The sequence below is a fragment of the Neoarius graeffei genome, chromosome 15 (assembly GCF_027579695.1).
Source record: "Neoarius graeffei isolate fNeoGra1 chromosome 15, fNeoGra1.pri, whole genome shotgun sequence".
NCBI classification, from domain to species: domain Eukaryota; kingdom Metazoa; phylum Chordata; class Actinopteri; order Siluriformes; family Ariidae; genus Neoarius; species Neoarius graeffei.
In genome coordinates, this window is record NC_083583.1 from 66,769,752 (window position 1) to 66,832,427 (window position 62,676).

At 38.8% G+C, this 62,676-nt stretch overlaps 1 protein-coding gene across 13 annotated transcripts; it reads right to left on the minus strand.

Moving 5' to 3' along the window:
* Window positions 1–7,614: 7,614 nt before the first annotated feature.
* On the minus strand, window positions 7,615–60,083 carry ptprc (protein tyrosine phosphatase receptor type C). 13 transcript variants are annotated; one of them, XM_060941778.1, is made up of 36 exons: window positions 59,945–60,083; window positions 59,713–59,809; window positions 49,548–49,580; window positions 47,767–47,829; window positions 46,530–46,610; window positions 46,308–46,388; window positions 45,159–45,242; window positions 44,712–44,801; window positions 44,529–44,543; window positions 44,215–44,436; window positions 43,885–44,052; window positions 43,537–43,635; window positions 43,281–43,403; window positions 37,834–37,947; window positions 37,712–37,732; window positions 37,463–37,594; window positions 35,798–36,009; window positions 35,609–35,672; window positions 35,366–35,474; window positions 35,214–35,248; window positions 35,025–35,125; window positions 28,372–28,462; window positions 28,201–28,268; window positions 28,068–28,104; window positions 27,863–27,960; window positions 24,873–24,998; window positions 24,554–24,711; window positions 24,311–24,446; window positions 16,758–16,904; window positions 14,882–14,969; window positions 14,132–14,265; window positions 13,902–14,036; window positions 13,686–13,811; window positions 11,730–11,884; window positions 11,436–11,571; window positions 7,615–8,910 (listed from the first exon to the last, which is right to left on the minus strand). In XM_060941778.1, the coding sequence occupies exons 2-36, from the start codon at window positions 59,768–59,770 to the stop codon at window positions 8,632–8,634; spliced, it is 3,819 nt and encodes a 1,272-aa protein (XP_060797761.1). In that variant the 5' UTR covers window positions 59,771–59,809; window positions 59,945–60,083; the 3' UTR covers window positions 7,615–8,631. The 13 variants fall into 13 exon arrangements, with proteins under 13 accessions (XP_060797761.1, XP_060797764.1, XP_060797763.1 ...); XM_060941781.1 differs by lacking the exon at window positions 46,530–46,610; XM_060941780.1 differs by lacking the exon at window positions 46,308–46,388.
* Window positions 60,084–62,676: the final 2,593 nt, after the last annotated feature.

A 62,676-nucleotide genomic window follows, 5' to 3' on the forward strand; every position in this document is an offset into this window, starting at 1 on the left:
ATGTCTCCATGGGTTTCCTCCGGGTGCTCTGGTTTCCCCCTACATTCCAAAGACATGCAGGTTAAGCTAATTGGTAGCTCTAAATTGACTGTTGGTGTGAATGGTTGTTTGTCTCTATGTGTCAGCCCTGTGATGACCTGGCAACTTGTCCAGGGTGTACCCTGCCTCTTGCCCATAGTCAGCTGGGATGGTTTCTCTGACAGTTGGGAATTTTTGAAGAGGCAACAGAGAAACAGTCAATTCAATTATTGAGAGGGGTCTGGATGGTGAAGTACTTGAGCTTTAGTGTAATGTTCCTTTAGGTTCTGGAAAGCTCAAATGACTTCCTCCAACCACTTGAGAGTTCTGTTTTTTTTTTTCTTTTAAGAAGGATAAGATAGGACACCACTGAGATGGAACCTTGAATGAACTGGCCCAAGGAAACTTTGGAGTTTGTTAATAGTTCAGGCTTGTGGCCTAGGACTGACTGTGTTGACAGTGGCTTGGTCAAGTCAAGTCAAGTTTATTTGTATAGCGCTGTTAACAATAAACATTGTCGCAAAGCAGCTTTACACAATTTGAATGACTTAAAACATGAGCTAATTTTATCCCTAATCTAGCCCTGATGAGCAAGCCTGTGGCGACGGTGGTAAGGAAAAACTCCCTCAGACGACATGAGGAAGAAACCTCGAGAGGAACCAGACTCGAAAGGGAACCCATCCTCATTTGGGCAACAACAGACAGCATGACTATAATATTAACAGTTTTAACAAGAAGTCAGTTTTGTTGATGTTATAAACTCTTCACTGATGGAAACTTGAGTGCAAAACTGTTCATGACAACTGCAGTCCTAAAGTTAGCAAGTCAACTGTAGTCCTCAGCCATAAAAGCATTACTGTAAGAGTCCAGAGCGTCCTCCAAGTGTGACTTTCAACTGTCCTCATGGGGCCGGTCCATTTCCATACTACTTTCATCAAAGATGTAATCCATGAACTTGATTTAAGGTTGGTGAAGTTGACACTTTTCAAGTTTCATGAACAAATTGAGACATCTAGGAACTTCTTGAGCACTGCTCGTACCTGACAGTCATGTTTCTCCTCTGATATGGAGAAACTCAGAATGTTGTTGATGTAGATGATGACACAGTGGTCCAAGAAATTAGGATCTTGTTCACAAATGCCTAGAAAACAGATCGAGTATTAACTAGGCCATATGGAATAACCAAAATAGTCATAGTGGCCTGCAGTTGTAACAAAGGCAGTTTTCTAGTCATTGCCCTCTCAGTTATAGATGAGGCCCTTTTAAGGTCCAGCTTGGTGAAACATCTTGTCTCATCTTATTGTTCAAGAGCTTAGGTGACTAGAGGGAGAGGATACCAGTACTTGACTGTGACAGAATTAAAATCCTACTGATCTATGCAAGGATGAGGGTGTAAGCTTGTGCCAACACCTCTTTGATGTAATCCTCCATAGCTTTCAGACAGGAAGAGTATAAGTGCAATGTCTAGAGGGCACTGAACCAGCCAGGTGGGTGATGACACAGTCCCAAGGGTAGTGTGGATGCTGGAGATGTCTTCCAGGTCAAAATATGAGCCAGGTATTTACACTTCCTTTTTTTAACCTCAGGACTTTCTATCTGTGTTGTATGATAGGGCAGACAGAAGCAATTTTTAAAACATAGAGAGCACCAGGAAGCTACCTAGGGTGGCACGGTGGTGCAATGGTTAGCATTGTCACCTCACAATAAGAAGGTTCTGGGTTTGAGCCCAGTGGCCAATGGGGGCCTTTCTGTGTGAAGTTTGCATGTTCTCATCGTGTCTGCATGGGTTTCCTCAGGGTGCGCTGGTCTGTCACCCCCCCCCCCCAAAAAAAAGTCCACATGTAGTTAGGTTAACTGGCCCATAAATTGCCCATAGGTGTGAAGGGTTAGTTGTCTGGGAACCCAGCCACCGTTTGGTTTGGTGCCAGTCCCAAGCCCAGAAAATGGGAGGGCTGTGCTAGGAAGGACATCTGGCATAAAACTATGTTCCAATTAATATGACATTTCAAGGTCCACATGGTAGTGACCCCACACGCATAAGTGGGACAAGCAGGAAGAAGAAGCACCAGGACATTAGCTCACTTTCCACCCAGAAAACCACTTGGTTTTGGGTGGTCAGCCAGGGTGTGCCCACAGTCACTCCATGCCCCAACACACAATCCTCCTTGTTCTTCTTTTCCTACAAGTTATGACATGGAAAAATCCCCAAAACTGTAATTCATGAACGGTCCACTCCACATACAATCTGTCGGTCTCCATTTGATCACAAAACAATAAAGGTTTCCAGAATCAATGTTAGCAACTTCAAATCCATATTAGTGTCCCCTGCTGCCGATTTTCTGAATTGAGCCAAAAAGTTTGTCTAGTCCACCAGCATCACCATAACTGAAAAGCACGTGATTGCATTGAATGAGGGATACTAATAGGTAAAACAGCATTGCGTGTAAGGTTCACAAACACCGTTTCGAGTTTTGGCCAATCAGCATGTAAGAATGCAATCACGTGATTTTCAATCATGGCAGCGCCATCGGAGTAGATGAACTTTTTGACCCAATTCAGAAGATTTGAAGTTGCTGAAATGTTGATTTGGGAAACCTTTATTGTCTTGTGATCAAATGGAGACCAACAGATTGTATATGGAGTGGACTGTTCATGAATTACCACTTTGGGGAGTTTTCCATGTCATAACTTGAATTAAAAGAAGACCGAGGAGGATTGTGTATTGTGACATGTAGTGACTGTAGGTGAGCCTAGAATGATAGAATTTTGAGGTGATTTGGTTATCATCAGAAATGACAGGATTTCTGTTTGTAAGATAACTGTATGCATTTGAAGGGGAATGGTGCATTCTGTGATTTGTTTCCCCTTCCCAGTGGCATGCCATCTAGTGTCTAGAGCCGATCCCAGCTGACTTCGATCAAGAGGCGGGGTACACCCTGGGCAGGTGTCCAATCTATCACAGGGCTAACACAGAGATGAACAACCATTCACACAATTTTTTTTTTTGTTATTTCTTGAAATTCTCTTTACATCCTGACAGCAATGAATAAATCAAATGTCCTGACAATAAAAAAGAAAAAGAAAATCAATCTGTGGTAGTCTCAGGGCTATAAAAAGCCCTTCCAAGCATTTCATTCAGTCCAGCCTGCGTGTCTCCATTCCTACATGCACACACTCTGCCCGTGTACTCATTGTGTATGACCAAAAGGTGAGACAGACATATTGTAGAGGTACTGTATCACCAGAGCTAGCGAGCTAGTTGACAGCTGTGAGTAATAACATCACATGTTTGTAATTTACATTCATTAGGATAATGTTAGGTGCTTTCTTAAGTGCTGTGCCCCCCCCCCCCCCCCGAATGTTCTCTCTTGTGGACTTGTGGTCCTCCAGCAGTAATCAGGCAGTGCGCGTTCATGTGTTTTGGAGGAGAGGCTTGAGAAGGAGCACTGAAGGGTAAGAGGTGGGATTTTCCAATTGGATACTTTCAAAAATCTAGTTTACTGGTTTCTCCAAAATTGCCTTCCCTGCCCATAAGATGATGGTGTTTTCCTGTTTAGCATAGTTTAATGCTGATACAACATGTACTACTGAATACATCATCAGAAAAATCTAAACATTTGTATGCCCAGATTATCTGTTACTAAAGTTAGAATTGAGTTGGAATTGCACAGTAATGACTAAACCCCTCCCAAAGCAGGAACTGTAATTATATAAAGCTGTTGTAGGTAATTTGTGCCACACATATGTATAGGGTAGGACATCTTTAGTAACTAGCTGTATATTATTGCTGATATATGTGTATCTGTATCTGAGTCACTGGGCCACACCTACTGCAAATACCACTCACACAAAGGCTGGAGAGAAAGATGATATGATAATTTTATTCTTGGGTGGAGTTGAATGTGGTCTCTGAAAGCACAGACGTTCCACAGAATTACACTTGATTTATTAAAGGGAAATTCCTACATTTTTTGTGGCATTTTATATATATAGTGCATACTTTTCTTCATTCATGCTGAAACCAGAGAATCTTAGAAGGAAGATTCTTACATGCCTCTATATGTTTAAAAATGTGTATATGTGTAATAAAGCTATCATGTGTAATACATTACTTTAGGCAGTAGTTATAGTAGCCAACACTAGAGTTCCAAAAAAAAAAAAAATCACCAGGCCAGGCATAAAATCTTTTGTGTAAGTGATGCTTGTGTGCATACACATCACATATCAGGCAGTATTTACTGACAGAAAAAAATTAGCACTATAGTATTAAGTTTAACATACTAGATTTTTATTTTATGTCTTCTTCAATAGTGTGTCCATGGACAAAAGCAACTTCTAGTAACGTATGAAGTATAATAGACCACTTTTTTATGCTTTCTTTGAGACACATCTTAGAAACCTGCTTAGACAAAAGCAAGTGAGATACAAAGTTGCCAGAAAACTGTACAACAGTGTATCTAAGAGAACATATCATCAATATGTGCAATAGACAGCCTTAGATGGACTGGACCCTTGCAATGGAAGTGTGGAGTATCATTTCTTTGGCAGGAAACACCTTAGTGTGTGTGATGGAATGGTATGGACTAGATGTTGGCCTCACATCCACACATAGTAAGGGCTCTGGTACCAAACTTTTTGATCAAGGGTGGTCTCTCTACTATTTCACAGTTCCCATAGTTGGCAGTAAGGGAAACTCACGAGGAAGGAAAATGCTGACAGTTGCTTGTGCATATGCAGCAAAAAGCACATCTCAGCTCAAACCTTCTTGAAGAAGATGGTGCAGATGTTTGAGTGGGTGCCTCCTTCTGATGGATATACTGGTTGGATTCCAATCACAAGGGCACTGGTAAGATTTACTCCATCCATTATCTGTAACTGCTTATCCTGTGCAGGGTTACGGGCAAGCTGGAGCCTATCCCAGCTGACTATGGGCGAGAGGCGGGGTACACCCTGGACAAATCGCCAGGTCATCGCAGGGCTGACACATAGAGACAAACAATCATTTACATTCACATTCACACCTATGGTCAATTTAGAGCCACCAATTAGCCTAACCTGCATGTCTTCAGATTATGGAGGAAACCCATGCAGACACAGGGAGTACATGCAAACTCCACACAGAAAGGCCCCCATTGGCCACTGGGCTCAAACCCAGGAACTTCTTGCTGTGAGGCAACAGTGCTAACCACTACACCACTGTGCTGCCCCAGATTTACTGTGCCTGGTAAACCCAGGAGAGCTTCCTGGTTGTTTTGGAGTCTCTAAATGAAGCTTTGCTGAGAGTATTTAACTCCCCTCTTCCAACAACAGACTCGTTCTTAATATGAAGTGAGATTGTGACATTGAGTCAAAAGAGACCATGTTCAAGTGAACTAGCTCTGCTGAGCAAGTTCATTTTGAGGACCTCCTTAACCTAGTAGAAAAGCCATCTCTTCAAGGTGCAGTACCAATAGTCTTGAGTGCTTTGGAGTCCATCTCTATGGTTGAAGTTATTATGGTGGTTAGAAACCCTGGTACTTGCAAGGGGTGGATGTGATTTGGCCAGAGATGTTGAAGGCCCTGTACAAGCTTGAGGTTTTGTGGGTAACTTTTTTGGAGATCTGGGGCAGTGCCTTTGAAATGGCACAATTCCCTCTTTTTAAATAAAGGAGACCAGAGGGTGTGTTCCAATTACAGAATCACACCCCTTAACCTCTTGGGAAATGGCTATGACAGAGGAGGCTCAGATTCAGGAGGAACAATATGGGTTCCACCCAGACTCTGGAACAGAAACTTGGTTGGGTGTCAGACTCCAAAAAAGTTGTGTCTCATTCGTGGTTTCCACACAGCCGAAGTTTGAGAGGTGTCTCTTATGGGGACTAGAGGTAACACCCCTGTTATTTGCAAATGGTACCATCTGAAGTGGCCCTCCAACACATGTTGAGTGTGAAGTGGTTGGGATGAAAATCAGCACCTCTAAATCTAAAGCCAGGGTTCTTCCCTGGAATAGAGCCGGATGCTTCCTTCAGCTGAAGGTGACCCTCAGAGATTTCTATATATACATTTCACAAAACTGATATTCTGAAATATTTTTGATGATACTTGGATGAGTTTATAAAAGACAATTGTGGTCAATTAAAATTATTTTAATTATTATATAATCAGGAAATCTGCTTTCAGTACCAAATATTCAGAAATATTAGTGACAACGGAATTAAAGCATGACATATTCAACCGTTTTACTCACGAGCGATACGATCCGTGCTCTCTTTCTTGTCCTCATGTGCCACCCAGTGTATATTATGTGTATTGCATGTATCTGTGTTGTGAAATAAATTAACCCTAGTCTGGCTATGTCTAGTCCTGGTCTTGTTAAGGGCCTTATAATACAAATTGTATTGTATATCCTGCTTTAACACACCTAATTTACACTCAACAATCCCTTGCATTTAAATTGTGTGTGTAGACAGTTGAAGACTGCACCGCACATTATTATCCTCTTGTATGTTATTGTATGTTATTGGTTATCCAGTGCAAAGTTGCCACTTGGATGATTTAATGACACATTAATTAAGGAGTGGAACCCAGTGTGGTCTTCTGTTCTGCTGTTGCATGCTGAGATGCTTTTCTGCTCACCACAGTTGTAAAGAGTGATTATATGAGTCCTTCCTGGCAAAAAAAAAAGCTCGGCCCAATCTGGCCATTTTCCTCTGACCTCTCATCAACAAAGTGTTTGTTTCCACCCACAGAACTGTCACTCACTCATTCTATGTTTTTTTTTGTTTGTTTTTCGCACCATTCTGTGTAAACTCTAGAGACTGTTATTTGTGTGTGAAAACTACAGGAGATCAGCAGCCTCTGAAATACTCAAACCAGTCCTCCTGGCTCAAACCAACACCCATGCCACAGTGAAAACAGGTCACACTTTGAGATCACAATTTTTCCCATTCTGATGTTTGAAGTGAACATTAACCAAAGCTCTTGCTTTGTATCTGCATGATTTGATGCATTGTGCTGTTGTCAAGGGATTGGTTGATTAGAAAACTGCATCAAACAGCAGGAGTGGCATGGTGGTGTAGTGGTTAGCACTGTTGCCTCACAGCAAGAAGGTTCTGGGTTTGAGCCTATGGCTGACGGGGGCCTTTCTTTGTGGAGTTTGCATGTTCTCCCTGTGTCTGCGTGGTGCCCCCCACAGTTAGGTTAATTAGTAGCTCTAAATTGACTGTGAATGGTTGTTTGTCTCTATATGTCAGCCCTGCGATGATCTGGTGACTTGTCCCTTCTCTTGCCCGTAGTCAGCTGGGATAGGCTCCAGCTTGCCTGTGACCCTGCACAGGATAAGTGGTTACGGATAATATATATATATATATATATATATATATATATATATATATATATATATATATATATATATATATATCCATCCTTCAGTAAAAATGTAGCTAACTAGTTTTTGTTTGTTTTTGACATTAATAATGTTTTTGACCTGATTTTTGGAAAAGCCTTCAGAGCCTTTTGCTCTTACTTATAAGGAGAGACTGAGAATTAAACAGGAGGCCAACAGAAAAAAAAAACAGAAGACACAGAGATATGTACTACAGTAACAGATACCTGTGAAACTGGACAAAAGGTAGATACTTTATTTATGAATGTACTAGTAATAAGGAAAAACTTATAACATGTTTATTAGTGAAATAAGATGAAACATTGACAGCGTTGATATTATTACAGTAAAATCTCCATTTGACACTTTGTATGTTTGTTCCCATTTGCACAGGATGTTGTTGCAACCCAAACTCAACGTTTCTTTCTTTCTTCTTTTCTTCCTTTCTTTGGAGGGAAACAAGATAGTGAGGTTCTGCATCTGAAGTGTCCTACAAACCCACATAAGAGTTACCTACATGCTAACGTTCCTCATTATCTGATCTGCTTTAAAATCCAACTTTTTTCCAAGTCCATGCAAGTCCATTACATAGTAACATATTAATTTCCTTTATTAATTTTTTTCCAATTAACAACTAACATCGGAAAGCCATAATTATCTTATTATATCATATGAATGAGAATGAGAATCACACCAATCAGATAGTTTGAAGATACAAGTGTAGTGCAAAGGAATCTTTGCATAACTGTGAATATGAATACATTCGCAACTTCATAACTTAGATTTGTTTTTAACAAAATATATCTCAATATATATATAGATATACAGTGAACATGAGCAAAAGCTTTCCATTTACAGTACATTCAAGCATGCAGTTGAAAGATGGAAAGAGCACGATTAAAAGCAAAGATGTGGAACTAAATGCATATAACTGGTCCTTGTGAAGATTGAACATGTTGCATTAAAATACACCACTGTGAATGAAAAAAAAACATATATATAAAACACTGAAGCAGATGGTTGTTGTTTCTCTGAATGTTTTTTCATGTTTTCTGTTAATTAAATTAATACTGTCGTTAAATACAACAAAACTCAAACTCAATGTCAAAAAAATTAGACTTTCCATTTGAATTTTTTTTACAGTGTGTCAAATAAGCAGTCTTTAAATTAAAAAAAACTTTTTTTCTTTTCTTTTTTTCTGTAAAAAAGAAACTGAAATACAAAGCAGGCTGCAATTATGATCTAATAGTTTAAACTTCTACAGTAACAGTAGGCCCGTTGGTGGTGCTTTCACTCAGGCCTTTCTCTGGCTCGCTGCTAGCCTCAGTGGCTCCCTCTTCAGGCGACGCTGAGTCACTGCCTTCTTTGGTGCTCTCCTTGGCAGCAGCGTCTGTGTTGGGACTGATCAGTGCTGTTGATTCATTAACAACCTGCACAGAGTCAGCAGGTGCTTCACTGGGCTTCTTCACCTCGCCGTTCTGCACGGGGAAGGCCGCCTCCAGGGCAGCATACAGGAACTCATACTGCTCCTGTTTTAATGGAGCATGAAGTATTACAAAACATTGTCAAGGGTGTTTAAGTTACTTTAAAATGGGTGAGCTAATAATCTAATGCATTTTAATATGAATCTTTTTGGTTTGTAGGACTAAAGTGTGAAGTTGCTGATCTAACTATAGACAGAATTTCTTTTGTAGAACTAGTCCAGAGTTATAACTGTCGGGATTTCAGATTTAAAAATGCCTTCTGTATGTAAAATTTAATATGGATTCAGTATCATAATCTATAAATAACCGGGTAAGTTTGTGAAAATTTCTAAAACAGGTTTTGTATTCGTCTCTCATAAGGGATGAAGTAACTAAAGGTAAATTTATTTTTTTGCTGGAATTACTCTCATGATTGAAGAAAATTTATTACACAGCTTATTTGAATACTCGATTCTTATTGGTCAGTTACAGTACTACGGTACAATACCATGGTCTGTTATTTCTGTATATCAGACCATTGCTATGTTTGTATGGGTTTGGTGCTGATGTCCGTTCCGATAGCCCTAGGCCTCTCGCCTATAGCTACAGCTAGGGTTACAGTGGGGGGCTAGTCCTCTGGTAACCGCGAGAGTTTGCCTCCCTACTCGCATCTGTATTGCAGCGTGCCTTGCCAGATGGTAGCAGGTACCATTTTTATGATGTTCTTTGGTATGACCCAACTGTGAGTAGAACTCGTGATCTCCCGGTCAAGAGGCGGACATGCTAACCACTAGGCCAACTCAGACCCTTGTGACCCTTCTGCTTCACATCAGAGTCCTGCATCACCCTATCAGGGTTTATTTCACCATAATGACTGGCTCACTGTACATTACCCCTTATTTATGACCAAGATTGACTGGAATCCTTTTAACTAAATAGATTGCTATAAATAAACAAAAGTGCATAGTTATTCTTTTATGCTATGATGTTATGATAGACTTGCTTTTGAACCAAATATTTGTCTAAACAACCCAATTCCAAAAAAAGTTGGGATGTTGTGTAAAATGTAAATAAAAACAGAATGCAATGATTTGCAAATCCTTTTCAACCAATATTCAATTGAATGCAATACAAAGAAAATATATTGCATGTTCAAAATGATAAACTTCACTGTTTTTTTTTTGTTTGTTTGTTTTAAACTATAAACTCATTCTGAATTTGATGTCTGCAAGACATTCCAAAAAAACTGGGACAAGAAAAGACTGGGAAAGTTGTGGAATGTTGAAAAAAAAAACATAGGTGGGGAACATTCTACAGATAAACAGGTTCATTGGTAATTGGGACTGTTCAGTCATTCACCACTTTGTGAAAAAATAGTCCAACAGTTTAAGAACAACATTTCTCAACATCTCAACGTACAATTGCAAGGAATTTAGTGATTTCACCATCAACAATATATAATATCATTAAAAGCAGAGAATCCAGAGAAATCTCTACACATAAAGGGCTGACAACCAACACTGAACACCTGTGACCTTTGATCCCTCAGACGGCACAGCAATAAAAACTGACATGATTATATAAAGGACTTGTGACATGGGCTTGGGAACCCTTTGGAAAATTGTTGTCATTAAACACAGTTCCTAACTGCATCCATGCAAAGTGAAAACCAAATATCAACAACATCCAGAAACCCCTCCGGATTCTCTGAGCCCGAGCTTGTCTGAGATGGACTGACGCAAAGTGGAAAGTGTACTGTGGTCTGATGAGTCCACATTTCAAATTGTTTTTGGAAATCATGGACGTTGTGTCCTCCGGACTAAAGAGGAAAAACACCATCCAGATTTTTGTTACCAGCACAAAGTTCAAAAGCCAGCATCTGTGATGGTATGGGGGTGTGTTAGTACCCACAGTATGGGTAACTTGCACATCTGTGAAAGCACCATTATGCTGAAAGGTACGTATATACGGGTTTTGGAGCAACATATGCTGCATGCAGACAACTTCCTTGAAGGGACATCCCTGCTTACTCTGCCAAGCCACATTCAGTACATTTTACAACAGCATGGCTTCAAAGTAAAAGAGTGTAGATGCTAAACTGGCCTGCCTGCCTGTCTGACTCCTTTTGAAAATGTGTGGTGCATTATGAAGCACAAAATATGACAATGGAGACTCCGGACTGTTGAGTAACTGAAGTTGAATATCAAGTAAACCTGGGAAAGAATTTCACGTTCAAAACTTCAACAATTAGTGTCCTCAGTTCCCAAATGCTTACTGAGTGTTGTTAAAAGAAAAAGTGATGTAACACAGTGGTAAACTTTTTTCCTGACTTTTTTGGAATGGCATCAAATTCAGAATAAGTGTGCATTTATTTAAAAAAATAAAGTTTGAACATTAAATATCTTGTCATTGTATTTTATTCAATTGAATATAAGTTGAAAAGGATTTGCAAATCATTGCATTCTGTTTTTATTGACATTTTACACAGCGTCCCAACTTTTTTGGAGTCAGGGTTCTATTTTTCTTTTCTATAAAGTTATATTGAAAGTTGCAGAATGTTTTTTGTCTGTATATGAAGTTGAAAAACTCACCAGCGTGTTGATCATGCCCGGACGAGCCTTGCGTAGGTCCTTGGCCACCTGGAAGATGTCTACTAGCTTCTCTGTGTCTGCACTGTCCAGAAGCTTCCACAAGGCGCAGAAGATTCCAGAACGTGTTGAGCCATCACTGGTAGAGGAAGCAATTATGGATGTTAAATACTCATTTCTGTGTATGCTCTCATCAGTGAAATGCAAACTCGCAGAGATGATGTTTTTGCAATAAGGATTTCAAAGCATCAATGTACCGAATAAGTGTGTTACACAGTTAAGCAGTTAAGGACTCACTTGCAGTGTGCTAAAATGGGCACATTGCTGCTCCTGTTCTCACTGCTCTGTCTGACACTCTTTATCATATCAATCAAGTCGATAGGTTTGGCTGGGAGCTCATGACCCGCCCATTTCAGGAAGTGGTACTGTTGCAGTGTGTGGCTGTCTTTCCTCTGCAGGAGGGATGAGCAAGAAAGTTTGAGTGATGACAATATCTTAGATAGATAGATAGATAGATAGATAGATAGATAGATAGATAGATAGATAGATAGATAGATAGATAGATAGAGTGGTGCTTGAAAGTTTGTGAACACTTTAGAATTTCTATATTTCCGCATAAATATGACCTAAAACGTCATCAGATTTTCACACAAGTCATAAAAGTAGATAAAGAGAACCCAGTTAAGCAAATGAGACAAAAATATTATACTTGGTGAGTGTACTCAAAAGTATGTGAACCTTTGCTTTCAGTATCTGGTGTGATCTGGTGTGACCCCCTTGTGCAGCAGTAACTGCAAATAAATGTTTCCGGTAACTGTTGATCAGTCCTGCACACCGGCTTGAATGCATTTTAGCCCATTCCTCCATACAGAACAGCTTCAACTCTGGGAATGTTGGTGGGTTTCCTCACATGAACTGCTCGCTTCAGGTTCACAACATTTCGATTGGATTAAGACCAGGACTTTGACTTGGCCATTCCAAAACATGAACTTTATTCTTCTTTAACCATTCTTTGGTAGAACGGCTTGTGTGCTTCAGGTCATTGTCTTGCTGCATTGTTCCATCAATGATGGCAAGCCGTCCTGGCCCAGATGCAGCAAAATAGGCCCAAACCATGATACTACCACCACCATGTTTCACAGATGTATCCCATAAGGTTCTTATGCTGGAATGCAGTGTTTTCCTTTCTCCAAACATAACACTTCTCATTTAAACCAAAAAGTTCTATTTTGGTCTCATCCATCCACAAAACATTTTTCCAATAGCCTTCTGGTTTGTCCACATGATCTTTAGCAAACTGCAAATGAGCAGCACTGTTCTTTTTGGAGAGCAGTGGCTTTCTCCTTGCAACCCTGCCATGCACACCATTGTTGTTCAGTGTTTTCCTGATGGTGGACTCATGAACATTAGCCAATGTGAGAGAGGCCTTCAGTTGCTTAGAAGTTACCCTGGGGTCCTTTGTGACCTCACCGACTATTACACGCCTTGCTCTTGGAGTGATCTTTGTTGGTTGACCACTCCTGGGGAGGGTAACAATGGTCTTGAATTTCCTCCATTTGTACACAATCTGTCTGACTGTGGATTGGTGAAGTCCAAACTCTTTAGAGATGGTTTTGTAACCTTTTCCAGCCTGATGAGCATCAACAACGCTTGTTCTGAGGTCCTCAGAAATCTCCTTTGTTTGTGCCATGATACACTTCCAAAAACACGTGTTGTGAAGATCAGACTTTGATAGATCCCTGTTCTTTAAATAAAACAGGGTGCCCACTCACACCTGATTGTCATCCCATTGATTGAAAACATCTGACTCAAATTTCACCTTCAAATTAACTGCTAATCCTAGAGGTTCACATACTTTTGCTACTCACAGATATGTAATATTGGATCATTTTCCTCAATAAATAAATAACCAAGTATAATATTTTTGTCTCATTTGTTTAACTGGGTTCTCTATCTACTTTCAGGACTTGTGTGAAAATCTAATGTTGTTTTAGGTCATATTTATGCAGAAATATAGAAAATTCTAAAGGGTTCACAAACCACCACTGTAGATAGATAGATAGATAGATAGATAGATAGATAGATAGATAGATAGATAGATAGATAGATAGATAGATAGATAGATAGATAGATAGATAGATAGATAGATAGATAGATAGATAGATAGATAGATAGATAGATGCACTGTATTGAAATATCTGAATTACGGGTCTAATAGTGACTATGATCATAAACAATAGAAAAGCTGCGCACCTTCGTATGCTGTATTTCTAGGCACCGTCTGATGTATGTAGGAGTGTTTTCAGTCTCTTTGACCTCCACCACCATCTCCCCAAATGTTTTCTTATTGTCGTCATCCCAATACTGGGAGCAGAACTCCTGATAGATTGACACATAGCAACAACAAGACATAAGAATGGTATCTTTTTCAGATCCATGTAATGACCCTGCTTAGATTTGGAGACTCACCTTGTCATCCTCAGTGCAATTAGAGAGCATGAACACAGCTTTAACCTGCTTCTGGTCAAGCATGTGCAGAAAATCAGGAACTGTGTCAGCCATAGGTCCCTGTGCAGCAATGATGCTCCTCGGGTACCAGTATCCCTAGAGGAATTCAGACATAATACATCTGAACATGCATCAAAAGGGTCATTTAACTGAGAACAGCTTTTAAGCTTTTTATATATGAAAACATTTACATCCACATATGACGCATTGACATATTTGGTGGGAACTTCATCGTCTTCATCTGAGGAATATTCATCCTCATCCTCAGCCTCGCTGTCATGGCTGGCTTCATCCTCCACTTTAACTGGGACTCTGTTGAAGTCATCTGAAAGAGAAAACAAGAAATAAATGGTCATGACCAAAGACAGTCTGATATTAGTTTTATAGTCTACAGTGCAGGGCTAAAAAACATTTGCTTTATACAATATAATGCAGGCTCATTTTTCAGTACTAGAAAGGCAGTCAGTAGAGTGCATATCTCCACCAAGCAACGTATGTTTGATCAACATCAAAATCAAATCAGTTGAACCTAGGATAATACTAAAGCTGTACACCAAATTTCATCCAAATCCGTTCACTACTTTTTGAGTTACGTCGGGAATAGGCAAATAAATCCTGGATCCGCATATACTGTATATCTGGATCCTGTATCCAAAATACATATCCAGATTTGGATCAAAATGTAATCAATTATTCCTTGGCCCATGGCCCACCTTTCCTCCAAATTTCATCAAAATCCATTCACTAATTTTTGAGTTACATTGGAAACAAACAAACAAAGGCAAAAACAACCTCCTCCAACAAAGCTGGTGGCGGTAATAAGAACAGTTCCAACACACTGTTGATAGTTCAGTGATAAATTACATACATAAATCTGATTTAAAAAAAACAAACAACTCTCAAAATGTCAAAAAATGAGTAAAATAAAGCTTGATGCTCACATGGCACAATAGAGGTGCGGTTTTTCTTCTTATTCTCCTCGGTGCGTGCCGTATTGGATGATCTATAGTTTCTGAATTTTGGAAGTTTCTGCAAAAAAAACCATAACAACATGTTATAATGTGCTTGGGGTTGAGTAGTGTTAGCTCACCATTATTGTGAACATACTTAATATGTGGCTTATAATAGACACCTGTGCTGCATCACACCTGTAAAAAGTGCTTATAACTCTATAAACGTCTGTCATTTATAAATGTCAGGAAGAAAAGCACAATGGCATGAAGAAAAAGTATATAATTAAATTGAATTATAAAATGTATACAGACCCTTTTCAAGAATATCATTTGATATTTTATACTTATTTGCAATGATTGCATTGAAAATAAGGGTACTTTATAAGAATTTGCGTACCTACCAAAAGTGGTCCAAGGAAGGACGACTGGTGAACCGGTGACAGGGTCATGGGCATCGAAGGCTCATTGATTCACATGGGGCACGAAGGCTAGCCCATATGGTCCAATCAAACAAAAGACTTACTGTAGCACAAACTGCTGAAAAAGTTAATGCTGGCTAAAACAGAAAGGTGTCAGCATTGACTTTTTCAGCAGTTTGTGCTGCAGTAGCTCTTCTGTAGGATTGGACCAATTGGGCTAGCCTTCGTGCCCCATGTGACTCAATGAGCCTTCAACACCCATGACCCTGTTGTCAGTTTACCGGTTGTCCTTCCTTGGACCACTTTTGGTAGGTACTAACCACTGCATACCAGGAACACCCCACAAGATGTGCCATTTTAGAGATGTTCAGTCCCGGTCATCTCGCCATCACAATTTGGCCCTTGTGAAAGTTGCTCAGATCCTTACGCTTGCCCATTTTTCCTGCCTCCATCACATCAACTTCAAGAATTGATTGTTCTCTTGCTGCCTAATATATCCCACCCCTTGACAGGTGCCACTGTAATAAGGTCATCAATGGTATTCACATAGATATGAAAAATTATAAACACCATAAAAAAGGGGATTTTTTTAATCAAAATGTTGTTTTCTTGTTATTTTTGTATTGTTTGTGAATTTAGAATTAGCAAAAGAAAATAATTTGTTTACATCTGCTCAGTAATGGGTAACCATCCATACAAGATAATCCACCCAACATACAGGTGTGGCCAGTTGAAACACTACTTTCATGTTTGGAAAATAAAAGGCCAGCCCAAATCTTCCAGATTTGTCACATAGCACAATACTACAGATGTCACAAGTCAACAGAGAGAGGCCAATTCTCATGTCGCTAGCTTGTGCACACAGTTTCTGGAAGCTGAAAACATCTTTGTTCTTCAGTGGCCTCCCTATTCACTAGACATGTCCCCTATTGAGCATCTGTGGGACATTCTGGACCATCGGGTACATCAGTGTGTTCCTGTCCCAAGGAGTATCCGTGAACTCTGCACAGCTCTTTCTTGTGGAGGAATGGGACAATATTCCAAAGCCTCATGAATGTAAATGGTGGTTAGACATGCTACTGAAAGTGTAATTTTGAACACTGACCTGCTCTGACTGGAGCTGATTTCTTCACATGAATTATTTGATTAATATGGGGCATGTTTCCAGAAAATGAGTCATGTCGCAAAAGTTCAAATCAAAACACTTAAATGAAGAGGTTTCACATTTACAGTCATTTATTTGCCAAATAATTACTCAAAGTCACTTAAACTAGGTTAGAATACAGTATAACGATAGAGCCGAGTAGGTTATCATGAAGGGGTTTACCCAGCAGTGGTTTTCTTTCTTACTAACAGTCCTGAGATTTGGACTCACCATTTTCCAGTCTGTAGCAATGAGGACAATATCAGTCGGATAAAAACAAAATAAAAGAGGAAGCACCCACCTGAAACTCCTCCTCTATCAAAGACAACTCATTTCCCTCCTTCTGTCTGAGTGTGTTGACCTCTGAGTGGAAATTTGAGAGTGACATTTCCGTCTCGCCAAACTGACTGTACTCGATCAGTGCCGTGTGGATGAGCACATACTGGGCCTGGGATACATTACACTTCCACTTAGATCAGGGTACATTTGTGATCTGTATTATCATATTATACAAGTAAAGGAACAAGTGCATTCTTTATTTAACATAAATATATAGTACTGTGCAAAAATCTTAGGCACATATAAAGAAATGCTGTCGAACAAAAATGGCTTAAAAATAATGAAATGAAATGAAATGTTTCAATATTTAAAAAAATACTATAAACATTAATCAATAAGCCATAATAAATCAATATAATAAAGTCGATATTTGGTGTGAGACGACCCTTTGGTTTAGTCTCAGGTCCAGTGAGTGCAGTTTTATGCTGAAATGAGCTGTAGGTTTTATTGAGCATCTCACAGAACAGCCACAGTTCTTCTGGACACTTTGACTGTCACACCCGCTTCTTAATTTGGCACCAAAACCCTGCAGCCTTCATTATGTTTTACTTTTTAATCTGAAAAGTGGGCTCTTATGTAATATGCTACTCAGATATATCACAAACTTTTTTTTTTTCCTGTAACATTTAATTTTGTGCTAGAAAACAAACGAACATTTGGACTTGAAAATGTTTTTGTACTGACTCAATAATATAGGAGCCATAAAATAGAAATTTATAACAAAGTTTGTATGAAAAAGGAATTAGATGCCTAAGACTTTTAGACAGTACTGTGTATATGTTAAGACGTGTACACTTCCTATTTACACCTAAATACAGATTTAAAACTTAAAAATCATTCTCAAATAGCAGTCAGAACCATACACACTTCTCTCTCTCGCTCGCTCTCTCTCTCTCTCTCTCTCTCACACACACACACACACACACACACACACACACACACACACACACACTTTCTCCCACTATACCTTAAAGCTTTTTCCAATATTATTCTTATTATTAGTGAAGTTAGTCATATGACTTAGATGACTACACTTAAAAGCCTTAGGCACCACGTCAACATGGCCTTAGACATCAAATTGACTTTAGTTTAGCTGTATAACAGCTGAACTAATATTACTTTACTAACTCGCTAGTACACCTATACAGATCCTCTACACAGTTCAATGGACACAGACTACATAAATTCAAATAACTCAAACTAACCTGCTTCCAAAGACAAGTGAAAAAACCCCACTGCTGTTATACACTACTCTTAATTATGTCTTAAACACAAGCATATTAACCAGAGACCAATGATAGCAATTAATTAACATTTTATTAACTACATTAAATGTTTATGTAAAGAGATTTCATGAATGTTACACTGTAAAAATTAATGTAACTTGCAAAATTGTTGAGTGAAAAAAGGATTCTAAGTTGAATGAACAAATTTCCCTTCTAACTGTTCAAGTAACTAAAAAAAAATAGTTGAGACGCCTTTCCTTCGCCACAAGTTCATAGGAATTGGAAAATTAAGTTAAGTGAACTTATATTCAAGTGCTGATTGACGCCCCTTAACCAATGCCACTGCGCATGCGCACTTCACAAGTTCGAAAGTTTCAATGGTCGGGTGGAGTGAGAAGTCCGTGGAAACTGACACGAGACGTTGTATAGGAGTATAGACTAAGCTTTCTTCAACAGAGGCCAGGGAATTCCCTCCTTGTATGTCCGTATTTGTTTCTGTTTGTGTAATAATAGGCAAAGTGAAGTAGAACTTAAGTGTTGAGAGGTTTGTGTTAACTAAAAAATGTAATGCACACTAAATCATTGTAAAAAAAAAAATAGTCAAGCCAAGTTAAAAATGTAACGCAACCTGCTGCCAAAGGATTTTGAGTAAACTCAACTTAGAACAGTGATGTGCCAACTTGCTCTTCTAAGTTAATTGGCATTATTATTTCAATTTATTTCAACTAAACAATTTGTTGGACTGAACTTCTAAAGGCAAGTCAAGTCAACTCAACATAAAATACTCTTCTATGTGAACATACCATAAATCCAGGTACCTGGGTTCGATTCTGACCCGAGGTCATGTCCCGATCCCTCCCCGTCTCTCTCCTGCTCATTTCCTGTCTCTACACTGCCCTATCCAATAAAGGTGGAAAAAGCCCAAAAAAAACCTTTAAAAAAAAGAATAATTTAGGATAACTTAATGTTTTTAATTGGAATGATTATTTCAATTTATGTCAATATCACAATTTGAATGCACTGAACTTGCTAAATAAAGTAAGGTCAACATAAAATACTCATCTGTGTTGACTTAAAAGAGCAAGTCAGCACAACTATTTGGCCCGGAGTTGAGTTTACTCAAAATCCTTTGGCAGCAGGTTGCATTACATTTTTAAGTTGGCTTGACTAATTTTTTTTTTACAGTGTAGAAGTATTTATAGTATTTACCATCAAGTATTTAGTATATATAGTGTGGGAAATAAGGCTGGAGTGGCGGACATTTACCAATAATTTTCATATTTGTCTGTTTGTATTTCAAAAGCATCGGACCGGATGGCCGATAAAAAATAATCCGAATGTGTCCATCTATATTTCAAATGCATCAACCCAGATAGCCCATGAAGAATTGTAAAGATATGGGTCTAATCTACTTCGAATTTTCTTCCAAATGTTACACTGAGTGAATATATTATGTCGTAACACAGCCTGTGAAACAGGGGCCCCCACGAGCCCGAATTTAAAAATTCGTAACTCGGCCACTGATGGGCCTAGCCCCGCCAAAATTTACAGGCACGTCCCTCTCCCCGAGCCCTTTTGAACCAGCACAGGCACAGCCCAGTATGACGCCACATCGGCCTGTTATTCGCGCCCCAATCCCTTGCATGAGCACTGCTCGCCGAAATCTTTAATATGAGCCCTTATTTTTAAATAAGCCAGCCTTTAAAAATTCATAACTCAGCCATCGATGGTCCTAGCCCCGCCAAAATTTACAGGAGCGTCCCTCTCCCTGAGCTCTTTCGCACCAGCACAGGTACAGCCTGCTACAGCCATGGCTTGGCCTGCTATTTGCCCCAGAGCCCCCGAAAAACTTTAAAATGAGCCCTGGCTCGAGCTGCTCATGCACAAGGGGATTTACAAATTCATAACTCGGCCACCGATGGTCCAAGCCCTGCCAACATTTACAGACACATCCTTCTCCCCGAGCCCTTTCAAACCAGCACAGGCACGGCCCGGTACATTCCCTCCTTGGCTCATTATTCGCCCCCCAAACCCCCGCGTGAGCACTGCTCACCGAAATCTTTAATATGAGCCCTGGCTCGAGCCAGCCTTTAAAAATGTATAACTCAGCCACCGATAGTCTAAGCCCCGCCAAAATGTACAGGCACATCCCTCTCCCTGTGCTCTTTCGCACCAGCACAGGCACGGCCCGCTACAGCCAAGGCTTGGTCCACTATTCGCCCCAGAGCCCTCGAAAAACTTTAGCATGAGCCCTGGGTCGAGCCACTTGAGCCACGGGGATTTAAAAATTCATAACTCAGCCACCATAGGTTCTAGCCCCTCCAAAATTTACAGGCCCCTCCCTCTCCCTGAGTGGCACACTAAATAAGACAATAATAATAATAATACACTCCGTATTCACTGTTGTTTTTATTGCACGATGCAGCTGAACTAGTGTTTTAGGGTTGACAGTGTCTGATTGATCCGCTCATTTGGTTAAGAGTTCAGTTTACATGAAACTTTGCAGTACAGTATTATGTTGAGTCCCAAACTGACAATCAATGGTTATGTTGTTATTATTATGTGTATTTTTTCATTCATAATAAGAATGACAGTCATAGTCATATGCTTTGGAGGATGTAGATTTATATTTTAATAGGTTTTATTTTCTAAGTTCTAGTCCAGCAGGTTTTAGTCTGAATGCCAAATAATATCACCGTATCTAGTTTTGAGTCATTTTAAAAGTCATTTTGTTACAGAGTTACTTGGAATTGCGAACTCAAAATTTGAATTCTATTATGTAAGAATAGTTGTTTTGTTAATTACTACATTTCTTCCAGACTTATTATAAACATAGTATAAAAATAGTCATTGTTGGCATAACGTTTCATGAGTGTTATTATAGTACCTGTATATGAGTACCAGTAAGTTGTAACCAACTGGAACATCCTTGGCCCCCCAGACTTTTTTCTAGACATGGAACTGACCTGTGTGTACGACTGTTTTCTTGGGTAGAACTTTAAGCATATTTTTCTTGAATCTTCTGGCATTTTCTTGTAAATTATATTCAATTTGTAGTGTAATTAGCGACTAATGTAATTTGGTCTTTGAAGATCACAAAAGTGTGCCTGGAAATAGCTGAGAAGCCATCTCCAGGCATCTAAAGCCCTTCAGCTTCCAGGGCCCTAAGGCGGGCACCAGACCCCCTGCTGCATTGTTCCAGGCCTTTGGCCCGTCATTCAGACAGGCTGAAATTTGGACAGACAGACAACATTTCAGACTTTTCTGTCCTGTGATAATGTGCTTAAAATTCCTTATTTCCCACACTGATATACCATATAGTATAAACCATTAAAAGGTCCAGTTAGTGGTTATTTATTGACTAGTTATTGGCTCCTTAATTGTTTTAAATTCTTCTTTGTCATGGACATAAATTTTTCATATTACTGGTTTAATCAAATAGTTAATGTAAGTAGCATTGTTACACTATATAAGACTTGAGTTATCAAAGATATACATCATACAAATAATTTGCAAATGAGTATCCTAGACATCAACATGCTGTTGAGCAGTACTTACTTCCTATTACTACTGTAGTAAATACACATATATTATTTACCAGCTGGGAGGTCCGTATCGTGAAATACCGTGACCGAGGTCTTGAAAGTACTGACCAAAGCCCTCTGGGCCGAGGTCAGTATTCAAGGCTGAGGTCACGGTATTTCACCATACCGACCGACCTTAAGCTGGTAAATAATATATTTATTTTTTTCTTTACCAAATTCTAACACAAAATGAGAGCGCCCGAAAGGGAAAACCGAGCCGAGGCGAGTCACCATTTTGAATCCTCATTCACGGCTGTAATGCAAATGGCTTCCTCCTCGGTATACAAGTGCACTTCCATGGCAGGAAAAAAAAACTACATTTTGCCGCCTATGTAGTCCCCTATTTATACAAAATTGAGTCATTCAGGATTCAGCCATGTTTTTGCTCAGCGTTAGCAACAGTTACAGGTTTTTAGCTTTCCCCTGAAATGTTTTCTTTTATTTCTTCTTCCTCAGGGTAGTAAAACTCACTTTTGCTGTGAACTGTCATTATCACTATCCATGCTGTAAAATTAATGCTATTCTCCTGAGAAATGATGGCAAAAATTTATAAGATTTTTGATAATATTATAAATAATTCTTATAAAAAAAGAGAAACGTTGACAAAAAAATGCTACTATGTTTGTTGTTGTTGTGAACGAGCAAGACGCCAGAGGTCCATAACCGGGGTCCATAACTGGGGTCCATATCGTAGGATACAGACCCACTCGCCAGCCAATCAGAGTGCAGGATTTGATGGAAACCGGACCGCGAAAAAAATAAATTTATTGATTTAGAATTGTTTACTAAAGGCAGATTCTACCGTAACTGGATCCATTAACCACTTGCCCACAAAATAAGAAATTTTTCTTGTCCTTTTTTCAGTGAGGTAATATTTTCAAGATTGAAAATATGGTATTTGGTCTTCTAAAACAGCACGTCATTTAAAAATACACTGAGTATATCAATAAAAGATTTTTAAAGAATAAAGTTCTATTTCTTTGACATATCTGACAGACATAACTTCCATTTTAAAAATCCCTTTCATTATCCCTGTTGCTATTGTCAGTGAATTTCTGTCAGATGACCTGACGATAGACTCAGCCATTATGGATCTTTGGTAGTTATCGTGTGGAAGCAGGCTTTATAATTTTTGGGTGTCAACAGATAGAGTTGAAATAGATTAACAGTGAAAAAACTATTTCGTTCACGAGAGAAGCCCACAGTTATTTTTAAAAAATGCTATCGTCAGTCTGTCAGTCATATGCGCCTGACGATAGCAAAATTCAAGCCCTCACCACGCACATGTTGACTGACGCAAAGAGGAAATTCTACTGCGCATGATTTTTGTGACAGCAGACATTTACTTCCGGGCAAGACTTGGAGTTCTGACAGCTAGATTTCATCAAATAAATCAAGGTAAGATTTTCAGTCAGCTATCCTGACGATAGAAATTTTTGACGATAGAAACATTGAGAATATATTTGTGCATTCATATTTAAATTTTTCTGGAGGAAAACTATCGTAAGTTGAGATAAATCAGAGCCACTTGCGACCCTTTCAGCCGACAGGCCATTTCAATGTGTTATTTCCCCGCGAAAGTGACACAGTCGTGTCTATCGTCACTGTTCTGACAATTATTGTTGATATTTCAATTTTGAAAATACATTTTATCTTTTTTATTTCAATATTTTATTTTATTATTTGGTTCTAGTGATGAGGTATTTAATAGTATTACTAAATTTGTCAGATTAATAATGTAAGAAGCAGTTTTGTTGCTATTGTCATCTAGAGTGTCTGTCAGAATATGATGGTAGACGTTAGTTTGTCTGTCAGATTTTGATGATAGAAACCGATGTGTTTCTATTGTCATTTAGCATGTCTGTCATGTCAGGCTTTTATTAATTAGTTACCAGGACTACTGTCCGAAAATTTACTGTGAATGTCCAAGACCCCAAATGCTACTAGAAAAACTTAATAGAATGATCAAAATAATCAATTCAGCAATTTAAGGAGATGGGACTTAACTGGCCTCTGTTATGGTAGAATCTGCCTAAAGCAAATGCAGTATAGTGTTAATTAATGCACCCTTATGATTAATTAAAAATATACATAAAACTCTAATACAGAAAATATCAGTGATCATTTAGTTAACTAAGTATCAATTAACTGATAGTGTCATGCTCCGCCCCGGACATCCACTCCGGAGATTACGGATCTCTCACACCAGCGCCGATCCGGATCCGGGACAGGAATTCCTTCTCACCTGCATTCACTTCCTGGTTTTCACCGCTGCTTATAAATACGCCATTCTCAGACTCAGACTTTGCCAGAACGTCTCGTTTGCTTCTGTGGCTGTTTCTGTGCCTCTCTTGCTTTTCATGGTTTTTCTCTCTAGCGATTTTCTCTTGTTCAGGGTTTTTTGCGCTAGCGTTTTTGTCTTTGCCTGTCTCATGTTTTTGTCAAGTTGTTTGTTCTCATTTTGCCCGGACTATTTTTGCCATTTGTTTTTTGTCCTGTTTGTTAACTTTTTGCTACGCCCTTTCTTCCCTGTATTAAATCATCTTATTTATTGGATTACTGTCTGTGTTCTGCGTTTGGATCCGAACTTCACCATACCTCCATCCACCCTAACAAATAGATTGTTTTGTAATGCTTACCCCTGTATTAATGCCTATTAAAGAAGAAAATGAAGCCAGAACATGGCAGCATGCTATGCGTCTCACCTCTACTTGAACCATGAGACATCTCTGGCGGCGAAGTTTGACCACATATCCGTAAATGTCCACACGTCCTTCTGCCTCCAGACTCTCAATCATAGCATCAATACAGATATAGGTCCCTGTGCGTCCAACTCCAGCGCTGCATGGAATAAAGCTCCATTTGAGTTGTTTATGAATGAAAAATGACAATGTCAAAATGTGCGATAAAATAATGCTACTGCTTTCCAAAATCAGCTCCTATGGTACCTGCAGTGAACGACAATAGGTCCACTGAAGAAGTTTTTGAAGGAATTGACTCTGCGGCGGAGTTTAAGGAGCAGGCCAGGATCAGTGGGGACACCGTGATCAGGCCAGCTTGTGAACTGGATGTGAGTGACTTCTCGTTCTGCTGCCTTCTCTTTCCGCTAAACAGGAGGAAGCATTTCTACTTACTAGCCAACCTTGGTATGCCAGAATCAATTTTCAAAATAAGTCTTTGTTTGAAGCATTATATTTGGAGTAGGTTATAGGGCTAGGTCTCATAATATTAGAAACTACTGTAAATGAAAAGTTGGAATTTGCTTACATTCATCAGGGTCAGGTGGCGAATTATGTAATTCGGGCACTTTTCTTCTCCCTTGATTTTCACAACCAAGTCATCGAAAATCTCTGTTTCTCTCTCTAGTGAGGGCCAGTACTGAGCACACTTGTTCTGAGAAGAAAAAGAGGATTGACAAATCTTTCTAGAAGTAAATAAAGCACAGTGTGGTTCGAAGTGGCAGTGTTGCCACCTCACCCCATTGCTCCACTGTGCTAGGTTCAATCCTGAACTCAAGAGACTTTGCCCCAGTGGAGAAGTTTTATCTTGGGATTTGATTCGCAGGGAAGAAAAACAGACCACAAGCTTGACAAACAGATCGGATCAGTGATAGTATTGTTTCCAGTCACTGCTTTGGTTTAGCAGGAGCTCAGTTTGTAGATGAAGCTGTGTTTACCAGGCATTGATATCCATGTTCTCATTTATGGTCACAAGCTGTGGCTTGTATCCTTGTATTTTTCACAATGACTGTGAAAAAGTTATGGGTACAGGGTGGCAGAAATGACATTGCTCCACAGGGATGCTATGTTTATTCTCTGTGATAGGATTTATCCATCCATTCATTATCTGTAACTGCTTATCCTGTGCAGGGTCACAGGCAAGCTGGAGCCTATCACAGCTGGCTATGGGTGAGAGGCAGGGTACACCCTGGACAAGTCGCCAGATCATCGCAGGGCTGACACGTAGAGACAAACAACCATTCACACTCACGTTCACACCTACGGTCAATTTAGAGCCACCAATTAGCCTAACCTGAATGTCTTTGGACTGTGGGGGAAACTGGAGCGCCCGAAGGAAACCCATGCAGACACGGGGAGAACATGCAAACTCCACACAGAACGGCCCCCGTTGGCCATTGGGCTCGAACCCAGGACCTTCTTGCTATGAGCCAGCAGTGCTAACCACTACATCACTGTGCCACTCGTAATAGGATTTAGCAGCTTGGTAATTCAGGACCGCTTTGAAGTTGAGAGGACCGAGAGGAGCCTCTTGATCAAGATGGTTTTTTGAGGCACCTTACAAGGATGCACCCTGGTCAGTTCACATATTATTGTATGGAAGACAGACCCAGGACTCACTGGATAGATTATATCTCACAGTTAGCTTGGAAAGAGCTGGAATCTGTACCTAGGGATAGAGAAGTCTGAACTGACCTTCAAAACTCATCACAACCGCTACCAGAATGAATGTACACCAAGGTGCCAATCAAACTATCTGTTGCATAGTTTGTCACTTGCCCTCAACCATGTTCTTCAGTGGAAAGGAATCATCATTGAGAAGATATCCTTGTATTTAAATGGTGTATTTAAGCTCAGCAGTTAGTGGGTATTGAAATGAAAGGGGTAGATTTCTACCAATGAGATTGTGATTGGTACCACATAGAAACCATACAGATGGTGCAGATGTTCTTCCTTGGATAGCTTTAGGATTTCATTTGCTAAGAACAGTTTTGCACTCAAGTCACCATCATGGAACAGTTCGATCCAATAGACTTGATGTTGAATTGAAAACTATAATAAATTCAGAAGTGACTCTGATGCTCTCATTATAAGTTTAATCAATTGCACTTTTTGACTGTACACTGATCAGCCATAACATTAACCACTGAGAGGTGAAGAGAATAACATTATCTCATTACAATGGCACCTGTAAAGGGGTGGGGTATATTAGGCAGCAAGAGAACAGTCAGTTCTTGAAGTTGATGTATTGGGAGCAGGAAAAATGGCCAAGCATAAGGATCTGAGCGACTTTGACAAGGGCCAAATTGTGATGGCTAGATGACTGGGTCTGAGCATCTCCAAAATGGCACATCTTGTGGTGTGTTCCTGGTATGCAGTGGTTAGTACCTAACAAAAGTGGTTCAAGGAAGGACAACCAGTGAACCAGCGACAGGGTCATGGGTGTCGAAGGCTCATTGATTCTCATGGGGCATGAAGACTGGCCCATATGGTCCAGTCCCAGAGAAGACTTACTCTAGCACAAACTGCTGAAAAAGTTAACACTGACACCTTTCTGTTTTACCAGCATTAACTTTTTCAGCAGTTTGTGCTACAGTAGCTCTTCTGTGGGATTGGACCATATGGGCTACCCTTCATGCCCCATGTGAATCACTGAACCTTCAATGCCCATGACCCTGTTGCCAGTCCTTCCTTGGACCACTTTTGATAGGTACTTAATTACTTATAAAGTAAAGTATGAAGGGTAGCCCATATGGTCCAATCCCACAGAAGAGCTACTGTAGCACAAACTGCTGAAAAAGTTAATGCTGGCTAAAACAGAAAGGAGCCTTTGACACCCATGACCCTGTCACTGGTTCACCGGTTGTCCTTCCTTGGACCTCTTTTGTTCGGTACTAACCACTGCATACTAGGAACACCCCACAAGATGTGCCATTTTGGAGATGTTCAGTCCCAGTCATTTCGTCATCACAGTTTGTCAAAGCCACTCAGATCCTTATGCTTGGCCATTTTTCCTGCTCCCAACACATCAACTTCAAGAACTGACTGTTCTCTTGCTGCCTAATATACCCCACCCCTTGACAGGTGCCAATGTAATGAGATAATCAATGCTATTCACTTCATCTGTCAGTGTTTTTAATTTTATGGCTGATCGGTGTATAGTATACAGTTATAGAAGAGAGATTATTTATAATCACACTATCAGGTGTCACTCAGATAAGGGTGGGTTCCCTTTTGAGTCTGGTTCCTCTCAAGGTTTCTTCTTCATGTTGTTTCAGGGAGTTTTTCTTTGCCCCTGTTACTTCTGGCTTGCTCATTAAGGATAAGCTTATACATTTATATATTTCTATAAAGCTGTTTTGTGATAATGTCCATTGTTAAAAGTGCTTTGCAAATAAAATTGAACTGAACCGAATTGAATTGGATAGACAACAAATGTATGGTTTCTGGTCAGAAAGCTCTCCACTGACAGAAATGACTACTCAATATGGAAGACTGATACACCATGATTAGCTATACCTTGTTTCCTTCTTCACAACGGGTTACCATGACAATAATCGAAGTGTTTTGTTCCCAGATCATCATCCAGAAATCTCCAACTGTCTCTTCCTTGGGTCCTTGAAGAAAAAAAAGAGAAAAAAAATTATAGTATGCATTAGAAACATCAGGAAAGGTTGTTTTTGAAGGTGTTTTGTTTTTTTGTTTTTTTTAAATCATCGTTTACCTTGAGCTGCAATATATTTGTTGGTTTCCTTATAACCCTGAATGAAGAAATGTAAAGATGAAGGATCTTTTCATGTCTAGAGAAATGACTAATGATCAGCTGACTTTGAAACTTTCAGATGAACTTCTCCTACCTCAATAAAACTGGCGTTGATGTAGTCACCTGTTCCTCCATGAGAGAGAGGAACACGATTATAGTCATCTGAAAGTAGACAAGCAGAAGGGGTTAAATTATGCAGGAAATTGTAAAAGAATAAATTATTTGATTAAATGACAGTTTACATTCTGTTCCGTGATAAACTTACAGGGAAGAATGTCAACGTAGCGATTCTTTGATTGGTTTTCTGTTTTTTTGGCCTCTCTGATTGTATAATTGGAGTAAATACGTGGAACACTCTATGGAAAGCAAACAAGCCAAGTTTTGAAAAATTTAGTGAAGTTTTCAAATTAGAACACAATCATCTCTGGTCAAGTGTCTAGTACAGGTGTTCTCACCACATGTTAATGGTCTGAAATTCATGCAATCCAAGGATTTTCCTTCCTTTCTTTCTTTCTTTCTTTCTTTCTTTCTTTCTTTCTTTCTTTTTTTTTTACGACTATTGAAAATTCAGGTGCATTATGGACTAAGAGTGTACAATGTTATTAAAGTTTATTATTTAAATATTAAAATTAATCTTCAGAAATCACTTCCATCACCATTGTACCTAAATTGTATTCAGAACAAGTTTTACTGATCACACTTGCATTACTGTGCATTAAGTTCAGGACTGAGTTTCTCAAAAGCATTGCAAAGTTCAGATCATTGTAACTGAGAGAGAGAGAGAGAGAGAGAGAGAGAGAGAGAGTACTATGTGATGCTCGCTCTATCATTTAACTTCCATTTAATGCTGCACTGGTTTTGGGGAACTCGGCCCAGAACAGTAAAGTCTTTGCAAAAAAAAAAGGCCTGAAACATCTAAATATACTTTATGGATGTAGCAAAAGATTTTTACACTTGACAGAGGTGAAAAAGTTGGTCTATTAATAAAGAGAGGTGAAAAGAGAAACAGAAGACATGTCATGTTTCAGTACTATATGTGGATTTTAGACAGTTTCCTTTTGATCCAGCACCAAGTAATACCAAGACTAGTATCTCATTACTGATACTTTGAAATCCTGTTTAGAGTAATAAATCATCTATATCACATACAATTCGAGTTGTCAACTCAGTATGACCAAATTACAGGAGCATTTTCTTTAACTGCTTTGTTAAAATGCATACTATTACTCTAGTGCATTTGGTAATGATAGTTCCTAGCTGTGTTTCCTTTAACCTGCTTAATGCACAATATGACTTTTATAAAAGTTTATATGCTCACATGAGGTGTTTTTTAGGATGACTCAACAAAGCAATATTTCACAGAATTGAAATGGAAACAGCTACACGCAAAATCCTAAGGTGTTCTAAGCACAGAGCCCAACATGGCGACACTTGTCTGGATTGGAGTTTAACCCCCTGCTGTGCCCTTGCTTATAAAAATGGATAAATGATTATGTACAGTTCCTTAACATTTCCCAGCTACACAACACAACATGTCCAAATCACTTGCTGGGCAATTGGCAAACAAATACTAATAATTACTGTTAATCTCATGTTCGTGTGCATCCTTAGACAATATAAACATCGGTGTCATGATCCTAAAGAAAATTACAAGAAAAAAGGAGAACATGTTGACATATGAATCTCATTCAGCTCAATGACTATATACAGTGGTGCTTGAAAGTTTGTGAACCCTTTAGAATTTTCTATATTTCTGAATAAATACGGCCTAAAACAGAGGTCACCAACCCGTCGATCGCGATCGACTGGTCGATCTCGGAGGCTTTCCCAGTCGATCTTGGGGGATGAGGAAAGAAACTGGAAGATTATACAGAAATACACTGCAGTATATCTGATTGGCGTTCATATTACGTCTTCCGATAGGCCCACTACAGCTTTCCCCCTCTGTGTCGCAGGGTTCTTTTTTTTTTAAACTCCTGCTGCTTACGTCTCTGAGCGTCGTCACCATGGTGATAGCCTCGCAAAACAGTTCAGGGTTCTCCACGAGGGGTTTTAGAGGTGATTCCCACCCCCGTTTAATTTCTGCCGCCCCTTTACAAAAGGAAGCATGATATTGCCTATAAAACCATGAGGATATAACCTGGCTGTCAGTGTTACTGTAGCTCTTGAAGTGTTTCCGCGGAGTGGTGGATCGGACTCGAGCCTGGCATGAACCACTCCGACGCGCTATAATAATGACATCAATCTATCACCAGCCAATCAGGAGACTTAATCAAACGCATCCCCTGCCCACCAATCTATCACCAGCCAATCAGGAGACTTAATCAAACGCATCCCCCGCCCACTCGTGTCCGCGTCTGAGACGTTGAATTTTCACAGAAGTAGGGGAGAACATGACTGAGGTAAGACCGTGTGATAAATTAACGAACGAATAAGAGAGGAATTTCAACATATAGGGCTCAAGTTTGTTACCGTTAAATAAGCATTGCTTGTACAGTAACGTTATGTCGTTACAACGCTGACCCACTTTTAACGTGCCGAGTACCGATTGTAGCCGCTAACAAATGCTAATTAGCTTGCTGTCAAGTTTTTCCTTTGTCGAGCTTTAAGCGTAAGGTCATGGATGTTACTACTGCTTGTTCCTGCCGTAATATGAAAATCAGTTCATGTTGAATTGAAGTTGTCATTTTGTCACTTAAGTTACAATTTGTGATATATCATCACTGTTGTGTTGTAATTTCAGTTGACAATTTCCATTTTATGTTGCTGTGAAATTAATTAATTTAGTGTTACAATACAAACAAGACAGTGGAACTGATGTTAACAGTTCAGCTTTCTCATTACAATATTATTAATTGATATTAATAACAATCTGAGTCATTGGTGGTTCATTCATTCTGCTCACTACAGATATAGGCCTATATATTTTTTGTGTATAGTTAATTTCCATTGTATGTTGTACTGAAATTAAGTCATTTAGTCAGCTCTCACATGAAATTAAAAAGTTGGACCAGGGTCTTAAATCTTATTCAGTTAAAATTAGGCTAAATAAAAAGCCTCAACTTGAAACAGTCTAGTCTGGATTTCTTTTTCTGTCAACGCTTCAAGGGGTAGATCTTGCTTGCCATCTAGGCAGAGGTTAGGGATCTCGGGCATAAAAAGGTTGGTGACCACTGGCCTAAAACATCATCAAATTTTCACACAAGTCCTAAAAGTAGATAAAGAGAGCCCAGTTAAACAAATGAGACAAAAACATTATACTTGGTCATTTATTTATTGAGGAAAATGATCCAATATTACATATCTGTGAGTGGCAAAAGGATGTGAACCTCTAGGATTCGCAGTTAATTTGAAGGTGAAATTAGAGTCAGGTGTTTTCAATCAATTGGATGACAATCAGGTGTGAGTGGGCACCATGTTTTATTTGAAGAAGATCAAAGTCTGATCTTCACAACACATGTTTGTGGAAGTATATCATGGCATGAACAAAGGAGATTTCTGAGGACCTCAGAAAAAGTGTTGTTGATGCTCATCAGGCTGGAAAAGGTTACAAAACCATCTCTAAAGAGTGTGGACTCCACCAATCCACAGTCAGACAGATTGTGTACAAATAGAGGAAATTCAAGACCATTGTTACCCTCCCCAGGAGTGGTCAATCAACAAAGATCACTCCAAGAGCAAGGCGTGTAATAGTCGGCGAGGTCACAAAGGACCCCAGGGTAACTTCTAAGCAACTGAAGGCCTCTCTCACATTGGCTAATGTTAATGTTCATGAGTCCATCATCAGGAGAACACTGAACAACAATGGTGTGCATGGCAAGGTTGCAAGGAGAAAGCCACTGCTCTCCAAAAAGAACATTGCTGCTCATCTGCAGTTTGCTAAAGATCACGTGGACAAGCCAGAAGGCTATTGGAAAAATATTTTGTGGATGGATGAGACCAAAATAGAAATTTTTGGTTTAAATGAGAAGTGTTATGTTTGGAGAAAGGAAGACACTGCATTCCAGCATAAGAACCTTATCCCATCTGTGAAACATGGTGGTAGTAGTATCATGGTTTGGGCCTGTTTTGCTTGCCATCATTGATGGAACAATGAATTCTGAATTATACCAGCAAATTCTAAAGGAAAATGTCAGGACATCTGTCCATGAACTGAATCTCAAGAGAAGGTGGGTCATGGAGCCAGACAACAACCCTAAGCACACAAGTCATTCTACCAAAGAATGGTTAAAGAAGAATAAAGTTAATGTTTTGGAATGGCCAAGTCAAAGTCCTGACCTTAATCCAATGGAAATGTTGTGGAAGGACCTGAAGCAAGCAGTTCATGTGAGGAAACCCACCAACATCCCAGAGCTGAAGCTGTTCCGTACGGAGGAATGGGCTAAAATTCCTCCAAGCCGGTGTGCAGGACTGATCAACAGTTACCAGAAACGTTTAGTTGCAGTCATTGCTGCACAAGGGGGTCACACCAGATACCGAAAGCAAAGGTTCACATACTTTTACCACTCACAGATATTTAATATTGGATCATTTTCCTCAATAAATAAATGACCAAGCATAATGTTTTATCTCATTTGCTTAACTGGGTTCTCCTTATCTACTTTTAGGACTTGTGTGAAAATCTGATGATGTTTTAGGTCATATTTATGCGGAAATATAGAAAATTCTAAAGGGTTCACAAACTTTCAAGCACTATACCTTTAACAAAGTGAAAATTACAAAGTGAATTTATAACAAAATGAAAATTAGTGTCAGTTTATACATGGTTTAGTGTATCCAGTCCACCTGTCTGCATTTTATTAGAGAAGAGATGCACTTATATATTAAAAATATATAATACGTATATTATACGTATTATATTTATGGCTCTTTAAGGAGGCGCGGATACATCTGTGATACATGGTGGTGGTAGTATCATGGTTTGGGCCTGTTTTGTTGCATCTGGGCCCAAGCCATGATACTACCACTACCATGTTTCACAGCTGTATCCCATAAGGTTCTTATGCTGGAATGCAGTGTTTTCCTTTCTCCAAACATAACGCTTCTCATTTAAACCAAAAAGTTCTATTTTGGTCTCATCCATCCACAAAACATTTTTCCAGTAGTCTTCTGGCTTGTCCACGTGATCTTTAGCAAACGAGCAGCCTTGTTCTTTTTGGAGAGCAGTGGCTTTCTCCTTGCAACCCTGCCATGCACACCACTGTTGTTCAGTGTTGTCCTGATGGTGGACTCATGAACATTAACATGGCCAATGTGAGAGAGGCCTTCAGTTGCTTAGAAGTTACCCTGGGGTCCCTTGTGACCTCGCTGACTATTACACACCTTGCTCTTGGAGTGATCTTTGTTGGTCGACCACTCCTGGGGAGGGTAACAATGGTCTTGAATTTCCTCCATTTGTACACAATCTGTCTGACTGTGGACTGGTGGAGTCCAAACTCTTTAGAGATGGTTTTGTAACCTTTTCCAGCCTGATGAGCATCAACAACACTTTTTCTGAGGTCCTCAGAAATCTCCTTTGTTCATGCCATGATACACTTCCACAAACATGTGTTATGAAGATCAGACTTTGATAGATCCCTGTTCTTTAAATAAAACAGGGTGCCCACTCACACCTGATTGTCATCCCATTGATTGAAAACACCAGACTCTAATTTCACTTTCAAATTAACTGCTAATCCTAGAGGTTTAGCACCTTAGGATTTAGGAATACTTTTGCCACTCACAGATATGTAATATTGGATCATTTTCCTCAATAAATAAATTACCACATATAGTATTTTTGTCTCATTTGTTTAACTGGGTTCTCTTTATCTACTTTTAGGACTTGTGTGAAAATCTGATGATGTTTTCGGCCATATTTATGCAGAATCCCATAGAGAATTCTAAAGGGTTCACAAACTTTCAAGCACCACTGTCAAAGTAGACGTGATGCTACACAGTGGTAAACATGCCCCTGTCCCAAGTTTTTTTGAAACGTGTTGCTGACATCAAATTCAAAATGAGCATATATTTTTTAAAAAAACAATAAAATTTCTCAGTTCCAACATTTGATATGTTGTCTTTGTACTATTTTCAATGAAATATTGGGTTTCCATGATTTGCAAATTAATGCATTCTGTTTTTGTTTACAGTTTACACAGCATCCCAGCTTTTTTGGAATTGGGGTTGTGCATGTGTGTGAAAAAAAAAAATGCTACAGTAGCTCTTCTGTGGGCTCGGACCATATGGGCTAGCTTTTGTGCCACATGAGAATCAATGAGCCTTCGACACCCATGATCCTGTCGCTGGTTCATTGGTTGTCCTTCCTTGGACCACTTTTGTTCAATACCAGGAACACCCCACAAAATGTGCCATTTTGGAGATGCTCAGACCCAGTCATCTAGCCATCATAATTTGACAAAGTTGCTCAAATCCTTACGCTTGCCCATTTTTCCTGCTTCCAAGACATCAACTTCAAGAACTGACTGTTCTCTTGCTGCCTAATACATATATCCCACCCCTTGACATGTTCCATTGTAATGAGATGCTCAGCGTTATTCACTTCACCTCTCAGTGGTCATAATGTTATGGCTGACCGGTGTGTGTGTGTGTGTGTGTGTGTGTGTGTATGCACATTCTATAATAAGAGCAAGGAAAAGACTTTACTGGTATCAACCATGTTACATGGTGTAAAGAGCCAATGGTGTTTAGCTTTATGAGCGCCAAAGTCATAGTAATCCCATTATTGGTTGGATTTAAATATTGTTTTAATATATTCTTTTCATCAAAATGATCTCCTGTGACTCCACATCAGGTGACACACAATCTAGGCATACCTCTATTTCTAGTTCCTCAGGTTTTGCTGTTTACTTTTACTGAGGCAGCTGAGATACTCCGTCTACATGCTTGTGGATTCAGATGAAAATAGCTAAGAGTCACCTGAAATTCGTCCATGAACAGACGTCCCTCATCAGCCCTTTTCTCCTTGTATGCCTCCAGCAAAGCTTCAGCACTCATGGGTTCCACCTGGTACAGTGGAGCTTGCCAGGAAGAGAACAAAATCAAGAAAAATCCCACAAAACTATACAGTCTGATCACAAACAAAGGCTGAGTTGAGGTATTACTTACTCGGCGGCAGAAGGTCATCCATTTCTTGCTCGTTCCTGTTGTGCCAAATAAAAACAGAATTTGTGGAACTGATTTTTATGTTAAAACATTTTATGAAAAAATCATTAAGTAACACAAGACAGGGTTCAGGAAATGCCATCTGTGACACAGACCTTGACTTTTTCTTCTTTAGAAGGTAGATTTTGTACAAGACAAACAGGAGTGCGACCGACGTGAGAATAATGAGAAAGCTCAGGAATCCAAGAACAGCTTTGTCATTGTCTGTAACACATCAATTAGTTTAAGGCTGGTTATTAAAATATTAGTATTTTAATAACATCATAATATGTATGTTAGAGAAACATGAAATACAAGAACATCTGGATTAGTGCAAAGGAGGTGAAAGTGGGTCTTACATTTAGTCCAATGTTTTTCTGTGTGGCTCTTAGATTGGTTGCCATTTCCATTTATGGCATAAACCTAAGTAAACATACCGTGTGAAGTCCAGCATTAATGCAGTGGTTCACAAACTTAGCACTGGCTAATTATTTTATAAACTGCAAAATGAAAGGCAATTAAATGTCATCAAATCTCAGCACAAATACCTCAATTGTGTATTCTGTTGAGTAGTAGAGGTCTTTAAACTTAAAGTCACATTCTTTTGAGGATACCGGTATGTTTTTCTTCTCATGAGGTTGATAGACCTTTGCATAAAAATGTCCCTTAAGCCCATTCCAACTTCTTGATTCCAAATTACATGTCACTTTGAAAGCATTATGTTCAGCTCTTTCTACCTTGAACATTTGTATTGTGGGTTCTATAAAACAAAGAAGAAAATAGAAATAAAATGATTAAACCTGAAATTGCTTAGTTTGAAAAAGCACTATAACATCATTGCTTCAGTTTCATCCTAGAAATTTGCTCTGGCAATACGTGCATAAGACTACATTTCCTGTCCGTCACATGTTCATGTCTTTGAGGTTATATCCGAACATATCCTTGTTTGTTTTCTTACTTATTATACAGTGCTCATAGATGAATGGTATATACTGTATAGCCCTTCATAAACTGAATCAGACACACTGAAACACTAAACCACACAGTGCAGAGAGATGAGGATAATTAACTGATTAGCAGGTGGTTGCGTCTATAGAGATAAGTTATGGCCCATGGTGAATAGGTTCATATCAACAGAACGCCAAACTGATCACCACATCATAGCGAATCTCGCTGTCCAAAGCCAACGATCCTGCAGGTTCTCTCCTCAGAAAAGATCAGACGTCTGTGTCCGTTTCCATACAGTGTGTAACCTGCTGTATGTGGGAGGTGTTTGGGTTGTTTGCTTGTTTCAGTTTTTTATATTAAAGTAACATGCCAGGGACACAATACTACAGGAAACTAATAACTTATTTATATTTTTATTATTATATCAAATTTTACATTTAATAACAGCCATTGTGGTGGCTTTGCCATTATATTGTGATCAGTGTAGATTGAAAATGCTGGAGGTTTAATGTGCTATTATTTATGTAGATGGTATAAAATGCTCAAGAGAAAGAAAGGGAAAAAAAGAAGAAAGGTGAGGATCATAAGACTTGAACCTGTAAATCATTTCTCAGTGAATAAACAAATATTGCTCTGGTATAGGTTTGATTGCGTTTTGTTGTTGTTGTTGTTTTTTTTAAACTTCAGATTAACACAAACCAAATGGGGATAACTGATCCATCCATTATCTGTAGCTGCTTATCATGTTCTACAGGGTCGCAGGCATGCTGGAGCCTATCCCAGCTGACTATGGGCAAGAGGCAGGGTATACCCTGGACAAGTAGCCAGATCATTGCAGGGCTGACACACAGAGACAAACAACCATTCACTCTCACACCTACGGTCAATTTAGAGCCACCAATTTGCCTAAACTGCATGTCTTTAGACTGTGGGGGAAACCGGAGCACCCGGAGGAAACCCACACAGATATGGGGAGAACATGCAAACTCCACACAGAAAGGCCCTCGCCAGCCACGGGGCTTGAACCCAGAACCTTCTTGCTGTGAGGCGACAGTGCTAACCACTACACCACCATGCCACCACAATAACTGATCATGGTTGGTTATATCTTGCAATAAAATTATTTATTAAATATTGAATATAATCTGAACATCTGTAATGAACTGAAAGGTTATAATATGGCTGTAACTATTTTTTTTTTTATGTCTGATGGATATTATTACTTTATACTTTTTATAGACAGGCAAAACATGGGTTAGACTCACCTGAACTCAATGTTTCAGTTGGTTTTTCACGACTGAAAATTACTTGCATTTCATACTTTGCTGTAAATATCAACGTGTAGCTTTTAAAGGGATCCAAAGGAGTAAAGTTATGGGTAGATTTATCATTGATCTCTGCAATGATAAGATTCATTAAAAGAATTCCAACTGATGACTCATGAATAATGTCAAAAATTCAGAACATCTATTAACAAACTGAGATGAATGCATATGTAAAGTACAGTGACATACTTGCAGTTTTCTCACGCTGACCTGGAATGAAACAGAAATACAAAGAATTTTAAAATTAAAGAGAGAGAGAGATATTTTGCATGTTTCTTCTAAAGTTATGATATTAGACAATGATTTCCTACCTTTGTCGTTTTTCACTTCAGCAACGAATTCCAAGCCTTGGCAATTTCTACTTTTATCCCAGGATACTTCTATGCTGTTATGAGTTTTACTGGAGATGCTGGGTTCACTTATATCTATAACACAGAGAGTGGTTGATTGGGACATGAACAAAACTATGCATTAAAAAAGGTTTGATAGTTTCTAGGTTAGACAATGGTGATCAGCATTGCTGTATTAATTCTTATGTGCTTTATTAATATGTTTCAGCAAAACTAAACAGTGTTTCACCGACAGTCTGATGGGCATGATTGGCTGGCTTTAGAATGATCTCAGTGGGAAAGAAAACTGTATTTGACTCCATCAGATTTATATGGATCTATGTACAGTTTCCACATTATTAATCTCAACACCAAAAGAAACAGAAAACATATGATCGACCCAAACTGGGTTAGATCAGGGCTCTGAAATGCACTTTCATCCTGGACCACTTTATATGTGAGTCCTTAAAGACCCATAAATATAATACATATAATATATTATATATTTTTAATATATAAATGTATCTCTTCTCTAATAAAATGCAGACAGGTGGACTGGCTACACTAAACCGCCGCTATGTGTGAGCAAGTGTGTGAATGAAGCCCTGAAATGGACCAGTCCAGAATTCTCCCACCATGCACCGAGTATTCCTGGGATAGTCTCTGGAAAGTGAGGCTAAGGCTATCACTTCATAATAAAGCAATTAATTTGGTATGAATAAAATCAGTGTAGGATATAAGGGAGGAGAAATGTGTGTGCTGTAGTAATTCATAATGTAATAACTACAGTATTAATAATGTGTATTAACAGCGGTGTTTCTCCATAAGCTCACAGTAAACAGAAAAAATTATCATTAATTTTAATTAGAATTATGTGTTGATGTTAACGTCATATGATATTTTATTATAACATTAAAATGTTAATATTATTTGGATGCTTTAATATTTTTGAATGGTTTGTGTATTTTTAATTCTGCCATTATTAATGTATAGTATAAATACGCATGTGATTATAGAAAATTGCGCACACTGATTGGTCAAGAAATTCGGACTATTTGTCGATAATCACCTCGAGCGACTCAGCAAAATGGAGGCCAATTGCTTCATCACCGTAAGTGAGGAAGAATTAGAAATGATGAAAGAAAATGCTGTTCCTAAAAGCACTAAAGATGCTCCGAAGTTTGGTCTAAAACTATTCAAAGGGAAGGTGGAGTTGTGATTCATTTTATTTATTTCAAAACAAAGTATTTTATGTGAATCAGCATAGATAAATGACAAGTCTGCGCCGCGCCATTATTACATTTGCATGCCGCGTTCGAAGTTTGAAATAAATGATTTTTTTAATGTGATTGTTTATTTTTTTAAATAATCACCTGTCTAAAAGAATGATCCACCTCAGGCTCAACTCTGTCTATTCACCAATATTCACTTCACCTTCGGTGAATAATTGTTAAATACAGTATTATTCAAATAGTGCTAGTATAGAGTCTTACTCACTGAGGATTTTAAAATTTGCCTAATTCGTTTACTAAATCCTTTAAAACGTACACTAACATGCCAAAAAGAGCAATACAGCCACTACTTTTCCCAGTCTGTGCAGTACACGATACCATTTCTCATCCAGCTCTCGTAATGTTCTGACACAAGTGACCTAGTGCAGGGGTTTTCAAAGTGTGGGAGAGTCAGCCCCCCCTCGGAGAGCAAATAAACAACCGCGCCCCCCCCCTACAATTTTTTTGTTGCTATACTTAATGTTCCATTCGTATTTTTAAAAAATGGTTGTTGTACACATTATTTTTTTCTTTTTCACATTTTAAACAGGGCGGCACGGTGGTGTAGTGGTTAGCGCTGTCGCCTCACAGCAAGAAGGTCCTGGGTTCGAGCCCCGGGGCCGGCGAGGGCCTTTCTGTGTGGAGTTTGCATGTTCTCCCCGTGTCCGCGTGGGTTTCCTCCGGGTGCTCCGGTTTCCCCCACAGTCCAAAGACATGCAGGTTAGGTTAACTGGTGACTCTAAATTGAGCGTAGGTGTGAATGTGAGTGTGAATGGTTGTCTGTGTCTATGTGTCAGCCCTGTGATGACCTGGCGACTTGTCCAGGGTGTACCCCGCCTTTCGCCCGTAGTCAGCTGGGATAGGCTCCAGCTTGCCTGCGACCCTGTAGAAGGATAAAGCGGCTAGAGATAATGAGATGAGACATTTTAAACATCTGTGCTTTTTAAAACATCTTGTTTTACACATTTTAAACATCTCATAGCATTGTTAGCTAGCACCCCTTGGCAGACAACACACTGTGGCAGTGGAGCATCTTCAGATCCAGTCCATGAAAATCCAAACTTTAAATAATCGTGGTCATACTTCCTTCTTTTTCCAGTCCCCCAGGATTTCGCGGGCCTTTTTTGTGATTGTTGCGGCTAAAATGTCTGATGTTGCGGGGGGGGGGTGTTTCCAAAAAAAATTGTGATGAAAGTTGCGGTGTTTTTTAGATTTTTGTTGCGATTACATTGCAGGAGGAAGTGAAAGTTGCGAGAAATTGTTGCGATTTTCTCTTTTTGTGATTAAAATTGAGTGATATGTTAAATATTAAGTTATTACTGAAAAACTATTGATTAAAAAAACAAAGACACTGAGAAATGGTCCTATAAACAACTTTACCAATATAAAAGATTACCAGGACTACAAAAATGCAGAAAAATAGGCTTTACTTATCCAAATGCACCTGTTGGTTCTAAAGTTAAAGTGCAGAGAACCTCACAGCACAACATGAAGTTACCTTAAAATATAATATAAATGCCTCAGCTTTCATATAAGAAAAAAAACTATTAATACTAGTGCTGTGTGCAGGCAGTCTCTCCTGAAGACTAAATTAAACAATAATTATAAACTAATAAAATAAATGGCTCAGGCTTCATAGAAGAAAAAAGCAATTTGAACAGAATCTCACAGTATGATGCTGAAGCTGCCTAAACAATGGAAAATAAAATACCATTTTGGCAAAAATGTTGGCATCCATTAATTTCTTGTATTAAGTAAAAAAAAATAAAGTGCACACAGTCCTTCACTGTAAACATAACACACTTTCAGTGTTGCCAGATACTGCTGACGTTTTCCAGTCCAAAATATGTTCAAAACCCGCCAAACTGCACTTGAAACTTGCCAATCTGGCAACACTGCGCGCATGCTGCTTCTCTTGAACACACGGAAGTAAGGCGGAAGGTAGTTTGTCGACGTCACCTCAAGACGACGCCAATGATTGGTCAAATTTGCGGGAACGTTGCGGTGATTGGATAAAATTGCAACACCGCCCTGAATTCGCGGGGATTGGTTGAATTTGCGCTGAAGTTGCAAATCGCAACATCCTGGAGGCTCTGTTTTTTTGCTTGGCCCAGACTCTAGGGGTGTTCACACGGCAACTTTTACTCCGGTGTAGCACCGGGGCTGCCCCGGTAGAGCGTTCACACGGTACAAGTTATACCGGTGTAGCCCCTGAAAGCTGCTTAAACCGGTGCAAATCTAACCCTGCTCGGGAGGTGGTTTAAGAAATTTACTCCGGACTAAATGCTAGTTTGCGGGGCAGCACCGATATAAAATGGGACGTCTGAACGCTACAGGGGTAGACTCGCTACGCGTGAGGAGAGTTGATTACATACGGGCATTGCATAATTTACATCCTGGTAGTCTATTTTGCGCTTCCAAAATGGCGAATATCAACAATAGAACTGCGTGTCTTCCAGTGTTGCCAGATTGGGATTTTAAGTGCATTTTGGCGGATTTGAACATATTTTGGGATGGAAAACGTCAGCAATATCTGGCAACACTGGTGTCTTCATCCACGTTGTTTTCCCGGCGCTTGATGATGCCATGACAACCGGGAAAAGGAAGTACATTTTCACGCATGCGCATATTTCATTTCCGCATTATTACTATCGGAAATGATAGTAATAATGATAGGAAATGATAGTAATAAAAGGAAATGATATCAAAACTTTATTACTATCAAAGGAAATGATAGTAATAAAGTTTTTGCTACTATAGCACGGTCGCAGAAACTGCCGTGTGACCGCAAGTGGGGCTGCACCGGTGCTAACACGCTTCTCTCTAGTAAGCAGGGTTGTGACGTGTGAACGCTGCGCAAAATTTACACCGGTGTAAGATATATCGCAACAAAATACATCGGTGCAGCATCGATGCAAATATGTGCCGTGTGAACACCCTATCTGTCTCCTCACTCACTGTAGCTTTAGGTACTAAAAACCGATCCATTTTGTCTCTCACGTTGCGCCCCCCCTGAAGAACTCTGGCGCCCCCCAGGGGGGGCGCGCCCCACACTTTGAAAAGCCCTGACCTAGTGTATTTTACTGGCTGCTGAGGTTCTCACTGTATAGGAAAAATGCACAAATTGAGACAGATGCAAAAATACACTCACTGGTCACTTTAATAGGAACTTGTTGATTCTAAGATTCTTGTTCTTGGCTGCAGGAGTGGAACAAAGTGTGTTCTGTTCTGCTGTTGCATGCTGAGATGCTTTTCTGCTCACCATGGTTGTAAAGAGTGATTATATGAGTTACTATATCCTTCCTGGCAGGTCAAACTGCTCAATCTGTCCATTTTCCTCTGATCTCTCTTATCAACAAGGCGTTTGTTTCCACCCACAGAACTGTCACTCACTCACCTGATGTTTTTTGTTGTTGTTTTTCACACCATTCTCTGTAAACTCTAGAGACTGTTATTTGTGTGTAAAAACCCCAGGAGATCTGCAGTTTCTGAAATACTCAAACCAGTCCATCTGGCTCAAACCAACACCCATACCACCGTGAAAGAAAGTCATACTTCACTGTGCAATCACAATTTTTCCCGTTCTGTTGTCTGAACATTGTGAACATGAATTAACTGAAGCTCTTGATTTGTATCTGTATGATTTGATGCATCGTGCTGCTGTCAATCAAGCGATCGGCTGATTAGAGAACTGCATCAAACAGACAGCAAGTGGATGTATGGGTGTTCCTAATAAAGTGGCTGGTGAGTGTATTTGTTTGCATTTAATATCTGTTTATTATGATTTGTATTCACATATTTTTCTAACTTTTTTGATGACTCCGCTTGGCATGTCTGTGACACTGAATCCTTTGAATCCTTGAATAATGCAGCACAATTTCTGCAGTGACAATGTTCACACTTTGACTGGTCTGCATACTCAGATTTATTCACTACATTTTTATAAGTGATTTTAATGTGTGAGAGAACTCAGCTCACAAACAGATCATTATTAGCAACTTACACACATGCAGTTTGTGTCCAGTGACTATCTTAATCCAGTGTCATTCGAGTGAAGGTGTCAGTATAACCTTGGTAGTTGTATATGTGTTTAAAGGGCCCAGGAGGCAGAAAATGATATAACGTCTACAGGGTAATTCAGATAAATTACCAACTTACTGCATGTAATTTTTACTGTGAGGGGGTCACTTGTAATTGTTCCATTGCCATAATGATATATCCCAGTGCATTTATAAGTTGTATTAGGTTTCAATTTTTCAACTTTCTCTGTTGATTCTGCATCTACAAAGAAAACATATTATTGTCATAAACACTTTATGTTGCACCATAACATGAAAAAAATATATTTAAGACAGTAAAATAAACAGTTGCTCGAATTAAGCAGTGTAGCATTTACAGCAACTTCACTGTTTACCTGTGCAGTTGTAGCTGAAGCTTCCATTGCAAGATTGAGGCCGGTCTTGCCAATGCAATTCCGCAGGAATTTTGTTTTCAGAAGTAATAACAGGCTTTACTGCAACAGACATATTTAAGAAATTATTATCAAAAATGATTCTTTAACATCCAGTGTGCAGATTACAAAGTAGTGTTATGGGTTATTCATACTATACATTCAAAATTCATGAATTAATGAGATTTAGTTATTAGGAACTGTTTATATTCTTAACTGTATTGTATATTATATATAGCATGCATGTATGCAATGTAACATATATGCATTTTTGTGTTAACCATGTACCTGGTTAATAAGTGCAGTATATACCTGGGGGGAGAGTGAAAGGTATCGACGTTTTGCAGGAGTCGTCTTGAAAACTCAGGTTAATGTTTGTGCAGGAGTTGTCCTTACTGATCTCAATACAATGGTTCAAAGCCCATATGGTCTCAAAACACACGTGTGATTCATTGATCTTGGGGGTTACATCTGAGGCATCTACCAAAAAAAGAAAATAATAATAATAATAAAAGCTGTTTAAAATATGTTCTTATGACACATAATAGCCAATCTATTATTAGTTGGTGTAAAATTGTGTACATGTTCTCTACACAAAATTTAACATTTAATCTTTGGAACATATAGTGACTGTTAACTTACATAAGGATCTTGTTTTAAAGGGTCCATTTCCCTGACGTGCACAGTCAGGATGAACCGTGAGGTTATAACTCCGGCAAGGCTTTAATAATTTAAATGGTATTGTAGAAGACATTGACTGTAGTGGGATCATGTTTCCATCTGTGTCTGTGAGATTAATGGTGTAATTCTTTGCAGATACATTCACTTCAAACCTTTCAGCTCCTTCTGTAAGATCGTAGTTGCCTGTAAAGTAATAGTTTCATGTACCTGGTGACCAAAACAATATTATGACCACAAGTGGAAGAACCTTTGCTTTAAAATTGAGAGGTACTTACACTTTACGGGTGTATCTGTGGAGAAAAAAGAATGACAAAATTATATTTTATATTTCGATGAAGTAGAAATGTAATGGCGAATAATAAGAAGGTGTGTGTGTGTGTGTGTGTGTGTGTGTGTGTGTGTGTGTGTGTGTGTGTGAACAAACTAAGCAGCTGTGTGATCCACCTTTGTCTTGTTACCTGGTGCTGTGGTGGGCATGAGTGTGGGTGAGCTTGTGTTCATGGTGGAGCCATTGCGTGTGGGGTCAGGGGTGCTTGAGTTTAGGTTATCTGTAAATTGTCAACAGTGTGAGTAGGTTGTGAATTTACAACAAAGCTGCTCATAATACAATCTGCATGATATGATACAAAAAATAAGATTAGTTACTATGATGCTCTTAATGCAAAGTTACACATGATTCAGGGTTTGGATGTTTTTGTTTGTTTGTTTTAAATCCAACACTTTATCTCAAAGTCTCAAGTAAGTCTTTTACCCAAAATGGTATGTTTTATTAAAGATAATAAGCATTTCTGACTGACTGGACCTGTTGGGACATGGGGCGTAATGTCTGTGTTGAGAAAAAGCATTGAGTAAAAGCTATTATCAATAACTTCACTTGATTCATTCTTCACAAAAGTGATTATTACCTGCTGTAGTCATGGTTATGCTTGAATTTGGGTGTTGTTGCATGGTGGTGTTTGGGGGAAAGCCTGTTGTGTTTATGTCTGTTACTAGAACAAATATAATACATGAGTATATCAACATGTACATAATACAGTAAAACGTGTGTACATATTAATAGTTATATCATAAACATTTATCACATTACTTCATTGGCATCATTAAGCAAAATTAAGAGATGTTATCTTTTTCGTTCAAAGTTGTGTTTGAATGGTGTTGTTGCATGGTGGTGTTTGGGGGAAAGCCTGTTGTGTGAATGGTTGTTGCTAGAACAAGTATAATACATGAGTATATCAACATGTACATAATACAGCATGTATAAAACGTGTGTACGTATCAATAGTCACATCATAACCGTTTATCACATTACTTCATTGGCATCATTAAGCAAAATTAAGAGATATTACCTTTTTCGTTCAAAGTTGTGTTTGAATGGTGTTGTTGCGTGGTGGTGTTTGGGGGAAAGCCTGTTGTGTGAATGGTTGTTGCTAGAACAAGTATAATACGAGTATATCAACATGTACATAATACAGCATGTATAAAACGTGTGTACGTATCAATAGTCACATCATAACCGTTTATCACATTACTTCATTGGCATCATTAAGCAAAATTAAGAGATATTACCTTTTTCGTTCAAAGTTGTGTTTGAATTGTGTTGTTGCATGGTGGTGTTTGGGGGAAAGCCTGTTGTGTGAATGGTTGTTGCTAGAATAAGTAAAATCCATGAGTCTACGAACATGTATGTAACACAGCACATACCAAACAGTGTATTTACACTATAAAGCTGAAAGTATGTGGACACCTGACAATCATACATAATATGCATTTAAAGCCCGTTTGTGCTTCGAACAGCTTTCATTCTCTTGCGAAGCCTTTCTACACGAGTCAGAAGTGTTTTTATGGGCTTGTGTTTGAATGGTGTTGTTGCATGGTGGTGTTTGGGGGAAAGCCTGTTGTGTGAATGGTTGTTGCTAGAACAAGTATAATACATGAGAATATCAACATGTACATAATACAGCATGTATAAAATGTGTGTACGTATCAATAGTCACATCATAACCGTTTATCACATTACTTCATTGGCATCATTGAGCAAAATTAAGAGATGTTACCTTTTTTGTTCAAAGTTGTGTTTGAATGGTGTTGTTGCATGGTGGTGTTTGGGGGAAAGCCTGTTGTGTGAATGGTTGTTGCTAGAACAAGTATAATACATGAGTATATCAACATGTACATAATACAGCATGTATAAAACGTGTGTACGTATCAATAGTCACATCATAACCGTTTATCACGTTACTTCATTGGCATCATTAAGCAAAATTAAGAGATATTACCTTTTTCGTTCAAAGTTGTGTTTGAATTATGTTGTTGCGTGGTGGTGTTTGGGGGAAAGCCTGTTGTGTGACTGGTTGTTGCTAGAATAAGCAAAATCCATGAGTCTATGAACATGTATGTAACACAGCACATACCAAACAGTGTATTTACACTATAAAGCTGAAAGTATGTGGACACCTGACAATCATACATAATATGCATTTGAAGCCTGTTTGTGCTTCGAACAGCTTTCATTCTCTTGTGAAGCCTTTCTACACGAGTCGGAAGTGTTTTTATGGGCTTGTGTCCATAGACTTTCTAGTTTATCCCAAAAGTGATCAATAGGGTTGAAGTCAGAGCTCTATGCAGGCCACTGGAGTTCCTCTACTCCACAATCTCTCCAAACCATGTCTTCATGGAACTCGCTTTGTCCACATGGGTTCAGTCATGCTGTCTTTGTATCATTAACATCACTCTTCACTCGAACTAAAGGGCTCAAATCCTCAAAAAAAAAAAGCCTCAACCTACTATCACTCCTCCACCAAATTTACTGTTGGCAGTATGTTCTGGTAGGTTGTGTTCATCTGGCATCCACCAAGGCCAGATTCATCCATCAGACTAGCAGATAGTGCAGCGTGATTCATTACTCCAGAAAAGACATTTCCATTGCTCAAGAATCCAGCTGACGTTTCTCATTGTGTATAGTGATCTTAGACTTGTGTGCAGCTGCTCAGCCACAGAAACCCATTTCCTGAAGCTCCTGACACACAATTCTTGTGCTGATGTTGCTTCTAGAGGTAGTTTGGAACTCTAGTGAGTGAGGCAACAGATGATAGGTGATTTTTACATGTTATCATGCTTCAGGACTGGGTGGCCCTGCTCTTTGAGCTTGCATGATCTGCTGCTTCATGAGCTGTTGTTGCTCCAAGACTCTTCTGTTTCACAATTTACTGTTGGCTGGGGCAGATTTACTGTAGCATGGCGGATATTTCACAAATTGACTTATGCCAAAGATGGCATCCTATGACAGTGCCACTTGACTGAACCTTTCAGAAGAGCCATTCTACTGCTGGTGTTTGGCGATAAAAGTGAAGTTGCATGGCTGTGTGCTTAATTTTATGCACTTGTTAGGCTGAACTCAGTGATTAGGAGTGGTGTCCACATACATTTGGGTGTATCAATGTACTTTATCTATAATCATGAAATAACCACTTATCACATAACTTCATGACTTCATATGTAATAGGAAGCTATTACCTGTCTCATTCAAAGTTCTGTTGGGGGTGCGTGAAGGAGAGCCTGTCATGGGACTGTCTGTTGCTAGAACAAGCATAGTATATGATGATATCGGCATACACAGTGGATATAAAAAGTCTGTACACCCCCATTAAAATGGCAGGTTTTTGTGATGTAGAACAAAATAAAATCAAAATAAATCACACCACATCATTTTCCGCCTTCAGTGTGAAATTACAACAAGTGAAATATTATACAATCATAAACAGTTTCGTGGGAAAATAAAAATCATACAGTAACCTGGTTATATAAGTGCAAACACCTCTAAACTAATGCTTTGCTGCAGCACCTTTTGATTGTATTACACAAGGCTTTTTGAGGTAAGAGTCTACCAAATTAGCTCATCTTGATTTAAAAGTATTTCCCCACTCTTCCTTGCAAAAAACTTCCAGATCGTGAGGGCATCTCCTGTGCACAGGCCATAGATTTTCACTTGGATTTAGATTGATCTTCTTTTGGTGAAGCTATTCCGTTGTTGATTTGGATATGAAATTCCTCTTCTTCTTAAGCTTTCTCATAGATTTCTGAAGGTTTTTGACCAAAATCAGCTGTATTTGGAGCTATTCATGATTCCCACCACCTTGATTTTAGCCTCAGTCCCAGATGAAAGAAAGCAGCTCCAAAGCATGATGCTGCCACCACCGTGCTTCACCATGGAGGTGATGTTCTTTTAGTGATCTTGTTTTTTTTTTTCTTTTGTCCCAAACATAGGACCAAAAAGTTCAACCTCATTCTCATTAGACCATAACACATTTTGCCACATGGTTTGGGTGATTGTATGTACTGTATATTTTTGGCAACATGTGTATGTTTTGGCTTCTGTCTTGCCACCCTAGTCCATAGCCCAGATATGTGAAGAATACAAGAGATTGTTGTCACATGACCAGTACTTGTCAGATATTTCTGCGGCTCCTTTAATGTTGCTGTAGATCTCTTGACAGCCTCCATGAGCAGTTTTCTTCTGGCCTTCTCATTTGTTTTTAAGGGGCGTCCAGTTCTTGGTCATATTACTCTCATGCCATATTTTCTCCATTTGTTGATGATGGCCTTCATGGTATAGCTAATGCTTTGGAAGTTCTTTTGTGTGCCATTCATGATTGATACCTTTCAACTATGAGATTGCATTAATGCTTTATAAGCTCTTTGCGGACCCTGTCCTTTGCAGTAGCATACAACCAAGAAGATGTCAGGAAAATCCTAGAGGAACAACTGTACAGTATTTGGGGTTAATTAGAGTCACATTAAATGATAGCACTAATATTATTATGTATTAATATACATACTAATGAATACTTAACATGACTTTGAATGGGATTGGTTGATTCTGAAAACATCCCCAATTATTAAAGTGTGTGCACACTTGTGCAGCCAGGTTACTGTAAATCTTTTTATCCTTTTTCATTTTTCCCTAAAAAATGTGATGAGATGATCACCTGAACCAAATCTTATTTAACGAGGAAAAGTATAAAAACCACTGCTGTGGCCATCACTATCCTCTTGCAATAGGACAGGTTTGGATGGCAAAACCAGTGCTAGTAGTACCTTAAATTTAATTGGAATACAAAAATATCTATTCATCAAGCCAAAAGAGTTAAAAAGAAAAGTTTTGAGTGAGAAAAAGAAGGGTTCAAGTCTAGCTTTACTGGCAGAGGGATACAGTGAGTGTCAGGTTGCTTCCATCCATGTAAAGATGTGCGTCAGGTGTTAAGTTAACTTTTGAAATAAAAGAGAGAGATTATTACCTGGTGCAGCTTGGATGATAACACTGTCCAAACCTGCGGTCAGAAAAGCACAAGATATGAGAGATGGCACTTTGTGAAAGTTTTAGGATCATTTGAAATGTAAAAATGTGCCAGATTTGTTTGCCTTCAGGGCAGTAATGATGCAAATGCAACCTGAAAAAAACAAAAAAGGTTAGATAGATAGATAGATAGATAGATAGATAGATAGATAGATAGATAGATAGATAGATAGATAGATAGATATTGAAAAAGTGATAAAGTATAAATTAAATTAGAGTCCACCGTAGTGACTGATTCACTTGTGCCAACTGGAGTTACTTGAGATGTTACGGCAGCTGAAAATCAAACAATTTTTTTTTCCCAATCAGAAAAATTAAAAATTCAACCAACAATTTTTAATGACACAAGAATAAGCACAATCTCAAAAATGAACTAAATAAGTGTTTCTCAAAGAAACAGTGAAAACATTATGTAACCCTTTTACGCATACTGTCCACACTCATGAACAATCAATTTAAGGCTGTTTTTTTTTCTTTCTTTTTTTTGGTTTGTTTGTTTGCTTGTTTTGCGGCTTTTTTATATATATTTTAGTAAAATATAAGATGTAAATCTCCTTGAAGTCACTTGAGATTCTTACTGTAAATTTACGTAAACTTCTGTAGCTCTCTAGATTATATGTCATTCGCAATCTTTACTAACATTCTATGTAATATTAAAAAATAAATAAATAACAAAAATATCAATGTAAAAATATGAATATTTTTTAATTGTGTGTCAATCCCAAATTGTGTGAATTTTATATGTTTAGAAATTATATTTTCAAAAATGCCTGTCTTCATTACCGTATTTTGAAAATTGGAAGATTGATTTTTATTTTATTTTACAGTCCGTTTACTTCTTCACACTTGATATTGGGACACAATCCAAATTCCTGTATCAGAGAGAAAATCTAAAGAATCTGAGTATGTGTCAAAGTAATTTATGCACAAAAGGCGTCACTTCTGATAGATTTGTAGCTATAAAAGAGAGAAGGGATTTAATAGATAGCTGAAATCATACATGAGAATGAAGCAAATTTATGAAGTTCAGTTAGTATCATGATTCCTGATTTATGTTAACTGTATTTTTCATACAGTTGATATTTTATTAAAGCTAGATGGCCTTTTGATTTCATAAAATCGGTGAAATTTAGTTCCCTCTGAAATGTGGTCACTGTGATGCATGTTTATTTCTGTAATATATCTCACAAAATATCAGGCCATTCTATGGCCGGGAAGTGATTTAATTTGAGGGGATTAAAGCAAATAATGTGCATGAAATCGCTCGCTTTGCGCAGTCAAGCAGACATGGAAGTCCATGTGTGTGTGTATACACAGGTTTACCTTTGACCGTGCATTGATAGTTCCGTCATTCTGTCGCTAAACGAACAGCTGATTAACACCGAGGTGCTCACTGGCCACCGATATTTATTTATTAGTTTGGTCCTGTGTTTCCTTTCTTTCATAAATAACATAATTAATTTTTTTTCGCAGTCCGGTTTCCATCAAATTCTGTGCTCTGATTGGTTTGCGAGCGGGTCCATATCCTACGATACAGACCCTGGTGATGGACCTCTGGTAACTCGCATGTTCGCAACAATAACAAGCATCGTAGCAATTTTTGTCAACATTTATTTTTGCATTTCTCAGGAGAATAGCATTAATTTTACATCATGGATAGCGATAACGACAGTCTTCACAGCGAAAGCAAGTTTTACTACCCTGAGGAAGAAGAAATAAAAGAAAACATTTCAGGAGAAAGCTAAAAACCTGTAACTGTTGCTAATGCCGAGCAAAAACATGGCTGAAGCCTGAATGACTCAATTTTGTATAAATAGAGGACTACATAGGCGGCAAAATGTAGTTTTTTTCCTGCCATGGAAGTGCACTTGTATACCGAGGAGGAAGCCATTTGCATTACAGCCGTGAATGAGGATTCAAAATGGTGGCTCTCCTCGGCTCGGTTTTCCCTTTCGGGCGCCCTCGTTTTCTGTTAGAATTTGGTAAAGAAAAAAATAAATATATTATTTACCAGCTTAAGGTCAGTCCGTATGGTGAAATACCGTGACCTCGGCCTTGAATACTGACCTCAGCCCAAAAGGCCTTGGTCAGTACTTTCAAGACCTCAGTCACGGTATTTCACGATACAGACCTCCCAGCTGGTAAATAACATATATGTCTTTTCTTCTCACTTTCACTGTCTTTCACATTTCATTCACACATTCACATCCTCCATTTTTCTCTCCTGTTTCAAATTTGTATCCCACAATGTCTTGTGCGAACGGGGAAAGCCCACCACGTGATGCATGACATAATATCTTGAATTGGGTCATGGTGAAGCAAGAAAAAATAGCAGAGAATTTAGGGCCACGTGGCCTTAAATTCATTAATTGTTCTATTTTAAAAACCCTAATAAAATTGGAAGTCTGTGATTCGAATTCAGTAGCTTTTGATCCACTAAACAAAAATAATTATGTGTCGGGGAAGATTCTTTTTATGACCTACACTTGAAAAATCTGAAAGGTGGTCTACCTTTAAATGATATTTGAAATATAATTAACTGTAAAACTATTTCAGATTAGAGAAGATTAGAGAAACTGACAGAGTGTCATTATTGTTGGCATTGGATGCTGCACTAATTAGTAAAATAATGGTTTTTTTTAGCTGTCCTTGCTGCGTGTTATAAAAGTTTGTTCTTGTTATTATCATAAGTTTGAATCCTGATGACGCCACAGCCACACACACACACACACACACACACATACACACACACATATATAGAGAGAGAGACACTAGCCAATCATGTGCATCTGTAAGCTCAGGTATGCAGAAGAGGGTAGATAGCGCTTTCCTATGAGTGCCCTGTGACGCAGCATGAGCAGCAGTTTGAAAAGATGCGGTTGGCTGATGGTTCACATGTCTCAGAGGAAGTATGGATTAGCCTTCACGCTCTCTGCTATGATAAGGGAGAACTATCTGGAGGGCGGGAACTGGGAGGTGATAAATTTAGGAGAAAAGTATCCTTTTATAACACACAGCAAGGACAGCTAAAAAATAACCATTATTTTACTAATTAGTGCAGCATCCCATGCCAACAATAATGACACTCTGTCAGTTTCTCTAATCTTCTCTAATCTGAAATAGTTTTACAGTTAATTATAATTCAAATATCATTTAAAGGTAGACCACCTTTCAGATTTTTCAAGTGTAGGTCATAAAAATAATCTTCCCTGACACATAATTATTTTTGTTTAGTGGACCAAAAGCTACTGAATTCGAATCACAGACTTCCAATTTTATTAGGGTTTTTAAAATAGAACAATTAATGAATTTAAGGCCACGTGGCCCTAAATTCTCTGCTATTTTTTCCTGCTTCACCATGACCCAATATTACGTCATGCATCACGTGGTGGGCTTTCCCCGTTTGCACAAGGCATTGTGGGATACAAATAGGGGTGGTACGGTTCATGAAAAAATACCCGAACCGTTCGGTTCACTTGTCTCGGTTCGGAACGTGTGTGCGTCGCATGGTTCGACGGTTCATGCGCGGCATGTGCAATGTGGCCTTGTGCCTGTATGTGACCTCAGACAATTTCTCCGGCGAAAGAAGAGGTTTGGAGTGTGGATTGCTGCAAGTCATGTCACCTGTAGAACTGGCAAGTGGGAGAGAAATGGAAGGCCGCCCGGAGTAGGACTGCACGTTAAATCATTAAAAAATCGCGATCTCGATTCACACATACACGTTATCTCATTTCGAAACACAACGATTCTTAAGCATTTTATTTCACGAGCGGCATCACAAACAAATGCTCCCATTTCTTCACGGATTTTTTCAAGCGCCCCTAAAGGCAGCACTGCCGCTGACTCCTCCCTCGACCTATGGTAAAGCATCTTTACAACACGTGATTCAGTCAGTGGAGGAAGCCCGCCTGCAGTTGAGTGTGTGGAAACCAGTGTTGCCAGATTGGGCGGTTTCCCGCCCAATTGAGGGGTTTTGAATTCTACTTTGCGGGTGAAAAATAGCTTGGGCTGGTTGACAAAAATTGGGCGGGTTTGATGTTAGTTCGGCGGGTTTTTATCAGATGTTTATAAATATTTCGCACCATAGACCTAGTTTACCCAGTACCCCTTAGGTATTTTAAACAACCATCGAGCATTGGCCTAAATTATTCATTAACAATAAACATTAATCTCATTAAGTATTATTTAAACAAAAAAAAGTCGATGTAACTGTAAGACTAAAATGAATGTGTGTAATGTAGTGCAGAAACTGAATTCATAAACTAGTAAATAAGAATGATGCAATCCATTCTCCATTTTCTCTTCTCATGTTATATTCAGCCATGCATCGTAGCCTAACTTTTTTTTTTAAATTGAAGTATATAAAACAGGTACAATCTAACAAATCCACAAAAATCAGGATAACAGATGAAGAAAATACATGTATGTAGACAAAAATAAATTAAGCAGAATAACTAGGCCTATAAAATTAATAAAACAAACAGGATAAATAAAAAGATAAATAAATAAAAAGATAAATAAATAAAAGACAAATAAAAAATAAATAACCTCAGCAATGCAGATGTTATAAACAGTGCAATAAACATTTTGTATAAAAAATTGTGCCAAAGAATCATGAACTCAATTCTAAGCAAAAAAATCGTGATTCACATTTTTTCCAGAATCATGCAGCCCTACATGGCAATGGTATTTGCAGATTTTTTTACAGCAGAGGAAAGGAGCACAAAGCCTTCGTGAAGAGGTCACCTCATACAAGGCCACAGGCTGCATCTCTCTGGATGAAGACTCACTCACATGGTGGAAGAACAATGAGCATAAGTATCCTCACATTGCTAAGTTGGCACAACGTAACCTAGCGGTCCCAGGTACATCTGTGCCAAGTGAACGTGTTTTCTCAACGGCAGGGGACAGTCACTGCAAGTAGGTCTTGCCTCTTGGCAGAAAATGTGGACAAACTGATTTTCTTGCAGAAGAATATGAAAATAAAGTGAACAGAGGAGTGTTGTTTTTAAAGTACAGTGTGTTTAATTTTTATGCAATATTTTATATTGATAGCCAGCCCTTTTGTTTTTAATATTTAAAATATTACAGTGGCACTTTAAGTTTAGATAAGAAATCCAGCCATATGTTTCCAAATACTGCACTTTAATTTCAAGTGAAAAAATGTATCTCACTCTCAGGTATCACTCTCAGGGAATACTATTTTTGTGTTGAGCTGGTTGAATGTATGCTCCACTTTATGTTTATGGCCTTTGCTATTGTTATGGCCTCATTATAGGCAATTATGTTTAACATATTCTGACTTGGGCTATTCAAAAGCCTGAGCTGAGAATTCCTCTCTTTTTCTTTTAAGGGATAAAATTTTTGTAAGAGCTACACTATAGTTGGCAGTTTCATAAATGCTAAAAAGGCACATAAGTTCCTGTAAATGACAATACACATTCTCCTTTTTTGCCAAATAAATGAAAAGCATGTTGAAATCATGAATGTCTTCCCTCTTGCTGTATCAAAATCTCACCTAGCTTTCCTCAGTGATGGTCTGTATTCCAAATTGTGGATAATTAAGCTATATGTCATATGCTGAAGTATATTTCTGGAGTTTTAAAGATTAAAAGAAAAAATAACAACAAGAACCGTACCGAACCGAAAACCGTGACCCTAAAACCATGATACGAACCAAACCGTAGATTTTGTGAACCGTACCAGCCCTAATATATATATATATATATATATATATATATATATATATATATATATATATATATATTCTTGTTCAGAGGAATATGCGTAATTTACACCAATCAGTCATAACATTACGACCACTGAGAGGTGGTACCTGTCAAAGGGTGGGATATATTAGGCAGCAAGAAAGGGAACAGTCAGTTCTTGAAGTTGATGTGTTGGAAGCAGGAAAAATGGGCAAAACGACTTTGACAAGGGCCAGAGTGTGATGGCTAGATGACTGGGTCTGAGCATCTCCAAGGAAGGACAACTGGTTAAAACAGAAAGATGTCAGCATTAACCTTTTCAGCATTTTGTGCTACAGGAGCTCTTCTGTGGAATTGGACCATATGGGCTAGTCTTCATTGCCCCATACGGATCAGTGAGCCCTTGACATCCATGACCCTGTGGTCCTTTGGATCCTTTTGTTCGTTACTAACCACTGCATACCAGGAACACCCCACAAGACATGCCATTTTGGAGATGTTCAGTTCCAGTCATCTAGCCATCACAATTTGTCAAAATTGCTCAGATTCTTACATTTGCCCATTTTTCCTGCTTCCAACACTTTCTCTTTCTTGCTGCCTAATATATCCCACCCCTTGACAGGTTCCACTGTGATGAGATAATCCATGTTATTCACTACTTCACCTCTCAGTGGTTATAATGTCATGACTGATCAGCGTCGAACAAAAATGATGTGGGATATTAGATAGATGGAGTATGAGACATACAGTATGAGATGTACTGTATACATCTCCAACTACATTTCTGTCCAAGTCTTATAAATAATCAGATAGGGGAGCATCATTGACCATGGTTTATGTATAGCACAGCCTGGTTGTTATAGCAACGCAGAGCACATAAAAGCTATTTCAGGTTTTTTTTTTTTTACCACAGCTTCCTGTGTGCTGAAACCCCACCACCACCCCTCCGCTTTCCCAAGCTGAGAACACTCTACTTTCGTTTCTTTTGTTCTGCTTCATGTCTGTGTTCATTTATGTGCTCGGATGTGCGTAACATGTTTTCAGAAATGGCAGCAAGTCAATTAATTCTCTTTAATACTAATAGTAGTCATTAATAAAGTACTACTCAAGGAAAGGAAATGTATGTAGACAATATACTGTTACTGATCAAATCCACATTGTATTTATAAAGGCAATGTTATAGTATGGTATATAGTTTATGGTATATAGTTTATGGTATATAGTACAGTATAGCTTGTATAGTAGAGTCTACATGACTAATAAAGCAGAACTAAAATTTGCAAGAGCGCCTTTTGACAGTCGTTCTCTTTTCCGGATGTGGCTTTGCTCAACTCAGTTCACAGCTTAAGCTGCACATGTACAGCCAACACACTTTTTTTTTTCCTTTTTCACATTCCACCCCCTTAATGGAACATTATCTTTTCTTTAACTTACTTAATCTCACTTCATTCAACCAGCTTTGGGCAACATAACATAACATAACATAACATAACATAACATAACATAACATAACATAAACGATAGCATACATTTAACAGATCATCAGAAATTAGTTCTTTCTCAACTACACAATAACACATGATGAAACATTCTGTGGTATAAATAACATCCGATCTTCATAAACAGTGTGTAGATGCAGTGATGATAATAATAATAATAATAATAATAATAATAATAATAATAAATCAAGGTTGGGTAAGATTGAGGTTAGGAGTTGCAGCCATTTTGAAAAAGTTCAGCGATGCCGTCAAAGTGCATTTACTTATTACACATACAAAGTAGGTACAAATTTGCATAAATGAATCATCCTGTAATTATATTTAAAATGCATAAACCAGAGCTTATCAGTATGTGTTTGTCTGGAATCATGAACTGCTTGATAAATCAAATTATGCTCTTACATCATATCGATAGAAATATCAGATACAACATTCGATCAACATTTAATCATCAGAATTAAAATAACCGATGCTCAGGAAATTCCATTAGAGTTTTTTTTTTCCACAAACATGAACATGTCATTCATCCACACCAACCTCAGTGATGTGCTTTAACTGATGAATAAAATGCTAGTTAAATGTATCGCATGCAACGTAGCTAAATGAAATGATCGTATTCATGTGTATTCAAAGAAAAGTAATGATTTCTGTATGAAACTAGCTGACATTACACCGCAACACTGCATCGACACTTTATATATTAAGTTCAGCTACTTATAAGATGACGACTTATAATGTGGCTTTTTCCCAGCAGAAAAATAAAATACAATACTTTACTGCGTCCTTTCTAAAAGTGTAAAAGGTCAAATATATTATTCTGTTTGTGGTTATTATTTGGAAGGCCATGAATCTTGTTGGTGAGATTATTATTATTATTATTATTATTATGGTGATACCACTGTGGTAGATGTCTATGTCTGCATATAAGATGCATTATTATATTTTTATACAAAATCTGATTTTTGTAACATTTTTATACTGTACACACACACACTCATAAGTATATATATATATATATCCATTATCTATACTGTACACACACACACACACACACACACACACACACACACACACACACTCATAAGTGTATATATATATATATATATATATATATATATATATATATATATATATATATATATATATGTCCATTATCTGTAGCCGCTTATCCTGTTCTACAGGGATGCAGGCAAGCTGGAGCCTATCCCAGCTGACTATGGGCGAGAGGCGGGGTACACCCTGGACTATATATATATATGTGTGTGTGTGTGTGTGTGTGTGTGTGTGTGTGTGTGTGAGAGAGAGATATTAAAATTGTTTAAGAATACACCTCGAATCTTATGAGTCTCATATCGAAGGATATTGGGTCTGTTTAGACGTAGCGGAAGTGTAGCTAAATGATGCTGCTTGGAAAAATTGTTCTGCATTTACTATTTTATATCCAAAAAGCATCCCTGATACATTCTTGTGTAACAAAAGTGCCTTAAAAGAACTCATGTGTAATCCAGACTCACATTCCTAATTTGAGGTAGTATCATAAATAGTCAGCTTATTACTGTTTTATACACAGACACACACACACATATATATAAAGATATATATATATATATATATATATATATATATATATATATATATATATATATATATATATATATCTTGCGTAAAGTATTAAAATAACATTTTACTGCTTGTGAAATGCCTTGTAGCTGTGTAAGTCTTATCAGGTTTATACACATGGTCCAGTGCTCAGCTTGAATGATCATTCTGGTGTGTGAGAACATGACTTTAACTCTCCACTTCCTCAACGCTACACATCAACAACACAGTATTTCATATACGTGCAACTTCTTACATCTGACATAAGAATGGCACAAGGGGGTACAAATTTATGTACTTCTTTATTTTACAGACGCACAGTCGACTAATGAGCTTGCGATTCTTAGGAAGAGACACCAAGTCGAGTTAGATTGAGGAAGTGGACCGAGGCCTGTGTAGACCTATAGAGGCAAACTGTATTGTGCACGATACACCCAAAAGGAACCATAGCTCTGATCAGAGCGAGACGAGGACATGCTCGACATCAAAAGTGTCCCGGTTCTGAAAGCAGCTTCAAAAAAGAAAATGTTGTTCGACAGGCATTAAATCAGAGCATGAAAGATCAAGAGCCAAGATGCTGGATTCAGTGCTGAGCAACACACAGTAAAACCATTCAAGCAGCCATTAAGCATCAATACTGTGTTTTAAACCAGAGCCTCGGTGGACACACCCAAAAACACACATCTTATCAGGTCCCAGCAACAAACACCGATCACACACACACACGCACGCACATATATCGAATTCAAATCTTCATCAGGAGAACACAAAATGTTTTCTGTTGTTGTTCCAACTAATCTATAATCATGGAAGAGTTTTTAAGTACCAAATCCAACATTATCTCTCATCATCTCCGTATTTAGTATCAAATTTCACATTTACGATATTTATTATTTCTTACAATAATCAGATAACTATGATAGTATATTTATTTCTCCAGTCCAAAGGATGTTGTGTCTTCATTTGAAGAATAAAGGCCTCGTTCAATTATACTGTCATTCTCAAGAAATCATTCAAAATCCGATTTAAGGAGCCATAATAATAATAATAATAATAATAATAATAATAAAGCATTCACTATTATTTAAATGGCTTGCCATAGCCAACATCCTTGGTCTGAGCAAACAAGTAAAAAAAAAATTTATACCATTGAACATAATGTAATATATTTAGACACATAATATATAATGTGACTCACAGGGAAGAACGTTTACATAGAAAAAAGATCACCATTTCACAATTTAGCTTGAAAACTGCTTCCTGAATAAAACATGCCACTATAGAAAAGTTTCCTACTCACATAACACTAATCCTGCCAGGACCAGGAGGAAAGACCTTGGTCCAGGGAACTTTGCCATAACGGGGTGTAAGAGGCCTCTTCTAAGACACCATAAGTCCTGTTGGAAATACAAACAATCAGTTAAAACATCCTGGAACACATCCTGATTTAACTTGTAATGTATAATTTTGCTCAAAGTTGTTGTTTTTTTTCTTCATGTATATTTGAATGTTTTTTTTTTCTTTCTACTTACGCTTTCTTTTGTTTTATCTAATCAGTTGTCACAGTTTCCTGTGTGTTTTATGGCCCGGCGTTCTCAAGCTTGTGTTAGGCTTGACAGACAGAGCGATGTCAGGAACACTCTCACCTTCAGCAATGCACTAAGGGTGTCTTAACAGGAAGTTGTATTTTCAGCTACGCCACATCTCGCTCGCTTTGCACTTCTGCCTCATTTGTTGAAGCTAAGAAACAACACTGTAAGAAGATTACACATTCATAATGTAAACGTTCAACATCCACGACTGATTCCCTTGTATGATGTCAGAGAAATCCTCAATACTGCTGTCAACTTAGATGATTAAAAAATTAAAAGCCTTTGAAAATCATGAGCATCATGAGAACTTTGTTATGAAAGGCCAGTCGTGCTAATTTCCTGTTTTACTTCTGAAGTGAAATTACAATTTGTCGGATTATTAAAGCATTTTGGATGGGACGATGAACTAAAAGAGCCAATATAGTCCTAAAACCCACTGAGTTATTTATTTATTTACTTACTTATTTATAACCATTTGGAATGTGATGACTGCTCAGTTTTGAGCAGTCATCATATTCCAAAGCTAACTAAATCTGAGGCAGCAAATGGCTGAGGAAAAAAAATCTTAGCTAAGCTAACACAATCACCAAGCTAACATTATTCTCTTTTTCTTGCTAACAGGACTCTTTAGCTCGTCAGCTTCCTTGTTTTCTGACCACTTACAGTAGTGTAGCAGATTTAATATGAGCTTTAAAATGCATGTTATCCCCTCGGGGACTTTCCATAGGACTGCCATGTATTAATGCTCTCGCGAGATCTGTGTGTGTGAGTTGGAATGGTGGGAAAGAGTTCTAATAAACGGATGAAGATCTGTGTCTCCCTCCGAACGTGTGTCTCCTCAGTTATTACAAAACTCTGTTTATAAGATAAGTACCAACGCTCGGTTACATTGGTGGCAGCGGTGTAGGTTGAATTTGTTTTACGAACGGTTATTTTGTAATAGTCGTTTCTTTTACCAGTTTTTGTATACCGCTGTTAACTATCCGTACCTAGCTTTGCACGTACGGCTTCCTCTGCTAATTCAGACCTAAGCGTGGAGAAGTTAGTGGACAATTCAAAATGTATTTCAAGGAGGAAGAGAATTTGGATGCATTTCCCTTTCGTCAGGGGAAGGATTGTCACGTTGCTCGAGTGAAGATTGACCTCCCACCTCCGTTTTGTGGTGAAGACGACAAACAAAGTTTTCTCTGCTGGGCACGTCAATTTGAGGTAGCAGTGCGCGCTCTCGCCGAGCGGGGCAATGAAAGAAACTTGTAAGGATTCTGCCAACCCGTTTGAGCAAAGCTGCATTCCTGTTGTGGGATAATCTGCCCGCGACAGTGCAGAGCAATTACAGTGCAGTGAAAGAGAGACTCAAAGAAGCCTTTGGTCGTAAGCAGAGTTTGAACCGTTTCAGGACCGACCTGTCGGCTCGCCCACGTGCTCCTCACGAGAGCCTCGTTGTTTATGCTGCTGAGATCAGCCGTCTCGTTTCGGAGGCTTTCCCAGACTATGGCGAGAATGCGACTAGAGAGGAGAAATTCCGCCGTTTCCTTGGCGGTCTCGATTTTGAACTTAAACTCAAGTGTCATGAACAAGGTGCCACAGACATGGAGGAGGCGTTGGTGATTGCTGAGCGTTGTGAGAACGCCAGAGAGGCAGTCAAGCAGGACTTTGCCTCCAAAGTCACAGCAGCTGGCAGCGCAGTAGGGCATATTGCCTCTGTTCATTCTGTGACTGATTATGGAGGGCTTCACAGGGCGGTACACAGCCTGACGGAGGAGCTTAGGGAGATGAGAGTCGACATGAAAAGGATGGCGGAGGAGAATCAACGGCTGCGGACGAGGACGAGTCCAGGGGGGTGGCGTGGCTCTTCTTCACCAGGGAGGATGTCATGCCGTTGCACCTGTGGAGGCTATGGATGCCAGTTGCAGGTGTCACATGAGCCTCAATATAGCCGTTCGCCTGACAGAAGATTCCCGTCACCTGGCAGAGACCGGGGCCAGTTCACACCATCCCGCAGTCGGAGCCCTGGTGCTACCTGGTCACCAAGAGGACGCAGCCCCAGCCCGGGTTGACGCATGCAATATGAGGACAACGCTCACAGGAGACAGGGTGTGCGCTTCATCTCCCCACACAGCGACCACCAGTCCAGCCATCAGGGAAACGGGGTGTAGCTGATGTTGCGGGCCGAACGCCAGCTGCCCTTTCCTTGGGCCCTTCAACCACTACCTGTGGCAGCACCCCTGTAATGTATGACTCTGTGAACAGCACTGAAAGTGAGATCCCTGTAGCCTATGTTAATGGTGTGATTGAAGGCACAGTAGTGTTGTTAGACTCTGGGTCAAGTGTGTCTCTTATTAGTGCTGACTTCCGCACGTCTGTCCCTGCACTTCGTAACCATCCCCTGAAGAAAGACTATGTCAGTGCCCGTGCAGTGAATGGACAAATGTTGGACACTTTGGGTACTATATCTGTTGTTTTGTGGTTGGGGACAGCATCATGGCAGCACACTTTTCATGTAATTAGGGGAACTACACAAGCTGTGCTTTTAGGTTGGGATTTCATGCTGAAAACCAATGCTCTTTTGGACCTCCCGTACGGCAGGGTTCAACTGCAGGGCTCCACCATCCCCTTACTTACGAGAAATGACCTAACCCCTGTATGCTGTAATGTCACCATAGCCAATACTA

Bases quoted from the DNA above. Each gene is read 5' to 3' on its own strand.
- ptprc (XM_060941778.1), bottom strand. From the start codon at position 59,770: ATGGCAAAGTTCCCTGGACCAAGGTCTTTCCTCCTGGTCCTGGCAGGA. The intron at 35,249-35,365 runs GTCTGTGTCACA...TTGGCACAACAG, and splicing joins CTAAAGAAGAAAAAGTCAAG to GAACGAGCAAGAAATGGATG. The intron at 14,037-14,131 runs GTAAATGTTTTC...GAATTCCTCTAG, and splicing joins TCAATGCGTCATATGTGGAT to GGATACTGGTACCCGAGGAG.